Source organism: Petromyzon marinus, unplaced genomic scaffold (assembly GCF_048934315.1).
Source record: "Petromyzon marinus isolate PM22_M1 ecotype Great Lakes invasive population unplaced genomic scaffold, UKy_Petmar_22M1.pri1.0 PM_Scaffold_24, whole genome shotgun sequence".
In the NCBI taxonomy this organism is placed as follows: Eukaryota; Metazoa; Chordata; class Hyperoartia; order Petromyzontiformes; family Petromyzontidae; genus Petromyzon; species Petromyzon marinus.
In genome coordinates, this window is record NW_027423213.1 from 734320 (window position 1) to 806408 (window position 72089).

The following is a 72089-nucleotide window of genomic DNA, read 5'->3' on the forward strand; positions in this document are numbered from 1 at the left end:
ACTGGGACGCCTGCACGGCGCGACTGCCTCTCAAGGGCAAAGCTGGGCCACTTGGTTTGCGAGGAATGCAATCCCCTTTGCATTTCTAAAGGGCACCCCCAGTGGCAACGGTTTCTTTTTTGCACGATAAGGCGACTCAGCATTTCACCTGCAAGTGGCTTTGCTCTGCACGTAGGGGTGCTGATTGCTCGATGTAAAATGCAATTGAGTAATGTCCGATTATCACGGTTGGCTAAGCACGGTGCGAAAGAAGTTCGACATACAAGAATCTTATTGCAGCCTTGTAATTTAATAACACACCGATCCACATTCTCGCATTTAGCCACAAACACACGCGCGCAGTAGAGCACACCCACAGTTGAGCACACCCACAGCTAGACGATAACGCGTGCTGCTCTCGAGTTATCTGCTTTCATCTGGCTCTCGTGATCGCCGGCCTTGCCTCGTCACAGCTGCTGTGGAGTCGCCTTTGTGCAGAATATAAATAACAACATAGAAACGCATACAGCCCCTGTCTACTGATCTATTTTATCATCTGTAAAACAAGTAATCCTGATTTGTTTACAGATGTTTTACTAACTAAAAGTCTATCCTTCCAAGAGCGGGTGAGTGAGCGGATGGGTGTGGGTGGGTGAGCGGGTGAATGTGTATGGATGGGTGGGTGAGCAGGTGAGTGGTGAGTGGGTGGGTGGTGAGTGGTTGCGTGGGTGTGTGAGTGAGTGGGTGAGCGAATGGGTGGTTGAGCGAGTGGCAGGTGTGTGAGTGGGTGGGTGAGTGAGCAGGTGGGTGGTTGAGCACTTGGGTTGGTAAGCGGGTATGGTTGGTGGGCGGGTGGGCAGGCGGGTGGGTGAGAGTGTGAGTGGGTGAGCGGGTGGGTAAGCAGATGGTGAGTGTGTGAGTAGGTGGGTGAGTGAGCGAGTGAGCGGGTGGGTGGGTGAGCAGGTGGGTGGATAAGCAGATGGCAGGTGTGTGAGAGGGTGGGTGAGTGAGCGGGTGAGTGAGCGAGTGAGTGGGTGGGTGAGCGGGTGGGTGGGTGAGCAGTTGGGTAGGTGAGCGGATGGGTTGGTGAGTGGGTGGTGAGTGTGTGAATGAATGAAGGAATGGGTGGATGGTGAGTGGGTGAGTGGTTGAGAGCGTGGGTGAGCGAGTGAATGGGTGGACGAGTGAGTGGTGAGCAAATCGGCGAGCGAGTTGGTGAGCCAGTGGTGAGTGGGTGAGCGGGTAGGTGGATGAGTGGTGGGTGGGTTAGGGGGTGAGCGGTTAGGTAGTGAGTGGCTGGGTGAGCGAGTGGATGAGCGGCTGGGTGAGCGAGTGGGTGAGCGGGCGGTTGAGTGGGTGGGTGGTGAAGGGGTAGGTGAATGGCTGGGTGGTGAATGGGTAACTGGCTGGTGGGTGAGTGTGAGGGTGAGTGGGTGAGCGGGTGGGCGAGTTGTGAGCGAATGGCAGCGCTGCTCGTGAAGCTGAGTCTCTGTGAGTCTCTGTGTAAGCCTCCGTGTGTCTCTGTGTCTCTGTGCGAGTCTGTGAATCATGAGGTGAGTTTCTTTGCGATTCTTTGCGTGCGTCTCTGTGCGAGTCCCCGAGTCTCCGTGTCTCTCCCAGGACCCCCTGGATGCGTTGAGGCAGCGCTGCTCACGTAGCTGTGAATCTCTCAAGGCGGAGTTCTCCATCGGAGAGTCTCGCGTCACGTCCCGGACTCGCACCCAGGAGTCCTGCGCCCAGGAGCTCCTGGATCTGCCCCACTGCCAGGACCACTGCGTGCATCTCCACGGCAACCGCCGTAGCAATCGCTGCAACCAACATCACCGCGATGGTCACCGTAGAGACCGCCATGATTATAGCAACTTCCATCGCCATAGCAGCAACCACCATCACCGCAGTAATCACCGTAGTTACCACCATCACTGTCAGCAACCACAGCGTAGCAACCACAATCAGTCTAGCAACAACCACCATCACCACAGCCACCAATATGGCAACTACAACACAGCAATCACCATCAACATAGTTGCAATGACAGCATAGAAACCACATTCACTCTAGCAGCAAACCACCATCACCACAGCAATCATCGTAGTAGCCACCGTCACCAAAGCAATCACCATAACTGGAACCCAATAGGAATGAGTCGTTATGTTGATGATGTTGACGATGATGTTTTTGTTGCTACAAGTTGCAAATCAACTTTTTTCTAAACTCAAATGAAGAAACACCATCTCTACCCCCCCCCTTTCCTCGCGCTCAGTTGCATAGCGACGCCGTGTGTGCTGTAAGTACCAATAATAAACACCGAGTTGTCTCCAAAGTCCGTGTCTCCGCGATCTCTCTCCCTGCTATACTAAGGTTTTTAATTTTTGCCCCCCTGATTCTGCTGAAGATTTCCTCTTCATACTTCCTCGTCTCCTTGTCCTCGAGTGCCTCCTCCTCTTCTCATTGCGTTCTGGATGTCCGTTTTAGTTTTAGTCGTAGGTTGCATAGTACCAACCACTGAGGCATGGACAGTCCTAAACATGGGATTGGAAACTGCAAAACAGGGAGTGGCTCTTCTTTTGAATAAAACAATGAATGCGGTGTGGGAAGCTGCGAATCTCAAGTAACGGTGGGCTCACCTCCCCATTATCGGGAGTCAGGTAATGGTGGCTTGGTCACAGGAAGATGCGCTTGAGAGTCTTCCACTCTGGTGGTGGGTGTCCATCTCGGACCCCATTAAAACCGACAGTGGCCTGGTTTCAGCCAGCTGATGAAAGTTGTAATAAATAATTTAATCATCACTTGCAGTTGGGGTTGGCATCGTCCCCCTCTCCTACTTATGCCCATCCATCCTGGGTTTAACCAGGCTGGATTGTGAGCTCACATCACGTGAGTTCTTCCGACGGGCAATGCTTGAGTTGACTGGGTCATCTAGCCAACATACCCAGCCACCACATGCTCAAGTAGCTTATGTTGGGGCAGATAGAGGGTTATAAACGGACATCACACAGGCTGGAAAAGAGATGGACTGATGCAGTAAAGGAGAATGTGGAGCCGAGTGTATTTGCTGAAGACGGCGCTCAGGGGAGAGCTGCATTTTGGGGACATGGGTGTTACGAGATAAGAAATAGGCTGAGCCATTGTCCCAAAGAGCACTTGACTCTAGAGCCTGTATGGGTATTAGGGGTTCTTTGTCTTAGCTTTTTGTGTGGAGGAGAGGGAAAGAGTGCTCCTAGCATAGAGAGAGAGAGAATTACAAATATAATGATAATAACAATGTTGTCCATCTATCTACGAAAACATCACCGGCATCCCAAGACTAATTTTTTAAGAAATTCCTGCCCTGGGACGGCTGACCATTTCCAAGAAACAGGTGTTTGGCTTTGTGTGGGAGGGAACCAGAGTACCGGGAGAAACTCCACGTTGCACATGAGAGGATAACACTCACAGTTCTGCAACAGATGGAATTCACAGACCCGCTTGCTGTACTGCTTGATAAAGGCCTTCCTACATATTATCTGTAGTAATGCTTTCTTGCTATATTTCATCCTTACCCCCATTATGGGTTGGTGAAGCGAGGGGGGCAGGACCGATTCTTCTGTCACTCGACTGATTTCAGGCCATGGGTTTCTAGTGCCGGTGCTCTAAGCACTGCAGCTGCTCCACCCGATATTCCTGTGCAACGTTGCACGTAAGATATTCTATCGCTATGGATTTTCCAGATGAAATATTTTCTGAAATGAAAAATGCAATGCAGGAAAAATAGAAAAACTGCCACGACACGGTGGGCAGGTGTGAGATAGAATGGATTAAAATGATCACGACTGAACACCCATGCCGAGCACACCATAGTGGTGTTCACTTCATCTGGTGGCGAGATGTTAACTAACACCTTGTGAAAGACCCAAGGCAGATCCCTGGGTTTGATCTTACAAGAAGCTCATGGTCCACCCTAAACCGCATCCACTGCACAAACCATGGCAGATGCGGATACCGGATGTACAAATGGAAAATGAAAAACTATCCAGTGTGCGACTGTGGTCATCCAGAACAGATCAATCAACATACAATGATGCAATGCCCGATTCCAAATATGAAGGAAACATGACAGGGACACACTGCTCTACTCTTGACGTGGTTATCTGGCTTGACCACCTGAATGTGAGTTTGTACTTGTTACTCTGCACCTATATCAGCCATACGAAAAGAATAAGACGAAATGATAGGGGAGGGAGAGGTAGAGAATGGGAAATGGAGAAGCGGTGAGGCTTTAAGAGAGGAACAGAATGAGGTTAAGGAGGGGGACTACTTAATGTGCTGGGGAAGATTATTCCAGTGTAGGTGTGCAGGGAGAAGGATTGGACGCAGGGAGATGGAGGAACAGAGAATATTGGGAACGGAGAGGACGAGAGGGGACATGGAAGGAGATGAGAGGCAAGAGAAGGTGGGGCAAGGCCATAGAGAGATTTGAAGATGAGCATCAGACATTTGAAAAGACAATGGTCGTGAACGGGAAGCCAGTAAAGTTGATGGAGGAGAGGCAAAGTGTGAGAATAAATGGGAGATTGAAAATAACTTGTGGGAAGTCTTTTTTATTTGTTGGAGGGGAGTGAGGGCTGATGCAGGGAGACCAAGACGACGAGAATTGGTGGTCCAGACGGTTAAAAATGAGAAAATGAACTAGCAGTGGGATAATAGTGGGAGGTATTAGTGATATAGTGGACGTGGCAAGTTATTAATTTGGCGGATCTAAATGGTAGTGGGCTGGGTTAGTGGTGGAGTGGGGGCTACGACTGGAGTGGGCAGGGCTAGTGGTGAAGTGGGTTGGACTAATTGAGGAAGTGGGCGGGCCTTGTCGCGGAGTGTGCGGGTCTAGTCGGGAATGGGCATCTCTAGTGGTAGAGTGGGCGGGGCTAGTGGGGGAGTGGCTCTGTGTACGAGTCTGGACGTTTTCGTGAGTCTGTAGCTTTGAGTTGATATACGAGCCTCTTTGTGAGTGTGTTTGTCGAAGCGAGACTGTCTGTGTGCCTCTGTGCGAGTCTATGCACATGGCCTGGCACAAGCGTCGTGGTGATGTCACCGCCACTTAGTGGCGAATGGCGGTTGTTATTGAGTCTATGCAACCCTGTACGTCTAGCTCAGTGCGAGTACATTTCGCTGTTTGTCTTTTTGTATCAACATGCGTCTTTATATATCAATGTGAGTCTGTGGATCTCTGTGAGTTTATGGGTCTGTCTGAAACTGAGTGTCAGTGGAAGGCATTTGACTGGTAAGCCCTGTGATATCCACTTTTGTGGGCCACTTTCTAACACAAATGCTTGCACTGCATCATGATATATCCAAACAGATTATATTATTAGTCTCGTGACACCATTAGTAGGTCGATGAAAGTATTGGGTACAATATCAAAAATATGCAATAATATTGAAACCTTTAAATGGCAACGCCGCATGAGTAACCAGGAGAGTCCTCTTGTGAGTTACACCGAGTTTGTATTCTCCAGCACGTAGTGCATGCGAGAAGTTTGAATGCTTGAAAAGCAAGAGAAGGAAGTGGAGTGAGCCATATGGAAATTTACTAAACCTCCTGCACCAAAAGCTCAATGCGCTGAAACTGAGAGCGCAGGAGTGGGGGTCACTGGGAGTCTCTTCTCTGTTTCCGTGTTTCATCATCACCACCTACATCACGGCTACCCCCAGACACAAATACAACACAAATCCCCCATATACAGTACACACACACAAGGAAACCATACACAGATCCCTCATGTAGTCTACACAGGCTGTTGGGGAAAGTGCAGTTAGTGAGCACCTATTCAGGCTGACATGGCACACGAGGGTGTGGTGTGGCCAGTGCCATGCTCGGCCACCTTTGTCTCCGCACTGCTGATGTTTACACACTGCGATGGGTACTCGGTTAAGGCTGAATATACACACTAAAAGCAGAATCTGAATATTTATACTGGAGTAATCCAATGAGTGGAGTCAAGACAGGACAGGAAGTTACAACAACCAATATAAATACACGATAAGAGTGCAAACTATAGTAAAGGTGAACAAATCACTTAAAAATATGGAAACAAAATAAACTCTGTTTTATCATACCAGGTAAGGCCCAGAGCTATTATCTTGTTTTTCAGAAGCGACCTGGCCACATATAATAGCTCGAGGAAGTGGATTACCACTTGAAATTTATAGTAGCAAAATAATCTAAACGGATGTTTCTAAATGTGGAGGGAAAAACTGGAGGACCCAGAGAAAATCTCCATGTGTCCACGGAGAGAACTTGAACACTCCACATGTACAGCAGGTATCAGGGTCGGACCCCCAAACTCCTGCATACCAGCCGAGGAAGATAGCATCACACCACCGTGGCGTCACTTAATAATACATAATAGCATGCAAGTCCAAATTACATCAGATCCCAAGCTTTGGAAAGGCAGTAAAACAACAGCAATACACATTTCCAGACCACACCGAGACAATGACAGTCTCCCAATAAAATTGTACATTTAAATTTAATTATTGGTACATTTTCTGGGTTCTTTCGGTAAAGTCACGTAGAATGGAAATAAAAAAATAAAGATAAAACAATAAAATAAAATTCTCCCTCAACGTTTCGGCCACAACACAAGTAGCCTTCTTCAGGTGAAGAAACAGAACTGTCGGGACAACAGCGCTTCAATGAACACTGCTAAGCTTGGCAGCGTCTTTAGGAAAACTACCCATATGGATGCTTACTTAAAACCGGATTCCCACCACCATCCATCCCAGAAGAATTCCCTCATCAAGACTCTATACCATAGAGCCCAATGCATTTCCGACCAGGAACACATTGCCAGTGAACTCGAGCACGTACACCAAGCTCTCAAGGATAATGGTTACTCCGACTACACAATCCACAAAGCCATCACTCCAACCAAGAAGAAGGATCCTCTTGAGGAGCCATTCAAAACCATCACCTTACCCTACATTGCGGGGGTCACAAAAAAGATCCTGAATAAACACAAGATCCAGGTCCAATTCAACACAGTACATAAAATCCGTGATCTGGTTCCGTCTGTAAAATATGTCGTTCCAGACATACAGTACCCGGGCGTCTACAAACTAAGTTGCCTCTGTGGTAGCAGCTACATTGGAGAAACCAAACGACATATCTCGGACCGCATCCGTGAACATAAAGCAGACTTGAAGCACAGTAGGACGAATACCTCAGCCGTGGCAGATCACTGTTATAATTCAGTGGGCTCACATGACATTGACTTCTCCAAGACGGAGGTTCTCTGCAAGCCATCCGGCTACCATGAGAGATTCGTTCATGAGGCCATCCACATATACAAACACAGACAATTTCAACCGAGAAGATGGATTTTGGCTTTGTAACCATTGGAAAGACGTTATAAACCATTTCGGTTCTTGATTGATTGTATTTTACGGTGACTTTCAGACCGCAGTCCATTCGCTGGCAGTGCCTCTTAGTACCTTTCACACGACAGTCAATGGTATGGTTTTTAGCATGTTGTATAATAATAAATAGTATAACAGTGTAATGTTTAACATAATTCATAAGGCAATATATAGTATCGTAATTGTATAGTGAATATACAGCAGTGTTGTATAGAGTAGGGTTGGTAGAATAATACATAGTGTAATATTACAAGTCTAATATTTTATAGTCTAAAGTATAGGGTAGTGTATAGTAATGCATTGTATAATTCAATGGTGGGGTTTGTCTATGGCAGTGTATATTACGGTGTATAGTCGTGTAATATATAAAAAAAAGTTTAATTGGAGGCATATCAATATAATGCATAATGTTAGAGCTTACATTGGGCTGTATATATGATATTATACAATGTAGTTTAGATTGGAAGGTTGTAATGTATAGTAGTCTAGTTTATAGCATAGTTGTAATGCAACACAGGATAGAGCAGCGCATCATGGCTGTTTCTCTTTCTCCCCCCTCCTCCGTTCCGAGCATAGATGGACTCGTCCGACTGAACAAAGCTTGCCGCTTTCCGTGGTGCTAACATTGAAAAGAAACCGCTACTTTTTTCGTCATAGAATTGTAATGTATAGTAACTCATTGCTAGTAGCTCAGCTGATTGGATAGTATATTGAGTTTATTGATAATGTTGATGTATACTCTTTAGTTATATTTGGTAAAGTCACATAGGTAAAAATAAAATAACAAAAATCACGACGTTTTGGCCACAACACAAGTGGCCTTCATCAGGTGAGGGACTGGACTGTCCAGAGGACAGCGTTGGAGTGAAGACAGCCAAGCCCAGGTCGCGTCCTTTAAGCTGTGTGGGAGGAAACAAAAGACGCCTTGACAAAGGAATTAGCATAAAATGATGTACTGGACCGGCACGGTTGGGGAGGGGGGGGGGGATTTTACATAATGTTGGTGTGAAGGGAAATAACCTGCTTTTAAAGTTTGGGATACCGCTACTTGAAAAAATATACTGTACCATTGAAAATTAGTATAATGTTTGGTTTGATTTAGAGCATCTTTCCAATGATTGCTTAATTTGAAACCATCCTCTCGGTTGAAATTGTGTCTGTGTTTGTAAATCTGAATTGCCTCGTGGACAAATCTCTGATTAAAACCCGTGGGTTTGCAGAGAACCTTGGTATCGGAGAAAACAATATCGTGATCACCCACAGCGTTGTAAGTGATCAGCTACGGCAGAAGAATTTGTTCTGCCGTGTTTCAAATCTGATTTGTGCTCGCGAATTCGGTCAGAGACATGTCGTTTCGTCTCCCTGATATAGCAGTCACCACAGGTGCAGCTCACAGCTTAAAGGACGCGACCTGGGCTTGGCTGTATTCACTCCAACGCTGTCCTCTGAACAGTACGGTCCCTTCACCTGATGAAAGCCACTTGTGTTGTGGCCGAAACGTCGTGATTTTTGTTATTTTATATTTACCTACGTGACTTTACCGAATAGAACCAGAGTATGGATCCTTGCAGTCACGAAAGCTTCAAATCTAGAATATTGATGTAGTTTATATTTTAGTTTTTTTATCAGTTTACTATTTGGTATTCATTATACAGTGTAGTGCATACCCAGTTACTTTACGTTAATAGCTCAACTTATTGAAGAATATATTGAGTACATGTATTATATTGATGTAGTTTATTCTTAGTTCTTTCACATCGGCTTATTGTACGACAGTTGGGTAGTTGCAGTTCTTTAGCGTCAATATACTAAATGCCTCTGTTGATATGTAAACTCTGACTTTAACATAGCTACTTCCGTGACCAGTTACATGCTAATCTCCCAGTTACATGCTAATTTCTGACTTTAACACTCTGCTAATCCAACACATTAACACAGCTAGATCAATGATAAATTCTTCTGTTGATATGTAAACTCCTTTGTCAAGGCGCTCTGCTCCTCCCACCCAGCTTAAAAGACGCCGCCAAGCTTAGCAGTGTTCATTGAAGCGCTGTCGTCCTGACAGTTATGTTTCTTCACCTGAAGTAGGCTACTTGTGTTGTGGCCGAAACGTCGTGAGAATTTTATTTTATTATGTTTTATTTTTATTATTTTTTTCCATTCTACGTGACTTTACCAAAAGAACCAAGAAGATGAATCCCTGCAGTCACAAAAGCTTTAAATCGAAATTTATTGATACATTGTTAAGCATTCCGAGGCTGTTGAAGTGCTGTTATTCGGTATATAGATATATGTTGACATATAAATTTGAAATATCAGGTGTATTTTTTAACCTGGTTTTTTTACCTGGATAGCCTAATTTGCAAGTGTGACCTGACACCAAAAAATAAAACTAATAAATTAGAGCAATGAAGCAAAGAGAAATCAGAGCAAAAACAACTTTAATGCAAGAAATGAACATTCCACAATCATTAAATTTCGATTTAAAGCTTTCGTGACTGCAGGGATTCGTATTCTTGGTTATTTCGGGAAAATTCTCACGACGAAATGTCGTGAGTGTCTCCACAGGTTCCTCTCGATGCAGCAGGATCGAGGTGATGGCAGCGCAGTCTGGCAGGGACAGCCTTGTGAATGACAGGTCTATCTCAGTCATGGACCGAGTGGCATCACTCATGGACTTGCGGTCGTGCGGCTCGTGCACACAGTGCAGGAGACTGATGAGCCTGTGTTTGTCAACCTTCTGATTTTCCATGTTGTGATTGAGCCACTCGATTATTTCCTTTTGAGAATCTGCAGATGGAGGATCCAAGATACCCTCAAAGAACATCCATGGAGTGCTTGATGCTAGTCCACAAAAAAACCTCTGAAACACATCAAACCTCCCATCTTTGCTGTCCTCAATAGCTTTGATTATGTCACTCACTGGCCGTGTTGAATGTGTCAAATGCATGGCTATTGCTGCAAAGAATTCCTGGATTGTTAAGTGTGAAAACGAATAACAACTTCCTTATTCTTAGTTCTTTCGGTAAAGTCACGTTGAAGGGAAACAACAAAATAATAAAACGTGACTTTACCGAAAGAACTAAGAATATGAATTACTGCAGTCACGAAAGCTTTAAATCAAAACAACTCCCTTGTTTAATGCCCTCACATGTGAACACTTTGTTGATGAATGTACTTCCTAGTTCAGAAGAACTAACAACACACTCTTCTAGATCTTTTTGGCTGAACACCTGGATGTTTTGCTGAACCCCTTTCAGAGCCATATTTGCAAGAGACAATAAAATTTCCTTGGCTCCGTGGCTGCCACGTCCATGGTGTTCTACGAGCCCAAACACGTATTGTGTGAAGAGGTCGGTCATTGATTTGAGGATAATCTCAGAATGATCAGACTTTTGTAAATGTTCCTTCAGTGTAATGGCTGCTATATGACAGAATGAAGGGTTCTGGGACAATGTATTCACTGTTTCATTTTCCTGCAGGAGCTTGAGTACTCTTTCTGCTAGATTCCTATCTTTGTAAAAATTGCGTAAAAATTATATTTTATCCTCATGGGAAAACCCAGCAATTTCAACAGCTCGATCAACATTCACTCCACTCAGCTGCGCCATGGCAATAGGTCTGGTCGTTATCAAGACCGAGGCCTTGGGCAAGAGGTTTCCATTCACTAGTGCAGCAATGATGCCTTCTACTGTTGCCGTCTTACGTGGATCAGTGCAAGCATTGGCATAGTGAAGGCACTTTCCAAACTCATCCAACCCATCCATAACAAAAAGGGTTCTCTCTTGGTTTGCGTAAACCTCATCCGCTTTTTTTCCCAAACATGAGTGCAGCACAGAAAACAGCTCTGCGAGTGAAACCTCTCCAACATCATTTATCTCCCTGAACGTTATGAGCACGATGTGCTCAAAGCGTCGTGCAAACACTCTCTCACCTGACAGCAGGCTGTGCACAATGAATTTGCTCAACATGGTTTTACCGCTGCCTGGAGTCCCAACTACAATAACCAGTCGGGGGTGTGTTTATTTTCCAATGAGATCAAAGATATTATTGTAAGTCATCCCTTCTCTCTGTGCTCTCTTCATCAGCTCCTTGTGCTGTTTGCCTCTCGCTAGTAACTCGTGCTGCTTGGTTTCTTGATGGCGGTAGTAGGGAACCAGAATTGGCTTCACCATTCTCTCCAGCAAAAATACTGCAGGTTCTCCAGGTCGTGCGTTGTAGTCTCGTGTTAATGATGTCAGCTTCAGCAAGAATTCTCTGTAATCATCACCAGGGTTATCTAAATTAAACAAATCATTTAAAAAACAAATTAGTTTCATTTACACTAAAAAAACATTCCTATAACAGACAAATATGTTTAAAATAAACTACGTAAAAAAAGCATATTTCATCATGGAAAATGTATTGCCATCATGTACATCACAAATTATTGTGTGGACATTTTCCCGATGTGTATTCTACATATCTCAACAAAAATTTACCACCACTTGTCTTGTTTGTTTTGCATGTGAAACAAGATAGTACCACCACATTTGAAATTACGATGTACATCAGCATAATCCCAACCTAATGCTATCAATTTGTGTCTAAAATGCACTGCTGCCTTGTCCTACAATTATTATTTTTTGTTGTTTAGGATGTTGAATTTTACTTTATATATTTCACTGGTATTGGGGTTGTGTTTCCTTTTCCATTTCAAGCTGGCCTACATCACCTAGCAAGGGGGCTACACTGTGGTTGAGTGCAGTACACCAGGCACGGTCCTAGCAGCAGAGAAGATGAAGTGCTTTCACCTCCACAACAGCCACATGAATTACAGAATTCGTAGCATCCCACGTGTTGCATCGTAGGTTCACTTAAACTTCAAATAATCTGGTTACTGCATCATCAGCAAGCACTGTGGCATCCACTACATTGGGGAGTGTCGATTTCCAATAGCAAATTTGCTCAACAACTTCCATCTGCTTTCCAAGTAAACACTGAACCCAGAGGCGCACCACTTGGGCAATGTTGACCATAAGAACCGTGATACCTCTGTATCTGATGTTATTTTAATCTCTCGGGAATCATATATTCAGAGTCATTTAATCACGTCGACTTTTTTTCTAAATGAGAGGGATACAAATTTGACGTTTAATCTGGAGTGAATTATAACCAATCCAGTTTCAGTTTCATTTATTTTGTATAGCCCTGTGAGCCATTCGGCTCTTGAATCGGGTGCAACCGCAACAAATAAAAACAGGAAAAAGAAACATCTTAAAGTGACTACGCGCAAACAGAAAAATCCAGGAAAAAACAGCAAAGTCTTCCAGAAAAAGCACTGTATATCAATGCTGTGTGCAAAAATCCCAGTGGGATGCAAGTCAAACAATAACAACCATAAGACAATTTAGAGTAAAGTTATCAGTCTAACTCTGTACTACAACAAACAAATATGGCTAAACCAAAACGTTTTCGAAATCACCAAAAGAAAGCTATAAAAGCAATGGAACAGTGATCATAAGAACTGATTGAAATTTTACAATAAACGATATAAATAACATGTACTACCAAACTTTGCAGCCATAGCTGGCTGCATGAGTCACTCCATAACAGCAGGAGTATCAGTAGGAGTGTCAACATTTTTAAAGAGTTAAGAGGATAGAGTAGGTTCCGTTTCATGAGTCAATGGCAATAAAAGGCTGGGTGTCCTTAGAAATAGCAGTGATAGCTAGTCAATATAAAAAAATTAGGAGTAAAAAATGTCCACAAAGGAGGAGACATTGTACTGAGAAGAGCAGATAGCCAAGGACGGAGCCATGTGGAACACCATAGAATGGGGGCTTCTGAACGGAAGGCAGTCCTTGCTTGGAAAAATATGGCTCACTTTTAGAGGGTGAAGCAGAAGCAGTGGGGAAGTGTGAGGGATGCCTGCGTAGCCATGCCGATTCAAGAGGATGAAGTGGTGTGCGGTATCCAAAGCAGCCCAAAAGTCAAGAACTAGAAGCAGCTTCCATAATTTAAAAGAGGTGGTCATTTACCCTGCATAGAGGAACAGTTTCAACGACATGGACTTGGTGGAATCTGGATTGTACCAAGTCATGGAGACCATGGCAGCAGATGGGTTTGCTGCCATGGCCACACATCTTGGGCTTCACACTTGAAAGAGAGCTTCATAGCTCATTATATTCTTTTAACTCAAATAAAATGTATGTGTTTGAAGAGGTTAGAGAAAATCACCATGTTGAAGTCTTTTGCAAAGAAAGGGAGGTGTAGGATAGGACAGAAATTCAGGAATGTTGGGGTCCAGTGTGGATGTAATGTTTTGATACTGACACACATTTCCATTATCCATCCATCCTTTCCTCCAAATTGCTGATCCCTTGTACATACCCTGCTATGGAATGGAATATGAATGTCCTCCTCCTCAGAGGGATGTTGATATGCAAGCTTGGTGCAGTTTGCGAAAATCAAATGACAGTTCATATCAGTTCTAAGCAATCTTTTACTTAAACTTGACAGAGACATGTGAATGGATATGTGAAGTTTAGCATCACTCACGAGAAGCTGCTCCTGGGATGGCTTTACCCGCAGATCTGCTCAGATCGACACCCATCACGTTGAGCTGCTGCTCATGTTGTGATATCCACTGAACCAAGGGAGGGATCTCGGATCTCAGCGGCACCAGCACGGCTTCAATGAATCTCATGCACACTTCTTCTCCCTTGTCGAGCACCAGGTCAACCAGGTCCCGTGTTCGTGCAATGGGGTCAGTCTTGCTTTTAAGGGACGCGTATTCACTGTACAGGACTATCCCTGCTTGTTGTGAATGGTCAAGCACTTCTGAAGACTTCGCCTGGAGGTATTCCTGCAGTTTCACTTTGTTGGTTCTAATGATCTCATATGCAGGATCTTTTGATGCCATCACGACAAATGCAGTCACCTGAAGAAAATGAAAACAAACCACGTATCACCTGTAAGCATAGTCGTGTAATTTTAGCCAGGTATGGGAAAGAATAATAATTATTATAATAAAATGCTGCTACTAAAATCTGAGGTCTTGGTTAGGTACAATTGTGACTTGAGGTATTTGATTGTGATTACTTTGAGTTATTTAAATTGTAATGTAAGCTTAAAATTGATATTTAAATTTATGTAAATACATTAAATAGCATCGAAACACCTTAGGCATCTCAAAATACTCTTCGGTGCAAGCATATGAACATTCATATGAACACAACACTACGAAAAAAAGTGAAATGTTAACCTAATTCAAAACACCACACAGGTTTAGCAGATTAAGCAGCTGCGTGACACCACGTGCTCACTGCCTCGATCATCGTGATGCCACGCAGACGGCTAATTGCGCTGTAATGTGCATTGATCGGGATAGCGTCACCTCTAGTTGAGTGACGATTAGGATGGAGGTGGAACGGCAGAGGGTGGGAGCCAGGTTTGATCCTGGGTGGTCCCTATGTAGTGGGCACTCCCATGCTCTCAATGTATGGGCAGGGGGTGCTCTGAAGTTGTCTAGCAGTGGTATGATGTCACATACGCTTCACTGAAATTAATTAACATGATCTTTGTAGAGGTGCAGTATGTTTGTGTGGGGAAGCCAAAACTTAAAGTACACGCATGAGGCAGAGTCAGTGTTACTGTGATGTTCATTATGTTACCTATGTCATTGTTTACCTGTGTGGCTATCAAACCGTGGGGTTTACGTGTAAAACAAATGCCAGGTACCACGCCATAAGCCCCGTGCTGAGCCAGCGCTATTCCGATTTCGCATCCATCACCTTAAAAGTATTGTATACCTTTAAAGTAGTTTAATTAGCGATTTAGTGCTGTTTTAATTTATTTATTACATAGCACGTGCTCGACCCTACCAACTCACACGCGTTTGGTGGGGGGGAGGGCACCTACCAAGAAGCCCGAAGGCCTGCTATCCTAGGACCCTGAGGACCCGTTGACCCGCTCCCCTTGTAAGGGCCGGGACTGAGCTGGCCAGTGGTCGGACCCGTACCTTGGCTGGGTTGGGTCAGCATAGCCTCCCCTAGGTTCCCTGTAGCCGGAGGGCTGACAGCCGTAGTCCCAGTGATAGCGCATGCTAGCCCAGAGGCCATACCTCCCCAGGTAGTGTTAGGGACCACTAACATTACTGTACTGTACCGTTTATTGTAATAAACGTGTTGCCTCTACGGATCGTCTCTACTCTCGTCAAACCCATTACACATTGTCTAACACACACACACACACATCGACTGACACAAACACACATCGAATCACGCACACACACAGCGACTTACACACACACACATCGACATATACACACAATCGACTCACAGACACACAACAACAACCGCCATTGGTCACTAAGTGGCGTTGACGTCACCACGACGCTTGTGCCAGGCCATGTGCACCTTGAGGCCACGTGAAGTGTCGAACACCCGCTAGCAGGAGGTCACGGGGCAGACCCAGGTGCCACGGGTCGACTGACTGAGATGACTGAGATGACTGGCTGATGCACCACCTGTGCCACCTGCTGTGCCAACTTGCTGTGCTTTAGCCACCCGGCGCTCCGCTCGTTGTTGTGAGCGTTGCTCCTCCGCCCTCCGTTGTTGTTGGAGGGGACTGCCTCCTACTGCCCAGTAGCGTCCTTCACTTGCCTCCTCCACTGAGGCCGATCTTGACACCGCTGGTACCAGTCATTGGCAAGTTCACTCAGCTCCACGTCCTCCTGTACCACATCACTCCATCTCTACTCTAGCCCGTGCCGCGCCATTTTAGCCCCCTCTATCCGGCCAAACAAAAGCTGTTTAGGCATACAGTGGCTGGGAATGCGGTCTACATGACCAGCCAACGCAGCCTTGCCCGCCAGAGGAGCTCACCGATGGTACTTTGGCCACATCTTTCAAGGATTTGTGAGCTCTTCACAAATCCTAGACTCACACACACATCGACCTACACACACACATATGTACTTACACACACAGAGATATCGACTAACACACAGACATATCTACTATCACATACACATCGACTCACACACACGCACACACACATCGACTTACACACACCGACTTACACACACATACATAGACTCACAAACACATCGACCTACATGCACACACATTGACTTACACACACACATGAACCCACGCACACACATCGACTCACACACGCACATAGAGCCACACACACATCCATTTACACGCAGACATATCGACATACACACATACAGCGACTCGCACACATCAACGCACAAACACATCAACTTACTGTTAAATATTATTTTTTTATACGCACACACCATGCACAAATGTGTAATGACAATGTGGATCGATAGTGAGACAGTATGGTTCCCCGGGACCATGGTTACTAATGGACGAGCTAATGATGATTAATGAGACAAGCAAGCATTGACAGGGTCACGTAACGGGAAGCACGGGATCCATTGGCGGGAAAGTGTAATAAGGTTGGTGATCGGCAGGGCCAGGTGTGGTTAGGAGAATTCGGGAATGAGGGCGTGGCCGGACCGGGCGAGGATAAGTAGGAGCGCGAACGGAGGCTTGGGGCTGCTTGGTTTGGGGAACTGCCGTAGTCGTCGCCTTGGATTGGGTCGTCTCCATCGCCTGCGAGTTGTCTAGAGATTGGAAGCTATGTTGTCTCAGAATAGAGTTGTGTCAATACCCAAGTGTACGGAGTCACTCGCGGTTACGTGTTGAATTGTCATTGGATTTTATTCTTAATAGATATACAGAAGACAAGACAACGTCTCTGAGAGCTACATTACACATACATAGGTCAGTTTAACATGTAGGCTTTCGCGACCAATATTATTCATCTTCTTTGGTTCTTTCGGTAAAGTCACGTATAATGAGAATAAAATAATAAATTGATAAAATAAAATAACACAATAATATTCTCACGACGTTTTGGCCACAACACAAGCAGCCTTCATCAGGTGAAGGGGACGAGACTGTCTGGAGGACAGCGCTGGAGTGAGAAAGCCACGCTGAGCTCACGACCTTTAAGCTGTGTGAGAAGAAACAAAGCGCCTTGACAAAGGAATTAACATATAATTTAGCATTGAAATGGCTGAGTGATTAGCTTGTGACTGGTCACAGAAAAGGCTATGTTAAAGTTAAAGCATACACATCCGCAAAGGCACCCCTTGACAAAGGAATTAGCATAGAATTTAGCATTGAAATAGCTGAGTGATTAGCTTGTAACTGGTCACAGAAATAGCTATGTTAAAGTCAGAGCATATACATTCACCGAGGCAACTAGTACAAATCAAACAGGAGAATTTAGCATTGAAATAACTAGGCGAATTTAGCATTGAAATAACTGAGTGATTAGCTTGTGACTGGTCACAGAAATGGCTATGTTGAAGTTAAGGCCTACACATCTGAGCTATTCACAGTAACTGGGTATACAATACAATTTATAATGAATACTATATAGTGAACCAATAAAAATGCTAAAATATAAATTACCTCAATGTTATCAATACACTCTATATTCTCCAATCAGCTAAGCTACCAACAATAAGTTGTTATATATCACAATGCTATATGGCGAAAAATGGGTGGATTCTTACCCTTAACTTTAGCAACACGGATAGCTATGGGTCCCGTTCAGACGGACGAGTTCATCCATGGTCAGAACAGAGGAGGGGGAGAGAGACAGCTGCGAGGCACTTTTATACTCCATGTTGTAAACCATACCATTAACCGTGGTGTGAGAGGTATTAAGAGTCAATGCCAGCGAAAGAGCTGCGGTCTGAAGGTCTGGGCCAAAGGTGACGGGCGGAGCTAGAGGGTACGTGCGAGAACAGTCGAGAAGGTTCTACGATGGGGCGTGTCCGGAGGAGCTTGCTCCGCCGAGGAGAATATAAGGACAGGCAGTCAGAGGACTCTTGGTCGGTGTGGGAAGCCTGGAGTCCGGACTGCGTCATAGCCAACCTCTACTTGCCAACAGCCACGTGGCGGCTCTTCCAGCGAAGCCGCCTCTCCTCCCAGCACGCCGCTAGTCAGCGGCGGATGCGGAGCAAGAGGGAGACGCGCTGCGATGGTGGAACAGAGAGGGTGTGCGTCACGGCAGAGAGAGAAAGAGTGAAACCATCCAGAGAGAGAGAGATAGCGGAGCTGTGCAGTCATTTTATAAAGAAAGACGCTGGTCAACAGTTGCCGTGGAAGTGCTTTATTACAACTGGAGTCAGAAGTGGTTTTTCTAGAGACAAGAAAGTACAGCAGACAACGAAATGTCCAAGCATCTCAAGAAGACGAACCCACCTGTGGCATCTTCCGACGACGAGGCGGGGACCCAGGACCCCGGGATCCGAGGTCGCGGTCAAAGGAACCACGGCCAGTGAGCTCACCACGCCAGAGAGGGACGGCGCAGATGCGGCATCTTCGCCACAATAAGTGGAGGAGCAGCTGGACTTGCTACAGACGGTGCGTCTCCAGCTGGTGTCGCTTGTCGCGTCATCTACGGTGACAGGATGCCCACAAGAGGTTTTTCTGAGGTGTTGACGAGTAGAGGCTTCGGGATGGAGCCTCGGAGGGTCCCACTGCGGAGTCAAAGGCTGCCATTGTGGGCGCATTAGTGCTGTCCGCCATTACACACGCTGCGGAGACCACGTGTCGGGATGCCGCCATCTTGGGCAGAGCTTTTGGAGCGCGGTACACTGGTTGGAGGAAGAAGCCACTCTGCCGACCATTTCGGATGACGATGCGCTGGCGATGTTTTGATCGATTCCTCCTGAGAAAAATAAAACGTTGAAAGATGTGTATGCTGAAATGGCTGAGGTCTAAGAATCACCTTCCAATACTCGACGAAAGTTCATGCAGCGTAGGCGGTGGAGTTCCGAGTCCCCCTTGCCTACCGTAGTGCTTTGATGGCGTTGGCTGTGGCCACCAACTCTGATGTAAAGCAATAAGTCCTCGACTCTCTTGTTATGGAAAGAATGCTGGCTTTGGCAAGGGACATGGGGGTGGTTCTACCTGTTTGCCACAGATGTCTCGATGGGCCGCCAGATGCTTGAACGCGCACGAGAACCTACAGCGTTGGGCCCAGATAGCTGCATGGACTGGGAATCCTAGTCGCGATGGTGAGCCGATGGGTTGGTCACCAACCAAAGTTGTCCACATTCCGGACGATGCGCCTTCTGAGGGTGATCTTGTGGTGGCTGTTCCTCGTTGGAATCGATGACGGGGTGATGCTCAACGTTGCCGGGATTCATACGGTCCACATCGGGGTGACGACTGGGCAGTTTGACGGCCTTTCGTCACCTGCTTCAGGTGTGGCCGGTTGGGCCACTTCGCGCGGGATTGCCGGGGTTGCCCTTGTTCTCCAACTCCGCCTGCTGCTCTGGCTCCAACTCCTCCATTGGTCCAACATCTTCTCATGCAGGTGAGTCGGTATACACCGGTTCCTGGCTTAATTCGTCACCTCAGGCATCTCATATCACTGATCAGGGTCGTTCGAAACGTGATTCGTGTACTGTTGCTAAGGGTTGGCCCGTTTCAATAACGCAATGGAAAAAGCTGTCAAGTTGTATGGTCGTGGCGGCCGCGGGATCCTCGATGGTACCTGGCTCCATTCAGGACATTGATGTTCACGTCTTAGTGGATACAAGGGCTTCCGCTACAATCATTTCTGATGTAATTTCTGCTTTTGTCCATTCCTATTTCACGAGTTCGACCAGCCTTTGACGCTTGCGTTGCTGCTAATGGGGGTAGCATGGGCATTATCGGCCAGGTGGATGCCCACATCGCAATTGGTAATGTTGCTGCGTCAGGGCCGGTCTTGATTTCGAGGTCCTTAGCTGTGCCCTGCTTGTTAGGCACTGATTTTCATGGGAGGATGCCTGTTAAAATTATCGTGGATCAGGTGTGTCTGGAAATGCCCTCCGGTCCAAGCTGTTTTTCCTACCATCTCCGCTCTCACGTTCATCACTGTGCGCTGTCGTGCAGGCGCTAGCGGACATCATGCTTATAATTCCGCCGGGTTCCCAGATGCTGGTGCCATTGCGTTATCGGAAAGGGATCCGTTGCGATGATGCGGCGGCTGGGGTCCTTCTGACCCCATCTAATACTGCGACCCGGAGTCTGACACTTGTTGGTGCTCAGACAATAGTTCGTTCTGGACAGGCCCCGTTTTTGCAAGTTCTGAATGGGGTTCTGGATGAGGTTGCCGTTCCTGCCAATACGGTGCTGGCTCATGCCACCACCACCTTTACGGACCACGACGAGGGTGCGTCGCGCTGATTGGTTGGGGCGACTCATTCCGCATCCGTTTCAGATGATCGATGGATCGCGGAGTTACGTCGAGAGAATGTTATTGTCTTCCGACCAACGCAGGGAGTTGGGTGCTCTTCTATGCGAATTTACTGACGTTTTCAGTAAAGACGATTTTGATTTGGGACGTATGTCCCTTTTGTCCCACCACATTTACATGGGTGAGGACATCCTTTTTCGTCAGAACTCACATCGGTTGAGCCCTGGGGAGAAGGAACACGTGCAGCGCGCTGTGAATGATATGCTGGCCGCTGATAAAATTTCCCCATCTAACAGCCCTTGGGGCGCGACAGTCGTACTTAAGAAAAAGGACAGGAATCTCAGATTTTGCGTGGACTTCCGATAACTGAATAAAGTTTCAGTGGCCGACACGTATCCGATCCCGCGCATGGATGACTCCCTGGATGTATTGTCCCGAGCGCGGTATTTCTCGACTCTCATTTTGTCTTCCGGGTTTTGGCAATTGCCCCTGGATGACTCGTTGAAACCGAAAACCACGTTCCGCACGCCTCAGGGACTCTTTCAATTAAATTGCCTTCCGGTAGGGTTGAATGTAGCTCCTGCTACGTTCCAACGCTTGATGGAGCTCGTCTTAGCTGGCTTGCAGTGGGACACTTGTCTCATTTATCTGGATGATGTAATTGTGCTTAGTCGCACGTTCGATGATCAACTTCGACGCCTGCGCGCCGTTTTTGAGAGGATGCACTCCGCTAACCTCAAATTAAAACTAAAAAAAGTCATCTATTGCAAAATTCGGTGCGCTACTTGGGTCACGTAGTTCGCTCCGATGGTATTCCATGGATCCGGCAAAGACTGCCTGTGTTCGCGATTGGCTGACTCCAACATGCGTGGGGGATGTACGCAGCTTCATCGGATTCATGTCATATTACCGTCAGTTTGTGCCAAATTTCACTATGGTCACTAAACCCCTGCACGCGCTGACTGCAAAAAATCTGAGATTTAAATGGGGTCCGGAGGAGGAAGCGGCATTCATGGCCCTTCGCAGTCGCTTATCCGATGCGCCCATGCTCGAATATCCAAATTTTTCCTTGCCGTTTAAATTAGATACTGATGCCAGCAACATGGGTATCAGCGCTGTGTTATCACAATCAAAAAACCGTGTGGAGAAAGTAGTCGCTTATGGCAGTCATGTCTCCAGCGGAAAGCCACTACTGCGTAGCGAGAAGAGAACTTTTGGCCATTGTTTACTGTGTGCGTCAGTATAGGCCTTACCTTTACGGCAGGAAATTCATTGTCCGCACTGACCATGCAGCTCTCCAGTACTCCTTGAAGATTGAGCAGCCGGCCGGCCAATTGTCTCATTGGCTGGAAATTTTACGAGAATTTTCCTTCGAGGTCATTTATCACAAAGGTTTCCATCATTGCAACACGGATGCGCTATCACGATTGCCACGTGCTTCCCGTTGCGCATGTTCTTCTGGAACAAGTCGTTGTATGCCGGTCACTTCACCTCCATGAACTGTCATATCTGCGGTGGATGATTCTACGATGCACGCTACTCATGTGCCGGCTGCCAGCGTCCTGAAGCTCTCACGCTCCGTGTGGGTGCGCGAGCAGCTGAAGCATGATTCCTTAGCTACTTTGCGGCGTCGAGCAGAACACACACGACTTTTCTGCGTTCGATGACAGTGGTCGATTGGCTTTTCATGATGGCCTTTTGATGTGGAGGGAGGATATGGCAGATCGATTGCGAATTTTAGTCCCCGTTGCTCTCCGTGATGGGTTGGTTCATGTGTCGCATAGTGAAAAATTGTTGCACCTCAGTGTTCAAAAAACCTTGCTAACGCTGCAACGAGATTACTTTTGGCCCGGCATGATGGCCGATGTCTCCAAACTTTGTTCCTGCCCTGATTGCGCTCGGCGGAAACCGCCGCAGCAGAGGTGTTTTCCGCCATTGCAATCCATTTCGGTCAAGCGCATCAACGAGACTGGGGCCCATTCCCAATCACTCCCAGAGGTAACAAATATCTTTTGGTAGTGTGAAATATTTTTCTCGGTAGCCAATACCATGGCCCTTGCCTGAACAATCGGCGTCCTCCATCACTGATGCGTTTTTGAAGGTGCACGTTATGGACAAAGGTGCTCCAGAACAATTACGTATGGACCAAGGTCGCAATTTATTTATTTTATAAATTGCTCCGTGACGTCTGTCATGCGTTGGGCACTAAAAAAATCAGGACGTCGCCATACCATCCTCAGATCGACGGGATGGTCGAGCGGATTAACCATACTCTGACCGCCATGCTTTGCCACACTGTCAATTAAAAACAGGCCGATTGTGACTTACACGCACCGAGCGTGCTCGCCGCATATAGAATGGCCCCGTATGCTTCCATGGGATTGTCACTATTTTTCCTCATGTACGGAAGGGAAAACATGCCACCTATTGATACCAATTAGGCACGACTGTTGGGGGCGCTAAACGGACCCTACCTGACCATGTGCAGGACTCTCTGCACCAGATTTCTGAAGCACGGGAGGCAACTAAGGTTAACACTACTAAAATGCAGGCTCGCAACGAGGATTGTGCACGCAGGTCCAGCCGCGACATGCCGTGGTCCGTCGGCGACCGGGCCTGTCTTCATTGCCCTTAGGTGTCTGTTGGCACCTCTCCCAAACTACACAGTTCGTGGCACTGTCCTGTTCAAGTGGTTGAGGTTAGGCATCCACAGTGCGTGCACATTCATGCAGGTCGCCGTCGTTGGTTAATCCACCTGTCTCGGTTGAAACCGTCCATCCCTCCGCGTGTTGCTTCGTCATCTCCAAAAATTGGCCTGCCGGGGTTTGATGAGTCCGACGAGCCAGAGCAGTTGCAGATTGATCCCCCGAGGGATTGTTTTACCGCCCACAGCACATGAACCCTTGACTGCTGCTAAGGACGACAACCCCGCCTTATCCAGCCCGCAGCAGCAGACTCTACCACCATTCCGCCGACTGCCCTGCCTCCTGCCGAGCCAACCCATGCAGGGCCGTTCTATGATGCCCCGATATCGTTAACGTTCCACATGTGCCCCCTGCCTGTGTTGGGGATTCGGCTTACTTCCTTGTTCTTGCGTTCATTGTCGTTCATGTTCTCTTCTTTGTTATGTATGCTCCAAAGCTCGTTGCCACCAGGATTGTGTTGCTCCTGCCATTACGTATTCAGGTTGATTCCTAGCCGGGACGGCTAGTCTTTTCATCATGGGGGGGGGGGGTGATGTAGTAAGAGAGCGCCATCTAGGGGACGACGAGGGGTATCTGCCTAAGCCATCATTGGGAAATTAATACCCAATCGGGAGTGTGGGATTCATCTGGGCCAAAGGTGACGGGCGGAGCTAGAGGTTACGTGCGAGAACAGTCTAGAGGGTTCAACGAGGGGGCTTGCTCCGCCAGGAGAATATAAGGACAGGCAGTCAGAGGACTCTTGGTCAGTGTGGGAAGCCTGGAGTCTGGACTGCGTCATTGCTAACCTCTACTCGCCACCGGCCACGTGGCGGCTCTTCCAGCGAAACCGCCTCTCCTCCCAGCACGCCGTCAGCCAGCGGCGGATACGGAGCAAGAAGGAGACGCGCTGCGGCGGTGGGACAGAGAGGGTGTGCGTCACGGCAAAGAGAGAGTGAAACCATCCAAAGAGAGAGAGCAGAGCTGTGCAGCCATACAATAAAGAGAGACGCCAGTCAACAGTGTCATGGAAGTGCTTTATTACACTTACATTCATACATAGAGAACAGACAGTGATGGGTACAAGAGAATCAGGTGGATGGCAAGAGAGACAGGCTCAGATAATTGTACCAGGAGGGAATAAGTGGCCTCCTAATGAGTCATGGTTGAATAAGGTATTAACACATTTTTCAGAAGTCACTTGGCCACTAAAGATAGCTCAACGAAGCGGCTTACCATGTGGAAATTTATAGCAGAGAAATAATCTAAGTAATTTCAATGCACGTTTCTAAATGTGGAGGGAAAATCCACACGACCATGGGGATAACTTCAAATTTCATCAGGGTCGGGAATTAACATCTCGCCACCACGGCGACCCATGATAGGGGGTGGCAGGCAGAAGTGAGACCAGTGAGGATTTTCAAGACGGCGAGGGTGATCTTGTATTTGATTCACAAATGAATTGGGAGCCAGTGGAGGGGTCATAAACAAGACCGTAGCTTTACCAACAAAACAGGCAAAACAGAACAAATCGAGAACTGTGCTATGAAAGACAAGACTCTCAGTTGCTGGGCACACTTGATAAAAAGCGACTTTAATTGCATTTAACCATTTACAACGAGATAAGTTCCACTCCAGTATATGGTCATTATAAGCTCAGGCTTCTACGTGGGAATGAGTCTCATAGGCAACACCATGTAGTGAAGGGAACAGTGGGGGTTTATCACTCCCTCATGTGACTGACTGGGCACGAGCAACAGACTTCAGCCCCTATTGACAATGTCTGTAAATATGGAGGTAGGAGCCAATCGAGTCAAAAACAAAAACCGTGACTTTTAAATCGACACTTTCTGTAAAAATACGATTGACCATCTAATACAGTGATGCAAAGACCAGTAAAGTGACCAAGGCCACCAGGTACTGTACCAGTATGCCGCGTCAGATTAACATAGGGCGCCGTGGTGGCGAGATGTTATCTCCATTTCCTGGTATGCAGGAGGATGTGGGTTAAATCCCATCCCTGACGCCTGCATATCTGGAGTTTGCAAGTTCTTCCTGTGGTCGCGTGAATTTTTTCTAGGTCCTCCGGGTTTTCCCTTCACATTCAGAAGCATGTGTTTTGATTATTTGGCCGTTTACAAATTTCCACATGACAAGCCAATTCGTTCAGTTATAATTTGTGGATAGGTCGCTTCTGAAAATGCGAATAGCTCAGTGGATTTTACCTGGTAAATAAATTCGTTTTGTTTGTTTTGAACCTCACGTGACAAACGCCAAATCCAACCAACACGCCCAGTGCAGAGACGCATTGAAAAAAAGCATAATGCATCAGAATGAAGCAGGAGACATCTCGCCAACTCATATATGCATCAGAGACAACTAAAGAAAAAGTCAAATCCACAACCAGACCTGGATATGATAACAAAGTAATGCCCTGCTGGATATTTGGCACCCTAAGCCCTGTCGGTTGTGTGTTTTTTTGCTTTACCATACTTCACCACGCTGGCGAGTGCAGGTTGGTGAAGCGAGGGGGGCAGGACTGATTCATTTGTCACTCGCCTCTGATTTTAGTCCAAGGGTTCGTAGTGCAGTGCGCAAAGCACTGTGCAATTGTTCCACCCCAGATGCCATGGGCATCCTTGCGCATGAGACATTCAATCTCAATATAATTTTCTGAACTAAAAAATGCAAGTGCATTTAAGGAAATCAGAGAAATGTGAAACTGCCAAGACACGGTGGGCAGGTGTGAGACACAATGGAATAAAATTATGAATCACGACTGAACATACACGCCAAGCACACCATGGTGGTGCTCGCTTCATCCACCCAGCTTGAGTGTGATTCCTTTCCAGCACCTAACTCGTGGCTCGCTATGGAAATCGCTGCGTCGGTGTCCGCTCGTGCAGCTCCACGTTGCCTACAGCAGACGTGCGCTCCCTACAGAGGATCCACGGTCGCGCGTCTTCTATGCCTACAGCAAGAACAGCCGCCATTCGCCACGAAGTGGCGGTGACGTCACCACGACGCTTGTGCCAGGCTAGGTGCAAGTTAAGGCCACATTAAGTGTCGAACGCCCGCCGCCAGGAGGTCACGGGGCAGACCCAGGTGCCACGGGTCGACTGACCGAGATGACTGAGATGAGTGGCCGATGCACCACCTTTGCCCCCTACTGTGCCAACTAGCGTCGCGTCTCTACCCTTCGTTGTTGCTGGAGGATTGACTCCAATTGCCTAGGAGCAGTGTCCTTCACGTGCCTCCTCCGTACTTACAGCACGAGCTCCAACACAATCAACCCCCATGTAGCTCCACAGACTGGTGGGCAAGTGCTCCCATTGATCCCCTATGAAGGTCGGCATAGTACACGAGGGGGTAGGTGGTCAAAACAAGGCCAGATCGCCTTTGTGTGCGCTGTTTACACACCGCCCCAGGTACTCATTTGAGTTACACGCACACTGACCTCCCTACACACACACGTGCTACGCCATCTTACACACACAGAGACATTCATACACAAATACAACATCCCCCGTGTAGCATACACAGGCGGTTTATAGTCTGGACCACCTACCCACCGTCCCCCACGCACCACAAACTCCCCACACTCACCCACGCTGTGCAGTGTCACACCACCCACCGTCCCCATACTCTCTGGTTCTATTGGGTAAAGTCACGTAGGTAAAAAATAAAATAACAAAAATCACAACGTTTCGGCCACAACACAAGCGGACTTCATCAGGTGAAGGGACGAGACTGTCTGGAGGACAGCGCTGGAGTGAAAAAAGCCACGCTCAGATCACGACCTTTAAGCTGTGTGAGAAGAAACAAAGCGCCTTGACAAAGGAATTATAATATAATTTAGCATTGAAATGGCTGAGTGATTAGCTCGTGACTGGTCACAGAAATGGCCGCGATCACAAGGTAATGCCCATCGCTTTCACACTCACTTCTGCTGCTGTATCTTCTCCGAATTCTAAACAGATTCTGCTTAAGGCCAGCCTATCTTTAATCTCAGAGAGGATAAGGCTACTCCGATTTGAACTCGATACTTTAGACAGGACTCTCCTACAAGCTCATTTAATGTTAACACAAAAAATATCACCTTCTGATTGGAATCACGTAGACAACATGACTGCTTCTTCTGCTGAGTCACTGTCAGTCAAATGTAACGATAACCTGATTTCTAAATTCAACCACCTATCAAAGACGAACCCAGTTCCACATATAACAAAACTAGATGTTAACAAAATCGTCATTAATCAGAGTAGCACCCCGATTTTGGACAATCTGAAAACAGTACTGACTAGGGGACTAAATTTTGCTGTCACCCCAAAACACATACCAGTAGATGATATCATCTCTCAGGTCGATGTAGCCCTCAAAGGCGTAGGACACATCCAAGCAGACGTTGCGAGAGCTGAAATAGACAATATTCTTAAGAATGCTAAGAAACCCATTAGTAACATCAGCAAAAATGAACGCTCTGAACTCGCGAATTTAAAAAAAACAGAAGTGATATAGTCATCCTCTCAGCCGATAAAGGCAACGCTACTGTTATTATGGATAAAGATTCATACAACAACAAAATCCAGAATCTGCTCAACGATGGAAGTTACTTAAAAATAAAAAAATGACCCTACTAATAGCCTAGCGATAAAAACCAACAAGATCATCACAAGTTCGACCTCCCTAATCGACCCAACTAAACGTCCCTCCCTAAAACCTTCTGCTGCAAGACCCCCTAGATTCTATGGTCTTCCCAAGATTCATAAAGAAGGCACCCCACTACGACCCATCGTATCCACGATCAACTCCCCTACCTATAGACTAGCCCGTTTTCTGTCAGATACCTTGCTGCCTTTCACTGGAAAGACCGCCTCAGCAGTGCTTAACTCAGCCCAATTGGTCTCTATGGTCAAAGACGTACTGTCCCCTGACAATATCCTTGTCAGCTTCGATGTCTCTTTGTTCACCAAGGTCCCAGTACCTGATACCATTGAAATAATTGAAAATTTGGTCCAACATGGACTAGACCCCGACACACCTGCACTGGTTAGGCACTGCCTCAACAACACCTACTTTACTTGGAATGGCTCCTTCTACAATCAAAATGAGGGTACCCCCATGGGATCCCCCTTATCACCAGTGATAGCCAATATTTTCATGGAGAAATTTGAATCAGACGCCATCCAGACTTCCACCCTCAGACCTTCCCTGTGGAAGAGATATGTGGATGACACTTTCATCATTTGGCCACATGGCCTCCCAGCTCTGAACCTTTTCCGACACCACATAAATTCTAGACATCCCGCCATCAAATTCACCATGGAAGTGGAGAAAGATGGCAAGCTACCATTCTTAGATGTTCTGTTTGAGAGGAGACCTGATGGCTCATTGGGGCATTCTGTCTACAGGAAACCCACCCACACAGATTCCTACTTGAAACCTGATTCCCACCACCACCCAGCCCAAAAGAATTCTCTCATCAAAACTTTATACCATAGGGCTCATTGCATTTCGGACCAACACCACCTAACCAGTGACTTAAAACATGTACACCTGGCCCTCAAAAGGAATGGTTACTCTGATCATACCATCCGCCAAGCTGTTTCTCCCTCCATACAGAAACAACCACTTGATACTCCGGTCAAAACCATCACACTACCATATATAGCAGGCGTTACTAAAAAGATTTCCAAAATTCTAAACAAACACAAGATCCAGGTCCGGTTCAATACAGTACACAAAATTCGTGATCTGATCCCATCCGTTAAGGATGCCATTCCTGACTTATAGTACCCCGGGGTTTACAAATTGAGTTGTACCTGCGGTGATTGCTATATCGGGGAGACAAAGCGACATGTCTCTGACCGAATTCGCGAGCACAAATCAGATTTGAAACAGGGCAATACGAATTCTTCTGCCGTGGCTGATCACTGTTACAACGCTGTGGGTGATCACGATATAATTTTCTCTGATACCAAGGTTCTTTGCAAACCCACGGGTTTTTATCAGAGATTTGTTCACGAGGCAATTCAGATCTACAAACACAGACACAATTTCAACCGAGAAGATGGTTTCAAATTAAGCAACCATTGGAAAGATGTTCTAAATCGAACTAAACATTAAACTAATTTCAATGGTACAGTATATTTTTCAAGTAGTGGTACCCCAAACTTTCGTAGCTCTAATAAATTACCTTTCACACCATCAATAGGTAAACTCCCCCCCCCCCCCCCCCCGCGCCAAACGGCAAGTCCACCGGCACGTACACCACCTCTTTTCTAAAATCGGCCAATCAAATGCTAATTGTTATGCTAATTTCTTTGTCAGGACACCTTGTTTGCTCGCACACAGCTTAAAGGTCTGCGGTCTGAGCGTGGTTGTGTTTCGCTAAATTATCCTGTTTGATTTGTACTAGGTGCCTCGGTGAATGTATATGCTTTGACTTTAACATAGCTATTTCTGTGACCAGTTACAAGCTAATCACTCAGCTATTTCAATGCTAAATTCTATCCTAATTCCTTTGTCAAGGGGTGCCTCTGCGGATGTGTATACTTTAACTTAGCTATTTCAATGCTAAATTCTATGCTAATTCCCTTGTCAAGGGGTGCCTTTGCGGATGTGTATGCTTTAACTTTAAGATAGCCATTTCTGTGACCAGTCACAAGCTAATCACTCAGCCATTTCAATGCTAAATAATATGCTAATTCCTTTGTCAAGGCGCTTTGTTTCTTCTCACACAGCTTAAAGGTCATGATCTGAGCGTGGCTTTTTTCACTCCAGCACTGTCCTCCAGACAGTCTCGTCCGTTCACCTGATGAAAACCGCTTGTGTTGTGGCCGAAACGTCGTGATTTTTGTTATTTTATTTTTTGCCTACGTGACTTTACCCAATAGAACCAGAGAGTATGGATCCTTGCAGTCACGAAAGCTTTAAATCTAAAACTCCCCATACTCACCCACGCTGTGAAGTGTCACACCACCCACCATCCCCCGCGCACCACAAACTCTCCGCATTCACTCTGTCAAGTGTCACACCACCCGTCCCCCACGCACCAAACTCCCCACACTCACCCACGCTGTGAAGTGTTGAGTCGCCCGCTTGTCTTGCCCCTGACACGCGCACACGCGGCCCGGCTCCCCGTGTCGCCTCCTCTGCTGCTCTCTCAGCCTCAAGCCACTGACGCCAGCAGTGGCACCAAAAAGTTTCCTCCAGTAACAGCAGGAAGGAGAGGGGAGGGGTGGGTGGTGGAGGGGTTAGGGATTGTTAGGGGAGGGGTGGTCAGGGGAGGGGTGGGGGGATGGGTGGGTGGGCGAGGGAGGGTGGGTGGGTGATGAAGGGTGGGTGGGTGGTGAAGGGTGGGTAGGGGGGAAGGTGGCTGGTTCTTCATGTGTGGGGTTTCATTTGATGTTTTATTAATTTATTTTAAATTAAAAATTGTTTTGCTCACGGTAATAAAGTTGCTCAAGAGTGGAACATTTTGGGGCTGAAAGGTAGCTCAGCTTTTAACATAGGAGTTAATGGGGTTATGATGAGTGTTCGACGAGTTTTTGATTATCAAGCATTTTCAACCGAACGTATCTCATTCGTTAAGTGAGACATGCCTGTGTTACATTGTACTGAGACAATGTTGGTTATTTTGATTGTGAGTTCCTCGCCAGGTGACTTGTCATTAGTCGGTGAGCTCACCTCACGATAACCACCAATGTGATTAGCTCATCTTTCACGCAACGTGTGTGATGCACTGATGCAGTCTATGACACCCATTATATATGTCTAGAGTGAAAGTTATTTGTTCCTAAAATAAGCATTGAGGTTGTGCTTATCTCCTGCTTACAGCCCTGTTCCGGTGGTGGTGGTGGTGGTGGTGGTGATAATTCCACGTTCCTATTTTTAAGAAAAGCGGTATTGATATCGTGTGGTGCTTTGTATGGCTGGGTAGACAGCGGCGGTGTAGCAATCATAGCTCAACGAGAATTTATAATTTTTCTGACCCCGGGCGACTTGCAAATGAGACTGACTTGACTTCACCTGACTGGAATTCCCCACAAAGTAGTGCTCACTTTATCGATCAATGAAGGATGATGGGATGAGTCAACCCCCACCAGGGTTTGAACTCAAAACATTCTGATTGCAAAGCCGCTTACTCTACTACTGAAATACCAGGAAAGTTAGGGAACATATAATGATTAGCATATTTAAAATCACTCTTAATATTAAATGTAATATCTGAGCCCCTTTGTCCCTCCACAAAATAGAACTCGTATCCGAGCTGATGTCGTCTGCATTATACCAACATGGCCACACCATAGTCCATGGCTTCCCTCTCACTGCTCCACTGGGAAATTCCCTCCCATCGTATTTGTCCTAAGTTCTTTGATAGATCATGGGTCAATGTCTTGAAACGTGTTGACTCTAATATATTACAACTTAAATCGTGCTCGTTGTTTTTTTTCGGTAAAGTCACGTATGTAGAAATACCATAAAATTATATTAAAATAAATCAATCACGACGTTTCGACCGCAACACAAGCGATCTTCATCAGGTGTAAAAAAACAAATCACGGAGGCAAATACAACAAGAAGATGAGAGACGAGAATTCAACAAACCTAAGAAAAAATATGTGATGCACAACCAGTCAGGTCAACAACACAGACACTTACCTGGTGGACCACGAATTTCAGAAGAGTGTTAGATTTCGTGTTCAACCTCTGGATTGAACATACCAGCATAGACAGTGAACAAATATGATGTACATGTCAGCAGAAATACATATACAGAGACACCAAGAGGCAAGGAGAGGAAAGACAACAGAGAAGCAAGGAAAAAGAAAAAGGGCCAGAAGGATGAACAGAAGCCTTAAATAAGAAGTAAAGGTGGGGGGAGGGGCCGGAGAGAGAGGGCACGGCAGCAGATTCGGGGGGAGGAGCAGGAGAAAGCAAGGGCTGCAACGCAGCAGAGGCGGGGGGGGAGGGGTAAGAGCAAGCAAGGGGTGCACTACGCTTAGGACAGAATTGTAAAGGTAACTTCCCCGTAGAAGTGTGTTAATAAAGAATTAAAGTTTTCGTGACTGCATAATTTACTCATTGTTTTTTTTCGGTAAAGTCACGTATGTAGAAATACCATAAAATTATATTAAAATAAATCAAATATTAAAATAAATTAAAAACCAATGAGTAATTTATGCAGTCACAAAAACTTTAATTCTTTATTAAATCGTGCTGTTTGTTGCTGGCCGCTTTGCATTATTGGCCTTTGTGCCTACACTCGGCAACAGCGATTGAAGACAAAATGCTGATTTGGTTTTGGCTATGAAGTAGTCTCACTCCCCACTTTGTGAGTGTGTGTACTGTTAAACGTGTAGGTGTGTATGCGTCCTTGATGTGCATGGTTATAACCCCCCCCCCCTGCATGCACAACTCACGAATCCAGTGAAAAACCACTCCCCGTGTTACGGTTACATTTTTACCCCAAGTTACATCGCATGCATTGCTATTAAAATCTCCGTTTTTCACAATATAACCCTGGCGTTTAGTGAGCGTTACTGCGAGAGCTTCTATTAGTGGCTCTCGTGGAAATCTGTCCGGCAGGGGTTATGATTAACAACGCGAAAAGCATCACTCAGTGGTGTAAGTGCAAACTCGCACCACTCATTTACACACACCCAAACATTCACAAAAGACAAAGATAGCTTTGTACAGGATATTGGTGAAATTTCAGTTCGTGAGTATTTATGTATATATTGAACTTTTTTCGCACCGTACGGTAATTGGAGGTGCAGGGTAAGAACAAACTAAACACAAAAAGCAGTTCTAAAGAAATTAGAGTTCAATCTAGATTTAAAAGTGCATAGCTCCCAGTGGCTTCATGATATCGGACGGAAGAGCATTCCCGACGGCCGCAGAAGAGCATTTAAAAGCGCGCAATGCAGTGACCATCTTTGTTCTATGGTGAGTCAATAGCTGCTGCGATGGTGACTGGGGTTCGCGTGATAGTGTATGCTCCTTAACGAGATCAGCAAGGTATTGTGGTTCATTTGTGGCAAGCACTTTGTGTGTAATGAGTGCGACCTTATCATCGATTCGTTCGGCAACAGGAAGCCAATGTGACCTGGCAAGCACTGGACAGACATGGTCAGATCTTGCACTACCGGTCACGTAGAGAAGTGAGTATATACTCTTTGGTTTTATTCGGTAAAGTCACGTAGGTAAAACAAATTAAAATAAAATAAACAATTAAAACACGACGTTTCGGAGGCAACGCAAGCTTCCGTCTTCAGGTGGGATCAGTCACAGCCAAAATCGCTGCACCAAGTGGCGAGGCTCTGGGAACCTAGCGCTTAAATACAGGTTAAGGTGGGGGGGGGGGGGTGTGGGAGGGGCCATGTAGGGGGACTTTAGTGGGGTGCGGAGCTGAGTTAATTCGTCTTTTGTTGTGTAGAGGGTGCGGGGGATGGGTCACTGTGTGTGTGCAATATAAACGGAAAGAGGCTCTGCCAGGCTGTACTGTAAGGGGAGGCAGTAGAAAAAAGGAAAATCGAAAAGTTCGGAAATAATGGTTAGTATACCACTGCTTAAAATTGCTGTTAGAAATAAGTTAGCGTTTGGTATGATTTAAAACATCTCTTCAGTGGTTGCTTAATTTGAAACCATCCTCTCGGTTGAAGTAATGCCTGTGTTTGTATTTGTTGTGTAGAGGGTGCGGGGGATGGGTCGCTGTGTGTGTGCGGGGATGAGTTAATCCGTCTTTTGTTGTGTGGAGGGTGCGGGAGATGGGTCACTGTGTGTGTGCAATATAAATGGAAAGAGTATCGGCCAGGATGTGCTGTAAGGGAGCAGTAGAAAAAAGGAAAATAGAAAAGTTTGGAAAGAATGTTTGGTATATCACTGCTTGAAATTGCTGTTAGAAATTAGTTAGTGTTTGGTATGATTCAAAACGTCTTTCCAGTGGTTGCTTAATTTTAAACCGTCCTCTTGGTTGAAATTATGCCTGTGTTTGTATATCTGAATGGCTTTGTGGACACATCTTTGGTGATAACCTGTAGATTTACAAAGAACCTTGGTATCGGAAAAGACAATCTCATGATCACCCATAGCGTTGTAACAGTGATCAGCCACAGCAGATGAATTCGTTCTGCCGTGTTTCAAATCTGATTTATGCTCGCGAATTCGGTCAGAGATATGTCGTTTCGTCTCCCCGATATAACAATCACCACAGGTACAGCTCAATTTGTAAACTCCGGGGTACTGTAAGTCAGGGATGACATCCTTTACGGATGGGATCAGATCACGTATTTTGTGTACTGTATTGAACCGGACTTGGATCTTATGTTTGTTTAGAATTTTGGAAATCTTTTTAGTAACGCCTGCTATGTAAGGTAGTGTGATGGTTTTGATCGGAGTATCAGGTGGTTGTTTCTGTATGGTAGGAGAAACAGCTTGGCGGATGGTACGGTCAGAGTATCCGTTCCTCCTAAGGGCCAGCCGTACCAATTTTAATTCACTGGTCAAGTGGTGTTGGTCTGAAATGCAATGAGCCCTATGGTGTAACGTTTTGATGAGAGGATGTCAACCCTGACTTACAGTACCCCGGAGTTTACAAATTTAGCTGTACCTGTGGTGATTGTTATTGTTGACGAAACGACATATCTCTGACCGAATTCGTGAGCATAAATCAGATTTGAAACACGGCAGAACGAATTCATCTGCTGTGGCTGATCACTGTTACAACGCTATGGGTGATCATGAGATTGTCTTTTCCGATACCAAGGTTCTTTGTAAACCTACAGGTTATCACCAAAGATTTGTCCACGAAGCCATTCAGATATACAAACACAGGAATAATTTCAACCGAGAGGATGGTTTAAAATTAAACAACCACTGGAAAGACGTTTTGAATCATACCAAACGCTAACTAATTTCTAACAGCAATTTCAAGCAGTGGTATACCAAACATATTCTTTCCGAACTTTTCTATTTTCCTTTTTTCTACTGCTCCCTTACAGCACATCCTGGCCGATACTCTTTCTGTTTATAGTGCACACACACAGTGACCCATCTCCCACACCCTCCACACAACAAAAGACGGATTAACTCAGTCCTGCACACACACAGTCACCCATCCCCCGCACCCTCTACACAACAAATACAAACACAGGCATTACTTCAACTGAGAGGATGGTTTCAAATTAAGCAACCACTGAAGAAACGTTTTAAATCATACCAAACGCTAACTAATTACTAAAAGCAATTTCAAGCAGTGGTATACTAAACATATTATTTCCAAACTTTTCGATTTTCATTTTATCTACTGCCTCCCCTTACAGCACAGCCTGGCAGAGCCTCTTTCTGTTTATATTGCACACACACAGTGACCCATCCCCCGCACCCTCTACACAACAAAAGACGGATTAACTGAGCTCCGCACCCCACTAAAGTCCCCCTACATGGCCCCTCCCACACCCCCCCCCCTACCTTAACCTGTATTTAAGCGCTAGGTTCCCAGAGCCTCGCCACTTGGTGCAGCGATTTTGGCTGTGACTGGTCCCAACTGAAGACAGAAGCTTGCGTTGCCTCTGAAACGTCGTGTTTTAATTGTTTATTTTCTTTAAATTTGTTTTACCTACGTAAAGATCCTGCAACACAAGATCGCTTGTGTTGCGGTAGAAACGTCGTGATTGATTTATTTTAATATAATTTTATGGTATTTCTACATACGTGACTTTACTGAAAAAAACAATGAGTAATCTATGCAGTCACGAAAGCTTTAATTCTTTATTAACACACTTCTACGGGGAAGTTACCTTTACAATTCTGTACTAAACTAATTGCGTCCCCTTACATTTTCCTGCCCCTCCCTCTTCGGCTGCTGCCGTGCCCCTTGCTTTCTTCGGCCCCTCCCCCTCCCCCCACCTCTACTACTTATTTTAAGCCTCTGTTCATTCCTCCGGCCCCTTTTTTCTTGCTTCTCTGTCCGTCTTTCCTCTTCTTACCTCTTGTGTCCCTGTATATGTATTTCTGCTATCTTATACCTCGTATTTGTTCACTCTGTATATGCTGGTATGTTCAACCCAGAGGATGAACACGAAATTTAGCACTCTTCTGAAATTCGTGGTCTGCCAGGCAAGTGTCTGTGTCGTTGGCCGACTGGTTTTGCATCACGTAAATTTTTCTTAGGTTTTTTGAATTCTCGTCTCTCATCTTCTTGTTGTATTTACCTCCGTGCAGTTTAACGCTCTCTATGTGTTGCGCTGATGTCACCCTATGTGCCATCTGTTTTTACACCTGATGAAGAGCGCTTGTGTTGCGGTCGAAACGTCGTGCTTGATTTATTTTAATATAATTTCATGGTATTTCTACATACGTGACTTTACCGATAAAAACAATGAGTTAATCAATGGTTCTCTGTGTGAGTGAGTCTATGTGTCTCCATGTGAGTGAGCCTATGGCTCTGTGTCAGTGAGACTTTGGCTCTCTGTGTGAGTGTGCTCTGTGAGTGAGTATATGGCTCTCTGTGGGAGTAAGTGGGTCTCTAAGGCCACCCCCATCTTGCTCCCTGCCCAGTGCGTCCACCTGGTTGAGCTGCAGAAGTCTATTGTCCACCGCTCCAGACCGCACAGATATCCGACGTCCACCTCCAGCACAGACACCGGCAGATTCTTAAACCTGGTGGTGGAAGTAAGGACACGGGAGGGGTAATAGTCAACCACCATTACCACCATTAATACCACCATTACAACCACCAAAATCACCGCTATCGTTAACACCACCATCAATATCACCACCTCCACCACAACGATCACAATCAAAATTACAATCACAATGCTCTTTGGTTATTTCGGTAAAGTCACGTAGGTAGAAAAAATAATAGATCACGACGTTTCGATCGCAACACAAGCAACCATCATCAGGTGAAAAAATATAGCGAGAAAGCTGCTGAAACACGAAGTTATATTGGCTTGAGATAAGCTCAGCCCAAGGGTAAGTGGGCGGGGCTAGAGGTAGAATTTGCATGTAAATACGCCACATCGTGGAAAAGGAAAGAGAGACACAGACACCGAGAGATCCACACACAGAGAGAGGCACACACAAAGAGACACACGAGAGACACATATAGAGAAAAACACACCGGCAGAGAGAGACACCCACACAGACAGATGCAGAGAGAGATAGACACAGAGAGAATTACATAATTGCCCATGAATTACTATGGTGTGACAATGCCAATTACCAATGTCAAAGGGAACATCAATGAATGGTAAATGTGGGGTAATATCCCCAGAAGAGCATGTAGACTACATAAAAAAATAAAATAATCAGGCAATATAATATCACATATGGGTTCATTTTAAAGTTTAATTATGACAAATAATATTGAAATAATTGTGCTCCATAGATTATCTTAATGGTCAAGTTACATAAACATCACGGAATCACTTAAGCTGACCATTTAAAAAGACATTAATTCCAAGATGTTGAGCAAAGGAAATTGTTTGGAAGTTCATCTCACACCAAGTACATGTAACTATAAATCTAAATCTGCATAGTTCTCAATCAGCAAAGTCGCAAACATGTTTTACCACAAGCAAGGAGTTCGGTGTAAAGCTGTTAAGCAAATTAACCACTGCACACGGTTGTAAAGCTCTCTGCCTCAAAGACAGCACTCTACCAAGTGTCACGACGCAGCTGCACACGCCGCATGACAATAGGCGGAGTGAGTGAATCTAAGTAGACACTGACCCTGTCAAAGGGGATCCCATGTCTAGAGTATTTGTGGCTGGTGCTACACATTTCTATGTGATTAGCCATTTAGCTGATCTATCATTTGTGGAAAGGTCGCTTCTGAAAAACAGCCACATAGCTCAGTGGGTCTCACCTGGTAAAATAAAAATAGTTTATAGAGTTCGTTCTGCCTCAACGCGTGTTTTCATAACGCCATTTGGATATGGCACGATGGATGTATTAGGGAACACGTTTTATAACGCGGATGCTAAGTGGATATAACGCGATTGAGTCAACAGAACCACGTCGCGCGAGTAGGAATGTGTGGTTGTACGGCTGCCTGGGCACAGCGTCACACGAGGCATTGGGATGCTGCTGGATGCTTCCTGATGCTCCCCACGCGCCTCGGTCTTTGTTCAGCCGACACACGCATCTCACGCTGTTATCACGGACTGTGCTTTACCCTGTATTAGTCATTGTAACGAGGGAGTTTACACAACGCGGTGTTATTCAGCAACGCAACTACCGCGTTATAGAACACTGCAGTAAATATTGTCGCGGTGTGGAAGGAGCAATGAACGTCATCTTGTGGCATGGAAAGGCATCGCAGCCCTAGCGAGCAGCCAGAGACAAAGCCTGCACGCACGGCAAAGTTGTGATTGACCCGGGGACTATTAGCAAGTGACACGTATGGACTAATGGTTACTCTAAATGACGATGTTGACGTTGGTTAACGTTCTACAAATATGCTGAAGGCACATCGCATTAGCTCTGACAAATAGCGGACTTTTTAAAGTTATCGTTTACAATGGTTAATTTGTATATCATGCCAAGTGAGTAATTTACGTGTGGACCCTGACAGCGGCACTCAATGTCCAACTCTTGCGAATGCTCTCAGGGGATCTTTACCGTGCGCTGCGTTCACTCACTCAGCCCCAATCTCCCTGTCGTGAACTCACCACTCACCCACTCACTCACCTCACCCTTCAACTCACTCACCCTCCTCACCTATTAATTCTCCTCATTAACTCACTCACCCTGCAATCCACTCCCTCACCCCCCCTCCATCACCCGGCACTCACCACCTGTCCGTGACCACCTCTCCCGTGCCTACAACCACAAACACCACCACCACCTCTCCCGTGCCTACAACCACAAACACCACCACCACCTCTCCCGTGCCTACAACCACAAACACCACCACCACCTCTCCCGTGCCTACAACCACAAACACCACCACCACCTCCTGCTGCTGCTGCTGTCGCGGTCTCCGCATGGCGCCGCGGGCCCAGGGGGAGGCCTCGCGGCCCAAGAGCGGCGCCACGGCTCCCCCCCTCCCGCTCCTGGCCCCTCCCCCTCGTCCCTCCTGGCCCCTCCCCCTCGTCCCTCCTGGCCCCTCCCCCTCGTTCCTCCTGGCCCCTCCCCCTCGTCCCTCCTGGCCCCTCCCCCTCGTTCCAACTGGCCCCTCCCCCTCGTCACTGCTGGCCCCTCCCCCTAGTCCCTCCTCCTCCCGCTCGCGACGTGGAGTGATCTCGCCCCCCCACCGCCCATCGCGCCGCCTCTCGCGTGATTGGCTCGCTTCGCGTCACGTGGGGAAGGCGGAAGAGGAGTATGGGGGAGGAGCTGCGCTGTTAGGGGCGGGGCCGTCGAGTCACGTGGTTGGCAATGATTGACAATAAGTGGGCAGGGATGGCTGTTACGTCAACGTGTACGTCACATCCGGTAAAGAAGTTATATAAATAACGCCCCTTCGTGACGTGCCTCACACTTGCTTCTGTCCCGCGTGCCGTCAACACGAGCTGGGCATGGCGCTGCTGATCGTTGGCGTTCTGCTCTTGGCCCTGCTTGGGATGGAGATCTTCATTTATCTTCGTTGTACGCTTTCCATCTCAGACTTTCACCGCGAGACCACGACGCTGCAAACGGAGAGGATGGGCCAGCAGAATGTGGAGCTCTGTCAGGGGAACAAGACGCCCCATCTGAAGCTACAGTATCAGCAGGAGGAGTTGATGGATAACCGAGAGACTCTCCAGAGAGAGAACAGGGGCCTGGTTCAACAGCTTAAAGAGCGCCAGTTAGAGCTGGAGTCCACGAGAGTGCCTGGCTGCGAGCGTGCGTCTCTCCGTGCGGATTTTCTCCGAGACTGCAATGCAGCACAGCGGCAAATGTCGCTGCGCTGTAAAAAGGAAGGTCTCCGTAGGTCGCTGCGCATCCACCTGAGGGAGTTGAACTTCCTGAATCCACAGAGAGGGCAGGAGCAGTTTAGGCTGCGCGGGAAGCTGGCGCGTCACGAGGAAAAGTGGCACGGCGAAGTGCAGATGCGCAAAGAGTGCCGGCATCTCAATAGACAGCTGAAAGAGCTGAAATGCGCCATTTCTCAAATTTACAAAGATGCCACCACCACCAACGCCACTGCCACCGCCGCTGCCACAGCTGCCACCACCGCCACCAAGCCCAAGAAATGAAGAGATGTATTAATTGGGTCCGAAAATGGCTGAAACGCAAGTCGACCATTTAAAAACATTGGGGCAATTTAGAAAATGACACCGCCCCAATTAAAACATTATTCACAAAGACAAACGTTCCCCGTATAGATTCAAGAGACTATTGGGGCAAGTGCTATTAGCAAGGAGCAGCACCTAAGAAGGCCTCCACAATACAATCACAAGCACAAACACAAAGGTCCCCCATGTAGCCTCAACACTGTTGGGGAAAGTGTTGTACAATATATATTTATCTATGTTTAACTTATTTTGCATCACATGTAGTCAACCATACCAATGGGAGATGTTGTTAATGAATAGTACAACTTTTGGATTCCATTACAGAGAATCGTTAATGAGTCGAACAGTTCATAAGTCTGAATAAAATAGTGTACTGTATTTAAATTCACATACTGGAAGTGTTGTAAAATGTATTACGGTTTAACAAAAATTTTGAAGCATTGTTAAAGTCATAACACGCAATATTATACATTTGCAAATAATACTGTAATAAATACTGTATGGTAAACAAAAAATAAAGTTACGTAAATAGGACAAAAAATATGTTTTTAATGTCACTTACCTTGAGTCTGGATGTGGGACCTTTTGTCGGGAGGGGGCATAATGAGTCCCCATAACTGCACACGGGAGGGTTGGGGGTGAACGCCCGCAAGCACACACACACACAAACAGCGACAGTCATCCCCCGAATAGCCTAACCAGAATGTTGGGGCAAGTGCTGTTAGCCAGCAGCGCCTATGAAGGCTGGAATGTCGCACGAGGGGGTGCGTGGACAGCACCACGCCCGGCTGCCTTTGTCTCGCCAGTGGTGATATTTACACACCACACCAGGCACTTATTTGAGGCTGAGTCAATCGACGGAAAGCCCAGCAACCATTAATATAATCGTTAAAGGTGTTGGTTGTGAGTGGGAATCGAACTGGGATCGGTGGGATGGTAGACAGTGTTCACCATTGCACTATCTCTCCACACACACACACTCACAGGGGTATATGCGTCCGTGCACACACGCACAACAAGAAGACAATATTCGCCGTTTGCCCCTAAGTGGCAGTGACATCACCACAGCGCTTTTGTGCGGTGCTTGGTGCATTTTGAGGTCACTTGAAGTGTCGAAGGATGGCTGGCAGGAAGTCATGAATAGACACAGGTACCATGGGTTGACTTAAGGTGATGACGGGCAGATGCAAAAGCCGTGCTCCCCACTGTGCCAAATTTCAGTGTTTCAGTCGTATAGCGCTCTGCTCATTGTTATGAGTGTCGCTCCGCTGCCCTACGCTATTGCTGGAGGGCAACTGCCTCCACCTCCCCAGTAGAGTCTTTCATGAACCTCCTCCACATAGGCCTATCGCGACACTGCTGCTACCAGTCATCAGCAAGTTCAATCAGCTCCACATCCTTCTGTACCACATCAGTCCATCTCTTCTGTAGCCCATGCCGCGCCTGTTTAGCATGATCTATCCGCCCAAATTGAAGCTGCTTGGGGATGCGGTGACAGTGCATATAGACTTTATGACCCAGCCAATGGAGCCTGACTTGCCGGAAGAGCCCACTGATGAGCCTTTGTCCAGATATTTCAGGAAATGTTGGCCTCCTCACAAAGTCCAGTCTGGTTAAACCCTGGATAGATCGTAGGCAGGCTAGACCAAATGTTTCAAACCATTGCAGATAATCCTATAGAGAGAAATAAGGGAAGGCATAACTGTGGTCCAGAAGACATGAAGGTTTGTATGGAGTAACAGATCAGGTAGCTTCCATACAATGTTACGCAGCTGATGAAAATATAATGCCGCTCGAATGAATCGAAGTGAGACGTCGGCTCCCAAAACAGAGTTGGTCATGAGCACACTGCCCAAGTACGGAAATATCTCCACTCTCTCCACAACTGCCTCAAAATACATGGGGAATTGAGGGAGGGGAGCATTTTGATGATGTAAAATACCCAGGGAGGTGATTTGATTTTGTGGGGCTGATGGTAACGGCCCATATTTTAGTAGCATGTTCCGTGTTTAGATGGAGTGTCTCCAACTCCTTAGAGTGGGCAGTAATCACCAGATCATCCGCATTCATAATATGGTTTAACTATAGAGAGCCATACCATGACCGGACTCGTGCATCGATCAGCCTCCCATTATATCTATACCAGATATAAATTCTACTGGTACATCCATGGAAATCGTCTCATTACTAAGTAGTCAAAGAAAATGTTAAGTCGTGTAGGGGCCAGAGGACATCCATGTCGCACATTACTCACATATTCTATCATCCTTTAACTCCATTATATCGATTTCCCATGAGACACAGCAGTTGTTTTTCTATTGTTTATATATGCTTTTCATTACTGTAACTCTGTGTTTTTATTTAGCTTTTGTTATTTTGGTGATCCAGGTCTCTCTTGCAAATGAGAATCATCCTAGTCTCTTTAGTTCTCGCCTGTTTTAACTAAATAAATTACTACTTACTCCATTATGAACTCACCCACTTCCCTTACTTTATGACTCACATAAATACGTCCTCTCCTTCCTCATGAGTCATATATTGACCTGATAACTCAGGCAACCACCTGATCATTCACTGTGCCAACATCACTCACGCACTATTTCACAATCTCACCAATGACCTACTCATCCCATCACTCACTACCTTACTCACCATCCGCTTCCCTCATTGACCCACTGGTAAAATGGAAATACGCAGTCTAACACTCACGTGTTTAAAGAAGCTCCTTCGCAGGTTAGATTGTCTAGATGATTTATTTCACGATAACGTATTTACAACGCAAAAGTACGACTCACATGAACCTTCCCTCGTACAGTACCCTGCATCTGTTCCACCCATCAACACTGACACCACTATATCCTTTGCCATCTAAGAGAAAGGACGTAGAAGACGGTTGAGTCTGCTGGAAGAATGTACCAAGGAAACTGCTGCAAGCTGCCAGGGCGAGGCTGCGTGGGTAGAAAAGGGAGAGCGAGGCCCGCAATTGGGGCGCTAGCTCGGAGACTGAAGGACGACTGCAGGTGGATGACATCGGGGCCGACTGTTGTACATGGTGGAAACCATTAAGAAAGATTGTTCGAGATGAATGTAGTGGAAAACACTGGGGCTGCAGATAGTCATACCCTTGTGAAGCGTGTGAGTTGCACTCTCTTCTCAAAAATGGAACCTGCAAAGAAGCTTCTGGTGGCAGTGGTGGGATACAGTCTACAAGTTCAAGAAGGAAGACCCGCCGAAGAGCTCATGCAGAGAACGAGTTATCAACCCTAAGCGCTCCAGGTTTTTCAAACTCGGCAAATGGCGGGAGTGAGAGCCGGACCCCGTTGGCAGCCAAGTTCCCGATGGAAGTGGATGCTCTGCCAAAGACCCAAGAACCAGCATCGCCGAACAAAGAAAATTGGCGGCAGCTGTTGGACAGGTTGGACCACCTTACCTCAGTGGTGGATCGACTGATAATTTCGATGATGAAGAAAAGAGAAGAGGAAGGAACAGGTAGTGCGCGGCTGAAGCCAGATCCATCTCCACCATGGACCGCAATGGCGAGGAGAAAGCGCCATAGGGCAGCAGCCATCGCTTCCCCCCGTCGAGCAGCAGGCGGGAACCAATCAAATGACTCAACCACAACTAGAAGCTGTTCAACAGACCTTGACCACCATGCATAAAAATACGGGAGGCGATTGGATTGCATTCATCAAAAGATTTGAAGCAGCTGTCAGAGTCAGCCGATTGATTGACGATGAAGTGCTACGACTGCTGCCTACGGTGTTGGATGACAGAGCACTATTGGCCTTCTTTATGATCCCGGAAAATCAACCTGCCACAACCCAACAAGGTTGTCAAGGGATGGCCGATGTTTTCTGTCCTGCGTCCAGCGCAAGGCAGCAATTTTCATCCTGGAGAAGAGGAGATAGCGAGCCACTGATGGCTTATAGAAGTACCTTGCATGCGGTTGCAGATGTGGCATTTCCAAGGATGGACATGACAACCTGAGACGTGCTAGTGGCGGAGCGGCTACTAACTCTCCTCTATCAAAGTGGCATTACATTGCCGATTTTGCCAGAGAGTGAGCAAACTTCAATGTAGTTTGCTAAATGCCTCTGGGCACACACAGATCCCAGGGCACCATGTGAAGTAGCAGCCCATGTGACAAGGGTGATGGAGAATGGAGGAGCAGGAGGACCAATGGAGCCAACAGGGACAGCAACAACAGGGACCGCCGCAATGCCCAGCATGGAGGGTGATCTGCAGGCGAACTTGGAAGAGATGGCTGTGGCCATCCAGGGGTTCAACGATTCAAGGTGTCAACTACAGCATCAGCAACCATGGCACAACCACGGAGGAATTCAGGACCATGCGGTGATGTACTGCTACCACTGCGGGAGGTCGGGCCACATCGCGAGAGGTTGCCGAGGGGAAGTCATCTCGAGACAACCAAGAAACACCCAGGCGTGTCGCCTGTACACCCAGCCAGATCACACGTGCACCTCATTTCCAAAACCCTCATCACCAACATCACTAGCACACCACTCGATCACATCGACCTGGAGTGAAACAACAGGGAAAATTCGGCCAACATCTCGGTGCTAAGTGGAAAAAGTTAGTGAGATCGGTCGTAGCAGCAGCGACAGGAGCAGCATGGTGTAAACCGACCCTCCCTGACTCGCCGAGACAGGTGATGTCAATAAACACAGCAACGATAGAAAATGATGTACCACCCACAGATCATGATCTTGGGCTGATAAGGACCGAATGAATCCGATTGCAAAAACAGGATGAAATTATACAGTCATTGGCTGCACAGGCAGCTGAATGTGCTCAAACTGGTCAAAAGGGGGAGCCATTCATCCCATGGCGAGGACTCCTGATGAGGTGGGACGTGAAGATGCAGCGTTGTTGCCTAGTGGTGCAAAAACCCTTGCAAAAACAGTTGCTACTAGAAGTGCACGCCAAACAACAAATCCACTAGGGCCACCGAAACACATTGCTCACACTGCAGGCTCGATATTTTTGGCCAGTGATGTCAAAAGATGTACGCGAGCAGGTAATCATTGTCAGGAGTGTGCAAAAAGGAAACCTGCTCCCCATCCTATGCAGCCTCCACTGCAGGCGATCGCAGTGGTGAGGGTAAACGAACTAGTAGCGTTTGATATCCTGGGTGCATTTCCTAAAACAGCAAGGATAAAATAAATATTTGCTCGAGGGGATGGAGTATTGCACACACTGGCTCGTTGCATGGCCGATACATGACCAAACGGCTGCAATAATAGCAGAAGCCTTTCTCCATGGCTATGTATTGGACAAGGGCCCCACTGAGAAACGTCTAACAGGCCAGGGTCAGAATTTTTCTACTAACCTGTTGCGAGAGGTTTGTAATATCGTGGGCACTAAGAAAATTCGAACGCCACCATACCACCTGCAGTGTGATGGACAAGTAGATAGGCTTAACCGCACGCTGTCCGCAATGTTGTGCCATGTTGTAAATGGTGATCAGATGGACTGGGACTTGCACATCCCAGGGGTCCTAGGAGCATATTGTAGAGTGCCACATGCATCGGCCGGGCTCTTCCCCTTCTTTTTGATGTATGGGAGAGACCCTGAGCCACCTATTGAGGACCAACTGGTGGCTTTCCCTGCTAAAGTTGTGTCGTCGCCAGCCTCCCTCAAACTGCCACTAAAAAAGCTCTGTGAAGCTCGTGAAGCCGCGATAGCAGAGTCAGGCAGATCGCAAATAGCAAACAAACGGTTGCGGAAAAGAACGGAGACGCCTGTACCCTTTGAACAGGTTGATCGGGCCTGGTTACACTGTCCTGAGGTCCGGGTTAGAAAATCCGCCAAACTACACCATCCTTGGCAAAGCCCTGTGGAATTGTTAAAATCCTCTGACCGCAAAGTGTTCGCATCCAAATGGGATGCCAGAGATGGGTGGTTAATCCGAGTCGCCCTAAACCATATAGAGAACTGACGTCACAAGGGATCGTTCAGGCTCACAAAGCCGTATCCAGGGGCGTCGTGATGAATGCCAGGGAGGGGAGCATCCTCCTCACAGAAATACTGCCCCCGCACTCTCCTCTCAGGATCGACCGGAATGAAGATGGCCACGATGAGGGAGGCCGACGGACTAATTTAGAGAGGTGCCGAGAAGGAGTGTCACCGGGTCGAATGTGCTGCTCGACCACACCTACAGTACATATTGATGGCTTGTTGTAAATGTAGGGCTAATGATGTTGCGTATTGTTTGCCTAAGAATGTACACCTTCAATAGGGCAGCCCACGTAAGAGTTTGGTGATGATACTGAATGGTCAAGTTGGGTTGTAATGCCTTCCCCCCCTTGATTCAAGCGCCTATGTTAAGCATTAACCCAGAGGTTAAATGTTTTGTACTCCATGCCCACATCACTGAATCCCGTGTGCGATCCCATTGATTCCCACATAGAGTTCCCTATTACTGGTAGGAACGAAGTTGTAAACTGAGTGTACCAGCCTGCAATAGATGAGTGTACCAGCTTGCAATAGATTAATGCGTCCGTCCGTCCCCTTTCAATACTTTAACGAAGTGAAATCTCGTGCTATTGGGGTGTAAAAATAAAATTGCGCAAAATTCCAATGTTCCTACCAGCCCACCCTGCAGGGACCTGTTAAATTAGAGTTGTAGCCGGGACAGATATTTTTATGGGCAGAAGAGGGTGATGTAGGGTACTGTACATGGCAAAAGTTATAATGGTGTCAGTGGAGATGGGTGGAAACAGGTGCATGGTACCGTACGAGGGAAGGTTCGAGGTAGAAGACGGTAAAGTTTGCTGGAATAATCTTAAATTAAAGCTTTCATGAATGCAGGGATTCATACTCTTTGGTGGAGACGATAGCACAGAGTGGTGTACCTTCTTTATGATTCTGATATTTCCATCCTACCTGCCTATGTCAGCTGTTATTTCCGACTCTTTGTGTCTCTCTCTATGCCTCTCTCTTAGATCTCTCATGCTTACATGTCCTTTGGATTGCACTCTCATGCCTTTGGATCCCACCACTCTTCGATATTACTTTAACATGCTAATCTCTCACATTAACATAGCCACTTTCATGCCCTCTACGAGGAGGCCGCTCTCCGTTCTTACATTTACATGCTAATTTCTCACATTAACATCACTGGCCCCGCCCACTTATTTATGGCCCTTGGGCTACACCCATTTCAAACTCTTTTAAACATTCTGCCTCAACAGCAGATCATGCTTTGCCATTTGATGACGGACGCTTGTGTTGCACCCGAAACTTCGTGATTTATTTTATTTTATACCTACGTGACTTTACCGAAAGAACCAAAGAGTATGGAAGATACCAAGTCAGCTTCATCCCAATGGTGGTGTTTAGGCAAAAGTTTATCTATGAGTATATATAGGCTAGCTGACAGGTATGAAGTTACTCCTTTTGTGGTAATACACAACAAAAACAATAATAAATGTATAACCATTGTCATGGGTGGTCTTCCCATACTGGATCAGTCATGGAGATTGTTTCACCATACGCCATCATGCTTCTCAACGTGGGTTGATAACGAAATGGCTCATGGCCAGTTTGTTTGATGTTGACTATAACTGAGAATCAAACTCAAGTGGCCTGATTCATAGTGCCATGCACAAACCATTGTGCCACCGTTCCACTCGTATGTACAAGTTAACAGGGAAATTAAAAACTATGCCATGTTTTTTGTTTACTGTCAATAAAATGAGAAAATAACATTGCCACGTTGGTCAACGCGTCGTCTGAAAATTACGAGATGTACAAGTCAAAAGTCTTAGGTATAATGCAGACAAGGGTTTTGGTAGTTGGACGATTTCAGAATGGGTTGCAGCTGACAATCCTAATCAAATGCCATTTTCAAGATCGTGTGCATAGGTCTGTTGTAGACAAAAACGGGCTGCTGGTAAATCATGCCCTGCATTCTTACATGTGTAAAGAAGCTCCTTCGCAGGTTTCATTTTCTAGATGATTTATTCCCGACGATAACATATTTACAAGGTGAGAGTACGACTCACACGTTGCACAAGGCTATGATTATCTGCAGTCCCGGTGGTTTCTAATAGAGTAGATTAATCTCGAACAGTCTTTCTTGATGGTTTCCACCATGTTGGTTTCCAACAGTCGGCCCCGATGTCGTCCACCTGCAGTTGTTCTTCAGTCCCCAAGGCATCACCCCATTTGCGGGCCACGCTCCCCCTTATATACCCGCACGGCCACGCCCTGGTAACTTCCAGCAGTTTTCCCCGGTAGATTCTCTCAGCAGACTCTATTGTCTTCTACTTCACTCCTCTTGGATGGCAAAGTTTATAGTGGGGGCAGTGGAGATGGGTTGAAACAGGTACAGGTTACTGTACGGGGGAAGGTTCGTGTGAGTCGTACTCTTGCGTTGTAAATACGTCATCGTGAAATAAATCATCTATCAAATGGAACCTGCAAAGGAGCTTCTTTACACATGTGAGTGTAAGCCTGAGTACAATCTCACGTGTTGTTGCTGTCGAGTATTTTAATTTTACAAGTGGGTCAATGAGGGAAGGGGATGATGATTAATGTAGTGATAGAATGGGTGGGTCATCTTGAGAGCATGAAAAATTGCGTGAGTGAGGTTGACACAGTGAATGATCGGGTGATTGTGTGATCAGGTAAATATATGACTCATGAGGAGAGAGAGGGAGTATTTACGTGAGTCATAGATTTAAGGAAGTGGGTGAGTTCATAATGGAGTGAGTGAGTACCAGTTTATTGAGTTGAGCAAGGCGAGAACTAAAGCGACCATGATGAGTCTCATTTGCAAGAGAGACCTGGATCACCCAAATTACCAAAGCTAAATAAAACACAGAGTTACAGTAATTAAAGCAAATATACTGTTTTCTTCTTTCGATAAAGCATATATAAACAATATAAAGACAACTGCTGTGTCTCATGGGAAATCGACGTAATGGAGCTAAGGGATGATAGAATGTGTGAGTAATGTGCGACATGGATGTCCTCTGGCCCCTACACGACTGAACATTTTCTTTGACTACGTAGTTTGAGACGATTTCCATGGATGTACCAGTAGAATTTATATCTGGTATAGATATAATGGGAGGCTGATCGATGCCCGAGCCGGTCATGGTATGAATCTCTATTGTTAAATCATATTATGAATGCGGATGACCTGGTGATTACTGCCCACTCTAAGGAGAAGTTGGAGACACTACAGCCAAACATGAAGCATGCTACTAAAATATGGGACGTTACCATCAGCCCCACGAAAACAAATCACCTCCCTGGGTATTTTACATCATAAAAATGCTCCCTTCCTCAATTCCTCATGTATTTGGGGCACCTGAGGAGAGAGTGGAGTGGGCAGTGTGCTGATGATCATCTCCGTTTTGGGAGCTGAGGTCTCATTTCAAATAATTCGAGCAGCATTATATTTTCATCAGCTGCTCAATACAGTGTGGAAGCTACCTGGCATGTCACTCCATACAAATCTTCATGTCTTCTCGGCCACAGTTATACCCTCCCTTTTCCCTCTCGAAAGGAACATTTAGGTTAGCTTGCCCACGATCTATCCAGGGTTTAACCAGACTGGACTTTATGAGCTCACAGAATCCTAGAATATCTAGACAAATGCCCATCTGTGGGCTCCTCCAGTAAGCGAGGCTGCGTTGTGTCATGCAGTCCGTATGCACAGCCACGGCATCCCCAAGCAGCTTGAATTTGGCTGGATAGATGGCGCTAAGTGGGCGTGGTACGGGCTAGAGAAGAGATGGACTGATGTGGTACAGAAGGATGTGGAGCTGATTGGACGTATTGATGACTGGTATCAGCAGTGTCATGATCGGCTTCTGTGGAGGAGGTTCATGAACGGCGCTGCTTGGGAGGTGGAGGCAGTCGCCCTCCAGCAACAGCATAGGGCAGAGAAGAGAGGCTCAAAACAACGAGCAGAGCGCCAAACAACTGCAACAAAGAAAGTTGGCACAGTGGGGAGCACGGCTGTTGCATCTGCCCATCATCTTCCTAAGTCAATCCATGGCACCTGCGTCTATTACATGACCTCCTGCCAGCCAGCCTTCGATACTTCACGTGGCCTCAAAATACACCGGGCATGGCACAAGTGCTGTGGTGATGTCACCGCCACTTAGGGGTGAACAATGGTTGTTGTGTTGTTGTGCGTGTGCGCACGGACGTATGTACGCCTGTGAGTCTCTTGTATGGAGAGAGAAAGATAGGCAGCTGGGCGTGGTGCTGGCCCGTGTGCTATTCTAAGCTGCATAGGCGCTGCTCGCTAAAAGCACTTGCCCCAACATTCTGGTAAGGCTATACGGCGGATGATTGTCGCTGTTGTGTGTGTGTACTGGCGTTCACCCCCCTCCCACCGCCACCCTGTGTGCAGTTAAAGGGACTCATTACGCCCCCTCCCGACAAGCAGGCCAGCATCCGGACTAAAGGTAAGTGACAATAAGAACAGATTTTTTACATTTACGTAACTTTATGTTTTGTTCACGATACAGTATTTATTACAGTGTTGCATGCAAATTTAAAATACTTTGTCTTATATATGCCTTTGACAATGCTTCCATTTTTTGCTGAACCGTAATACATCTATTCTAGATTTAAAGCTTTCGTGACTGCAAGGATCCATACTCTTTGGTTCTATTCGGTAAAGTCACGTAGGTAAAAAATTTAAACAACCAAAAATCACGACGTTTCGGCCACAACACAAGCGGCCTTCATTAAGTGAATGGATCAGGCTGTCTCGAGGATAGCGCTGGAGTGAAACACGGCCACGCTCAGACCGCGACCTTTAAGCTGTGTGCAAGGAAACAAGGTGCCTTGACAAAGGAATTAGCATACAAATTAGCATTTGATTGGCCGACTTAGCATAGAAGTGGTGTACATGCGGGTGCACTTGTCGTTTGGCGTGGGGGGGGGGGGAGTTTACCTATTGATGGTGTGAAAAGGGAATTTTTAAGAGCTGCGAAAGTTTGGGGTACCACTACTTGAAAAATATACTGTACCATTGAAAATTAGTTTAATGTTTGGTTCGATTTAGAACATCTTTCCAATGGTTGCTAAATTTGAAACCATCTTCTCGGTTGAAATTGTGTCTGTTTTTGTAGATCTGAATTGCCTCGTGAACAAATCTCTGATAAAAACCCGTGGGTTTGCAAAGAACCTAGGTATTGGAGAAAATTATATCGTGATCACCCACAGCTTTGTAACAGTGATCAGTTACGGCAGAAGAATTCGTTTTGCCGTGTTTCAAATCTGATTTGTGCTCGCGAATTCGGTCAGAAACATGTCGCTTTGTCTCCCCGATATCGCAATCACCGCAGGTACAACTCATTTTGTAAACCCCGGGGTACTGTAAGTCAGGAATGACATGCTTCACGGATGGGATCAGATCACGAATTTTGTGTACTGTATTGAATCAGACCTGGATCTTGTGTTTGTTTAGAATTTTGGAAATCTTTTTAGTATCGCCTGCTATATATGGTAGTGTGATGGTTTTGACCGGAGTATCAAGTGGTTGTTTCTGTATGGAGGGAGAAACAGCTTGACGGATGGTACGGTCAGAGTATCCATTCATTTTGGGGGCCAGGTGTACATTTTTAATTCACTGGTCAGGTGGTGTTGGTCCGAAATGCAATGAGCCCTATGGTATAACGTTTTGATGAGATAATTATTTTGGGCTGTGTGGTGGTGGGAATCAGGTTTCAAGTATGAATCTGTGTGGGTGGGTTTCCTGTAGACAGAATGCCCCAATGAGCCATCAGGTCTCCTCTCAAACAGAACATCTAAGAATGGTAGCTTGCCATCTTTCTCCACTTCCATGGTGAATTTGATGGCGGGATGTCTGGAATTGATGTGGTGTAGGAAAAGGTTCAGGGCTGGGAGGCCATGTGACCAAATGACGAAAGTGTCATCCACATATATCTTCCACAGGGAAGGTCTGAGGGTGGAAGTCTGGATGGCGTCTGATTCAAATTTCTCCATGAAAATATTGGCTATCACTGGTGACAAGGGGGATCCCATGGGGGTATCCTCATTTTGTTTGTAGAAGGAGACATTCCAAGTAAAGTAGGTATTGTTGAGGCAGTGCCTAACCAATGCAGGTGTATCGGGGTCTAGTCCATGTTGGACAAAATTTTCAATTATTTCAATGGTATCAGGTACTGGGACCTTGGTGAACAAAGAGACCACATCGAAGCTGACAAGGATATCGTCAGGGGACAGTACAACGTCTTTTACCATAGAGACCAATTGGGCTGAGTTAAGTACTGCTGAGGCGGTCTTGCCAGTGAAAGGCAGCAAGGTATCTGACGGAAAACGTAATAGTCTATAGGTAGGGGAGTTGATCGTGGATACGATGGGTCGTAGTGGGGTGCCTTTTTATGAATCTTGGGAAGACCATAGAATCTAGGGGGTCTTGCAGCAGAAGGTTTTAGGGAGGGACGTTTAGTTGGGTCGATTAGGGAGGTCGAACTTGTGATGATGTTGTTGGTTTTGATCGCTAGGCTATTGGTAGGGTCATTTTTAATTTTTGAGTAACTTCCATCGTTGAGCAGATTCTCGATTTTGTTGTTGTTTGAATCTTTATCCATAATTACAGTAGTGTTGCCTTTATCGGCTGAGAGGATGACTATATCACTTCTGTTTTTTAAATTCGCGAGTTCAGAGCGTTCATTTTTGCTGATGTTACTAATGGGTTTCTTAGCAGTCTTAAGAATAGTGGCTATTTCAGCTCTCGCAGCGTCTGCTTGGATGTCTCCTACGCCTTTGAGGGCTACATCGACCTGAGAGATGATATCATCTACTGGTATGTGTTTTGGGGTGACAGCAAAATTCAGTCCCCTAGCCAGTATTGTTTTCAGATTGTCCGAAATCGGGGTGCTACTCTGATTAATGACGATTTTGTTAACGTCTAGTTTTGTTATATGTGGAACTGGGTTCTTCTTTCATAGGTGGTTGAATTTAGAAATCAGGTTAGCTTTACATTTGACTGACAATGAATCAGCAGAAGAAGCAGTCATGTTGTCTACGTGATTCCAATCAGAAGGTGACATTTTTTGTGTTAACATTAAATGAGCTTGTAGGAGAGTCCTGTCTAAAGTATCGAGTTCAAATCGGAGTAGCCTTATCCTCTCTGATATTAAAGACAGGCTGGCCATAAACAGAATCTGTTTAGAATTCGGAGAAGATCCAGCAGCAGAAGTGAGTGTGAAAGCGATGGGTATTACTTTGTGATCGCGGCATCTTTTGAGGAAGGTCAGCGTCTCGATGAGCTGTGACTTCTTGTCCCATTGTCTGTTAAAAGCTCTAGCAGATAAGTGAAAGCCCTCCCCGTAGATGTTATCTATTCTATATTTAAAGATTTCGTGACTGCAAGAATACATACTCTTTGGTTCTATTCGGTAAAGTCACGTAGGTAAAAAATAAAATAACAAAAATCACGACGTTTCGGCCACAACACAAGCGGCCTTCATCAGGTGAAGGGACCAGGCTGTCTCGAGGACAGCGCTGGAGTGAAACACAGCCACGCTCAGACCGCGACCTTTAAGCTGTGTGCGAGGAAACAAGGTGCCTTGACAAAGGAATTAGCATAAAAATTAGCATTTGATTGGCCGACTTAGCATATAGGTGGTGTACATGTGGGTGCACTTGCCGTTTGGCGCGGAGGGGGGGAGGGGGAGTTTACCTATTGATGGTGTGAAAATGGAATTTTTAAGAGCTGCGAAAGTTTGAGGTACCACTACTTGAAAAATATACTCTACCATTGAAAATTAGTTTAATGTTTGGTTCGATTTAGAACATCTTTCAAGGCACCTTGTTTCCTCGCACACAGCTTAAAGGTCGCGGTATGGGCGTGGCTGTGTTTCACTCCAGAGCTGTCCTCGAGACAACCTGATCCACAATCAACTCCCCTACCTATAGACTAGCCCGTTTTCTGTCAGATATCTTGCTGCCTTTCACTGGCCAGACCGCCTCAGCAGTACTTAACTCAGCCCAATTGGTCTCTATGGTCAAAGACGTTGTACTGTCCCCTGACAACATCCATGAGCAATACCAAATTAAGCCAAGGGCCTCAAAACCACCTAGACTCTATGGGCTACCAAAGATTCATAAAATCGGCATCTCATTACGACCCATAGTCAGTACAATTGGCTCTGCCACATATCAATTAGCAAAATATATAACTAAACAAATACAGCCCTACATCGGAAGGACATCTTTATTCATAAGAAATTCAGAACATCTTCTGAATGTGATTAAAGATATTAAACTTAATCCTAATGATATTTTGGTAAGTTTTGATGTGATTTCTCTATTCGCTAAGATTCCAGTGAACGAATCGCATAAATTACTTTATACACTAGTAAAGAATATAGGTTTACCAAAAGATATTCCGAAACTTGCTGACCATTGTTTAAATAACACTTACTTCTTATGGAGAGGGGATTTCTTTAAACAAAAGGAAAGAGCAGCAATGGGCTCTCCTTTATCCCCTGCTTTAGCAAATTTGTACATGGAAAACTTTGAAATAAGAGCACTTGCCTCGAGCACATTAAAACCATCTTTTTGGTTTAGATATGTGGATGACACTTTGGTTGTCTGGCCACGTGGTAAAGATACACTTAATGATTTTCTAAATCATCTCAATGCAAAAAACCCGGCCATCCAGTTCACCATGGAAATGGAGGTGAATAACACACTCCCATTCCTAGATATTTTGCTTGGACATGGCCTATACGGTAAAATAACACACAGCGTTAACAGAAAACAAACGCACACTGATGCCTATCTGAATGCAGATTCGCATCATCATCCAGCTCAGCAATCCTCTCTTATCAAGACGCTCATACATCGGGCTAAAACAGTGTCAGATGGTGAAAGTCTAGTGAGAGAGATCAAACACGTTAAAGACACACTACGACAGAATGGCTACAATAATGCTCAAATTGACAGAGCACTGAATGCCAAATCACGATCGCAAAGCAATACTGCTGAAAGCGATCAGATTGTTAAAACAATAAAAATTCCATATATCTCAGGAGTAACTGACAAATTAGCCCGTGTTTTGCAAAAGCAAAACATTACAGTAAGATTTGGTACAGTACACAAAATTCAAAAACTAGTATCTTGCACTCAAGACGCATTACCTAAATTATCAACAGAAGGTGTGTAGCGGATAAATTGTTTATGTGGCTGATGCTATATTGGACAGACGGGACGTAACATCAGCGTAAGACTAAAAAAACATCAAAGAAATATTAAATTATCTCAAACACAACTGTCAGCAGTGGCAGAACATGCTTGTCAACAAAGACACTCAATTGATTTTGATAACGTTGAAGTATTGTGTAAAACTAATTATTACTGGCAGAGACTAATTAGAGAATCCATTGAAATTGAGGAATAAAAATAACTTTAATCGCTCTGACAGCTACAGGCTTAGTGCGGCCTGGAAGCGTATTATTAAACAATACATATTACAATTCCTTATAGGGGAAACACATACTAATTAACGGATTACTAACATAGCATATAATCACTAACACACATTACAACTAATTACTAATCTACATCTCATTACTAATCATAACCATTGACTGATTACTAATCGATTACATAATTACAATACTCCCCCCCCCTCCACCTCAAATCACTGCACCTGAAATGAGTTAAATGATGACGTCACCCTGCTGCTCTATTTAAGACCGGGAGCAAGCGAGGGCTTTACCATTCTGGCGAATTGCCCGATGCTGCTGGAGTAATTGCCAGCGAAACGCGTTCCTGTTCTTCCTGATGCACTACTGCGGCGCTCGTCGGTGTCCCATGGGTTCTCCAGCCACCCCGGGGTGTGCGAGGGCCCCAGGCGGGTGGTCTGGGGTGGCCTTGCTGCCGGAGGGTGGGGGAGCCACAGGCGCTGTGGGAGGAGTGACCCCACTGCAGCGAGCACGTGGAGATGGCGGGGATGGAGACGGAGTTGCGGCACACATCGAGGACCAAGGAAGACGCCCGGGGTGCTGCGAGCGACCGGAGGAGCGGCGCGGGCCCGTCTGGTGCGGGGGTGATGTTGGGTGAGGCGCAACGAGGGAAGAGAGTGGAGGGGGTGGATGTGCTGGAGAGTGCGGGGAGGGAGGAGCGGGGAGGAGAACGAGGGGGAGCGCCGGGAGGATGAGGTGGGAGTGCCCCCGACCAGAATGGGGAGGAAGGGGCAGGATAGGCACATGCAGCCCAGGGGCCGGGGGAGGGGCAGTGGAGGGAGAAGACCACGGGCGCTGGCCCGGTGGGTGCGGGGAGGCCCGGCGGAGGAACGGGGAGGTGGCGCAGCGGAGCTGGGGCAGGCCTGACCCCGATGCAGGCCAGGAGGCACAACTGCGTGCGAGTCGAATTCAAGGAAGATGTGGAAGAGAGGGTGACCCTGGACAGGACGACCTTCGTGAGGTCGGTGGTGCTTGGGATGCTGCGGGTGGAGGTGGAGGACCTCTATTGTTTGATTGCTCTGCCGGGGGGGAGGGCGTTCGATGTGAGCTTCAACACCAACATTCTGCTGCAAAATTTCCTTGCCCGTTTCGAGGGGAAGGAAGGGGAGAAGCCGCTGACGTCCATGAGAACGCGGTTACTGTCGGACCTGGAGACAAAGGTTGTGACCGTGTTCCTTTATAATGAAGTGTTGTATGATCAGGACGTGGAGGTGTGGCTGAGGCAGCATTGTGTGGTTCTGTCAGGTTGCAAGAAGGTGCTGGATGCGGCGGGGATATGGACGGGGGCCAAACAATGGAGGGTGCGTCTGAAGACGGAGGGGGGGGGGGGGCACTGAGGCACGTCCCGAGCGCATTGAACATTGGGGGGAACAGGGGCTATGTTGTCTATGCGGGACAGCCCAAACTGTGTAGGAGGTGTGGGGGAGGGGGGCACCTGGCAGCAGCGTGCGTGGCACGCATTTGTTACAGGTGCAGGGCGCTGGACCACACGGTGGAGGAGTGCAAGGAGCCGGCCCTTTGCAACCTGTGCGGCAGCAGAGGGCATTTTTATAGGACTTGCCCAGAGTCCTATGCTAACAGGGTGCGGGCATATCGGAGTGGACAGGTAGAGGAGGCGGCAGAGTAGGCGGCTGGATGGGAAGCGGGCCGGGAGCACGGAGGGGAAGGGAAAGGGGAGGTGGAGGAACCACGACCCCCCGGGGAGGATGAGGGGGGGGATCTGTGGGGGAGGGAGCACCACCACCACTGGAGGCGGAGGGGAGGAAGGAGGGGAGGGGAGATGGAGAAGAGGACTCGGAAACCCCAGTGGGGGACTGGGCGGAGGTGATGGGCGAGGAGGAGTGCGAGGAGGGGCAGCGGGTGGAGGAAGAAGCGGATGACGCATGGGAGGAATCGGGGGGGGAGAAAAAGGAAGCTGGACAGAGTTCTGAAAGAAGCTAGTCCCCAGCAAGATTATTGCCTCTCAGGATCCTCGCTGGATTCGGGGGAATCTGGGGGAAGCCCCGGAGGTTGAAGGGGAGAAAGAAGGTGAAGGAGAAGGCGGACAAAGGCAGATGGGGGGAGCGCGCACCGGAGTCCGACACGGAATAATGCACGCCTCGGCATGGACATATCTGTAGCATCTGTTAATGTGAGAGGAATGAAGGGGAAAGGAAGGAGGGGGGCGATCATGCAGTGGCTGCAGATCACCGGATGTGACGTAATTTTCCTCCAAGAATGTCACCTACCCTATACCCTAGGGTCGGAGGCTCTGCTGGACGAATGGAAGGGACACTACATTTGGTCCGGCAGCAACGGGAACAGATGTACAGGCGTGGTTACCCTCCTAGAAAGAAGGGGAATGAGAGTGGAAGGGACCCAGGAAATAATACCGGGTCGGCTCCTCTGTGTAGATGCATCTTACCAGGATGTGGAGCTACGGCTGATAAATGTGTATGCCCCGGTACGATGTATGGACAGGACGGAGGTGTAGGAGAGCCTGGCGGGCCTATTGGCCACCAGGAAGCAGGTCATTGTGGGGGGGCGATTTTAACTGCCCGTTTATGTCTGGCGGATCTGGCATCGGTAAAGGGGAGAAGGAAGTTAGATTCCTCTTCCAGGAAACTGAGGGAGTTGATGGAGGACTTTGGGATGGTGGATACGTTCAGGAGAGTGCATGGCACGCGGCCAGGGTTCACGTGGGCGGATAAGAGTGGGGGAACACAGTCACGTATCGATTTTATTTTCGTTTCCGACAAGGTGAATGTGGTAAGTGTGGGGGTGGAACCTTTTCCCCTCTCGGATCACAGAATGGTGGTGGCGGGGCTTGTGATCCCAGGTGGGGTGAAGAGGGGGAAGGGTGTGTGGAAGATGAATGTGGGCTTGCTGGTGGATCAGGAGGTGGCGGAGGACTTCACGTGAGCATATACCAGCTGGAGGACGCTGCAGGTGTGCTTCCCCACGAGGGTGGAGTGGTGGGGGCAGATAAAGGGTAGCATAAGAACTTCTTTCAGCGTTATAGTAGGAGGAAGGGGGTGGGTAGGGAATTGAGACAGTGGAACGCTAGGTTAGAAAGGCTGTATAGACTGCTAGAGCTAGGGTTCCCGGTGGGAGAAAGGATAGACGAGTTGAAAGGGAGGGTACCCTCAGTCCTGGAAAAGAGGACTAGGCAATTAGTGTATAGGGCGATGGTCAGGGCAACAGAGGATAGGGAGCAGTGTACAAGATTTTTCTTTAAGGCGGGTAGGGAGGGAGACAATGAAATGAGGGAGCTGGTTAGTCCTACTAGGGGTAGACAGGTGACGACGGAAGGGATGATTAGTGTAGCAGAGGACTTTTATGGGGAGTTGTATAAGAGGAAAGGGATAGATGGGGGACGGAGGGAGGAGCTGCTGGGAGCATTGGGGAAGAGGGTTGAGAACCTGGAGGCGCTAGTCGAGAGGATTCGATGGGAAGAAGTGGAAGGGGCGGTGAAGGGCCTGAACAAGAACAGGACTCCAGGCCCGGACGGGATCCCAGCGGAATTCTACGTAAAATTCTGTGAAGAAGAAAGAGGATATTATGCAAATTTGTAGGGAAACTCTGGAGGAGGGGCGGGTGCCGGACGACATGCAGGAGGGTCTGGTCACGTTGATTTATAAAGGGAAGGGGGACCGTAGGGACCTGGGAAGTTGGAGGCCAATAACCCTCCTGAATGCAGACTACAAGATCGTGGCAAGGGTGGTCACGGGCGACTGGGGAAGGTGGTGGGTGAGGTGGTGGGGCCGGACCAGACATGTGCGGTCCCGGGGAGGAGGATCGCGGACACTTTGGTGGTTTTGAGGGAGGTGATTGAGGGCGAGAGAAAGAGGGGGTGCCCGTTGGGGATCCTAAGTCTGGACCTGGACAAGGCCTTCGACCGCCTCTCTCATGAATTCATGCTGGCGGTGATGGAGAGGATGGGGTGTGTGGGCCCCTGGTGGAGTGGGTGAAGCGACTCTATGAGGGGCTCAGGGCCAGGCTCCTGATAAATGGGGAACGCTCCGGGATCATTCCAGTGGGATCCGGGTTGCGGCAGGGATGCCCGATGTCCCGAGTACTATTTGTCATGTGCATGGAGCCTCTGGCGCAGATGATAAGGAATGACCAGAGGATTAGGGGGGTGGTAATACCGGGGAGCAAGAAGCAGGGAAAGGTGACCCTGTACATGGACGATGTGGCCGTGCTATGCAGGGATGTAGCATCGGTATGGAGGGCAATGGAGGGGATGGGGAGGTTCTGCGCGGCCTCTGGATTGAAGGTTGGTGTGGGGAAAAGTGAGCTGATGGTGTTAGGAGACTCGAGGCTTTTCGAGGGTCGGCCGCCAAAACTGAGTCTACAGAGGGGATAAAGATATTGGGGGTGTCCTTCTGTGGGGATAGGATGGGGGAAAATAGCTGGGAGAAGGGGGTAAGGCAAAGGGCTGTCTCAATAAGTGGGCTGGGAGGCGGCTCACGATGGCCGGTAGGATTATGGTGGTAAAGACAGACATATTACCATCCCTAAACTACTTGGTGCAGGTGTTTTCGCCAGGTGGGAGCTGTAACATGGATAAAGGTGTAATAGAGATATTTGTGTTAAGGTGGTGCTGCTCACCTGAAAATAACAAAAATCCCACCGCTCATTCATCTGTTTTATCTTTGATTGTAAAATGCTGGACGAGACCTGCGACATTCCAGTGAGCTCTCCTACTCGCTCACAAACCCACAACACCCAGTCAATCAACATGTTACACACCCTAAATATGACCCGCCTTGTCCTGGGGGAGAACTGCAACATGCTATTGAGCTCACATCTTCACTCACCTACTCACCCACTGTTTCTATGTCATCCACACACCCACACTCGTTTATCTTAACAGACCTCAATAATTGACAATTAGCTCCTGAAGATATTGCTACATGTGTAGAGGTGTGATGGGAGGGGGGACACGTGGTTGTAGGGCAGTGGTTACAACAACGTCCGCTATAGACCACCCTGGGGGGCTGTGGGGGATGCTGGGATCCCTCCCGAGCCCCAGCCCTGAGTGAGGAACGGTATAAAAGGTGGGACCCGGGGTGCTGCAAGGCAGTTCGACTCAAGCAAGATGAAGTACCAGTGAAGAGAGAAGACCGACTAGCTAGACCCTGGAGCTCCCTTGATCCGCTGTCCTTTTGAGGGCCGGGCAAGGCAAGCCAGGGTGCGACACCAGAGTCGTGAGGGCCGATGTCCTTCTAAGGGCCGGACTCGTGTGGCTGGTGGTCGGAACCTGAGCCTTGGCTGGGCCAGGTCAGGTAGCCTCCCTTAAAGCCCTTAGTGGAGGACCTGGGAGCGTAGGTGGATAGGCAGATAACCTAGGGGTATATCCCAGAATAGTACGGGTGAAGGGGCCGTTACCCCTTCAAGTATTGTACGTTGCCCTGTGCTGAGTTATAATAAATACGTGTTGCCTATAAGAACAGTCTCCGACGTCGTTAAGCCACTACACATGTGTAGTGGGTTCCAGGACACGGAGACGGCAGAATAGAAGCAGCACTATTTATTTAAACCTTAACAAGGGTTACACTAGAAGGGGTAGCGGCCCCTCCACCCGTATAACTCAGGAACACACCCCAGGCTCTCTAGCCTAAGCTCTAGGCTCCCAGTTCCTCCTGGTAGGGCTCTAAGGGAGGCTATCAGATCCGGCCCTGGTTAGGCACAGATCTCGGCACCCCGCCGACCAGACCGGCCCTTAGAAGGACTCTGACTCTGGGGCTCTGGGGCCGCACCACTGGCTTGCTGTGCCGGCCCTGAAAAGGGCAGCGGTCACAGGAGTTCCAGGGTCTCACCTAGCTGGCCTTCTTTCTTCACTGGTTGCTTCAGCCTCGGGCCCCACACTCTGCCCCGAGCTCCCTGGCTCCCCGCACTTTATACCCACTGGAGCCTTAGCGGACGTTGTTGTAGCCACCAAGGTGTGGGTGAACCACACCTTCCCGTGTCATGTGTTTATTCCCCATAGCACCCCTACATCACCCCCTCCCGTGTAACCCGCAGCCGTCCCGGCTGCAACAATACTCGAACAATAAACACAACAAACCCTCACCCGTGCGTGCCTCATAAGAACGAACACCCCAATAAATAACCCAACCCACCTATACAAAATTACACTATATACACATATACATTGTACCCGCCCCCCCCATCAACGCAGCAAGAAAACTTAACAGTGAACAACAAGAGTAACAAGAACCATTTTTACAACAAGCGGCGCATTTTGGCGCGAGTCCGATTTGCGGGTCCATCGTAGGGGGAGGGTCCAGTCGGCCCGGCAGTGGGCACCGGCTGTGCAGGTGCACCGTCTTCCGTCACCCCGGAAGGGCAAACTCCGTCCCCACCGGGTGGCGCAGGCGCGCTGGAAGCCGTCATTCTTGAGGCGCCTGAAGGTGGAACAGTTAGTGAAGCATCAAGGGCAGGTGACGAAGACGCCGTCCGGGAGTCAGCGGAGACATCACATGCTCGGCCTGTGTAATGTGGTGGAGGGACGCGCGGCGCCACAAACGGCTTCAGACGCGAGGGGTGTACGTACCAGCGGCGTTTCCCCCACTGGATACGAACGCACTGCGGCCGCATAACCTTCACAATAACCACAGGGCCCCTCCAAGGCCGCAACAATTTCGCCGAGGTCGCCAACGGCACCTGAGGGCAGTGCAGCCAGGCTTGATCGCCTGGCTTCCACGCATGTGTGCGTGATTGGCGCGATCGCAACCTCTCGTTGGCCTTCTGCCGAGAGGAAGAGTTTTGGGCCGCTGCCTCCCGCGCCTCGGTCAACCTCAGGATATTAAATTTAACGTGGTCGGCCAATTTCGATTTTCTGCTGGTTTCCGAGACGCGGAGCTGATTCGCAATTGGTGGGTCAACGTCGCGACCGTACATCAAAAAGAACGGCGAGAAGCCGGTTGCCGCGTAAGGAGCCATTCTATAGGCGGCCAAAACCCCCGGAATGTGAAGGTCCCAATCGGTCTGGGAGTCACACACCTGGTGACACAACATAGATGTGAGCGTCCTATGCAGCCGCTCCACCATGCCATCGGTTTGTGGGTGATAGGGGGAAGTGCGAATCTTTTTCGTACCAAGAAGCGCACACACCTCGTGCAGAAGGACGCCAGAGAAGTTCTTCCCTTGGTCAGTCAGCAGCCGTTCGGGAGCACCCTTGTCGAGGACATAGCCCTGGACAAAGGCCTCGGCAACGGCTGCTGCTGACTGGTTAGCAAGAGGCCATGCCATAGGCCATCGGGTGAAATATTCCACGCCAACCAGCAGGTACTTGTTACCCCTAGGGGTCGCAGGGAAGGGCCCCAATATATCGAGTGCGACGAGTTCGTTAACCCGAGAGACCATGATAGATTGTAGCGGTGGGCAGGCGCCTTTCGCTGGTGGTTTTCGTTGGGCGCACTGAGTGCATGCACCCAGGAGGTCATCCACATCTCTTGCCATACCCGGCCAGAAGAAATCCAGCTGGAGCACGGCAAGGGTCTTGTGGGTCCCCAGGTGCAAAAGTCGCTCGTGTGCGGCCCAAACGGCCTTACCCCGCAAAGCGGATGGCACCACAAGCCTGTGACGGCAGGCCCTCCCATCCCAATGCATTAGGAGCCCCTGGAGCAGCCCGTACGAATCAATCCCCGCGACCCCCCGCACGGAACCCCCTGCGCGACGACGCAACGCGAGGAGGGATGCGTCCTCCATCTGGAGGCGCCCCCATTCCGCAACGGACAACCCCAGCAAGGAGTCCGCACCTCCCTCCCCGACAGGACCCTCAGGCAAGGGGTCCTCAGTGGCAGCAGCGAGAACCGGGATATCTAAGGGGGGGCTATCCTCTGGCGGCTTACAACGCCCCGATCCCCTGAGACAAGCGCAATCTGAGGCGGGCGGCAGGCGAGACAGCGCATCCGCATTAGTGTGCCGAGCACCCTTCCGATATGTGGTCGTGAAATCATAATCCTGAAGGATTTCGAGCCATCGGGACAATTGCCCCGAAGGCTGTGTCACCCGCAAGGCATATTGTAATGCCGCATGGTCCGTACGGACAGTGAAATGCCGACCGTACAGGTATGGGCGATACTGTTGCATAAAAAATACAATAGCCAAGAGTTCCCGACGCATGACGCAGTATCTCTGTTCCGCCGGAGACAAAACCCTACTGCCATAAGCCACGACGCGTTCCACACCACAGATCACCTGTGAGAGCACACCCCCAATGCCCGTATTGCTGGCGTCTGTATCGAGCAGGAAGGGTTCCGAAAAATCGGGGTAGCTCAATGGAGGGGCCCGCACGAGAGCGTCGCGAAGGGAACAAAAAGCGACCTCCTCCTCCTGGCCCCAGTGAAATTTCACTCCCTTCGCCGTCAGAGCGTGTAAGGGCTTAGCAATGGTCGCGAAATCCGCGACGAACCGCCGGTAATAAGACGCAAATCCAATGAAACTCCTGACCTCAGCCACCGAGGTGGGGGTTGGCCAGGAGTTGACACACTGCGTCTTTGCGGGATCGGTGGATATGCCCGAGCGGCTGACGATGTGCCCCAAATAGCGTACGGATTCCCGTAGCAGGTGGCACTTTTGCGGCTTAAATTTCAAATTCGCAGCACGCATTTTGAGGAACACGGCGCGCAAGCGCAAAAGGTGTTCGTCAAATGTCTTGCTGAACACGATGACGTCATCCAGATAGATCAAACAGACGTTCCACTGTAAGCCAGCCAAAACCAGTTCCATAAGGCGCTGAAATGTCGCCGGAGCGGAGTGTAATCCCATAGGTAACCGGTTAAATTGGAATAGGCCGTGTGGTGTGCGAAACGCAGTCTTTGGCTTGGACTCATCATCCAATGGGAGTTGCCAAAATCCGGATAACAAGTCCAACGTAGAAAAAAAACGTGCGCCAGCCAGAGCATCCAGAGATTCGTCCATCCGGGGAAGTGGATACGCGTCGGCCACGGAGATCTTATTAAGGCGGCGAAAATCCACACAGAATCGCAAGGACCCATCGTGCTTTTTGACAAGCACTATGGGTGCTCCCCATGGACTGGTGGAAGGGGCTATAATGTCTGCAGCCAGCATGTCATCCACTGCCAATTTGACATGATCTTTTTCGGCCGGACTTAACCGAAAAGGATTCTGGCGTACCGGGGCATTGTCACCCGTGTCAATGTGGTGACGCAACAATTTCGTGCACCCAATGTCATATTTGTGTTTACTAAAAACATCGGAAAATTCCGTCAGAAGGGTGCGTAGGCCGGCACGCTGGGAGTCGGACAGATCACTCGTGCCCGAACATAGTGTGTCCATCCAACTATCGTCCCCCTCAGAATGCGGTTGAGCCAGAGGATCGGTCCCCACATTACCCATAACCGTGTCTACCACGGGGACCGGTGTCGCGTGCGCGAGCACAGTTCCCTGAGGAACGACGGCCGTCTGTACGCCAACGTTAAGGACGAGGATAAACGGGTCATCGCTCCCCTTAACGAGCGTTTGAGCGGCCACCAGATCCAGCCCGTTTTCCCCAGCCCTCGAGGGCCCTAACAGAATTCCCTGGTCCAGAACACCGGGCACGAAAGGCCGACGCAAGCGAAGGGGCACGAGCATTTGCGCCCCGGGAGGTACACGCACCGTCCGAGTGACGAACGCTTGTATCGACGCGCACGCTGCCCTTGAGGTGACAGGGGAAGGCAGGAATGTTACCCGTCGGCCCGAGGGAAGCTCGATGCAACCCTGATCAATTAGAATTTTAATCGGCATTTTGCCCAAAAAGTCCGTCCCCAACAAGCACGGAACCGCCAGCGAGGACGAGACTAATATCGGCCCGGAGAGTTTGATATCGCCAATGCAAATTTGTGCTCGAATTTGGCCTATGATACCCAGCGAACCCCCGTTCGCTGCGTAACACGGAACGGTGACTGGGAGCAAGGGGCGGCTTTGAACGGGAAGAATATTATAAATCAAGTCTGACACAATGGTCGCCGAAGCTCCCGTATCGACGAGGATACGCACCTCGACCCCGTCAATGCGACCCGCGACCACGGACGAGCCTGCCGACGCAGCAACAATGCGGTGGGCCAATTCCGTCCACTGCCCCGGCCCGAGCACCCTCTCGACCCCGCCGCCACCCAACAAACCAATGGGCGTACCCCGAGGCCCGTACACCGAAACGCGCGAGGTGGGGACAGGTGTGTGCACAGGCCGAGCATGTGGGGTGCCGCGACTTGCCGGGTTGCGATGCGGAGGCCTGTAGGCTGGAGCGCCGTCCGACCGTCCCGGCTGTCGTTGACGAGGCGCCCGGCATTCCGCAGCCACGTGGCCCTTGCGGCCACAGTTGTAGCACGTGATGAGCGCCTTGGGGTGCTCCTGGCGATCCGGTGTGGTCCGAGCCGGCCTCCCTCCGGATCTCCACTCCACCGGGCGACCCGCCGCGAAGACCTCCTCGGAGGGGGGGATGGTCGGCGTCCCAGCGCACACCGCAGCTGCGCCCTTGGGGACGAGAGGTGATCGACGCTGCGCTATCAGGTGCGCGTGGATGTGTCTTGCTGCCCGCAAGGAGCACATGTCCGCGTCGTCCTCTGCGACGATGACGATCTGTAGCTCCTGGGCCAACGCCAGGAGCTTCTCCGTCACCATCGCGTCCACCCCTTCGCCGTCCATCCGCGGGAAAGCCGCTTTTGCGAGGGCCAGGAGAGCCGTGCGATACGCCAGCGGTGGCTCCTTCTGGCCCCTGCACCGCTCGTGGAAGAGTTTGCGGCAGTCCGACGATGGCCCGTAGACTATGGTGAGGACCTGGAGCGCCGACTGTAGCGTAGATCGCGTTGATCTGGGAGCTGTGATGAGCGTAGCAAGGGCGTCATCGTCCAGCATGGCCGGTAGCGCACTCAACGCCTCGTTGTCCGTCCAGCCGGCCATCTCTTGATGAGCGAGAAAGCGGCGTTGAAAGGCCCCCCAGTCGCCGCCGTCTGAAACGAACTCCTTCAACACCGGCAGGCGTTGTTGAAACGATGGCTTCGTCTCTGAGAGGTGCCGCGCGCCATTTCCGGCCTCTCCACCGGTGTCTGAGGGGCTGGGGACACCCATCGGCGGTCGCGCAGGTGATGACGATGCGCCCGCCGATTGGTCCTGACAGCGGGCGTCCGTTGGTGATGACGTCACCACCGCTGATTGGCCCACAGCGTCCACGTGGCGCTGCGACCCTCCAATCGCCGTGGCGGACACTGTCATGGCGGCAAATCCGAAATCTGGTGGCTGTGTTTCGGCGGGAATGGCCGTTGAACGGCGTTCGTCTCTCTGCCACCTTTGCGCCCGCAGCCCCGCGCGGTTGATTTCCTCCAGCGTGGAAGCCACGGCATACAGCAGCTCAGCCAGTCGAGAGTGAGCCGCCTGCAACCCGTCCTCCATCGGCGGCCACTCCTCCAGCGGCGGCTGCTGTTGGGGCGTCTGGGACATCCCAGGATCGTCGGCCGCGGCCTCTGGCGCAATCCCAGGCGAGCCGTCCTCCTCCTGGGGTTCCTGTGATCGGTTTGTACTCCTTGTGTCCATTTTAAGACCACTCCTGACACCAGTTGTAGTGGGTTCCAGGACACGGAGACGGCAGAATAGAAGCAGCACTATTTATTTAAACCTTAACAAGGGTTACACTAGAAGGGGTAGCGGCCCCTCCACCCGTATAACTCAGGAACACACCCCAGGCTCTCTAGCCTAAGCTCTAGGCTCCCAGTTCCTCCTGGTAGGGCTCTAAGGGAGGCTATCAGATCCGGCCCTGGTTAGGCACAGATCTCGGCACCCCGCCGACCAGACCGGCCCTTAGAAGGACTCTGACTCTGGGGCTCTGGGGCCGCACCACTGGCTTGCTGTGCCGGCCCTGAAAAGGGCAGCGGTCACAGGAGTTCCAGGGTCTCACCTAGCTGGCCTTCTTTCTTCACTGGTTGCTTCAGCCTCGGGCCCCACACTCTGCCCCGAGCTCCCTGGCTCCCGTTATACCCACTGGAGCCTTAGCGGACGTTGTTGTAGCCACCAAGGTGTGGGTGAACCACACCTTCCCGTGTCATGTGTTTATTCCCCATAGCACCCCTACACATGCAAGAAAACGCGAGTGTGTGATTGAGTGATTGTGTTTGTGAGCGTCTGGTTGTGTGAATGAATGAGCATGTGAGTGCGTGTGTGTGTGTAAGGTGAATGGTAGTGTAAAGGCGAATGTGCTGTGCTACAAATCTGGTGATCCGAGTTAAATTCTTGCTCACCAGTCTATGGTCTCTTTGTAAGTCTTTACCTCTCTGTAAGTCTATGGGTCTCTGTGAGTCTACGGGTCTGGTAAGTTTACTGGTCTCTGTGTGAGTCCATGGGTCTCAATGTGAGTTCATGGGTCTCTGTTATCATCATCTGTGTTTGAATGAGTCGATGGCTCTGTGTGAATGACTCCAAGTCTCTCTGTTCGAGTTAGTCTGTCTCTCTGTGTAGGTGAGTACAACATATCCTTGCTTAACACGGGGGCTGCATTGTCCAAAATTGCTGCTTAAAGCAATTTTACGTGAAGCAGAAAACTTTTCTATAAGGAATAACGGTAAAGGGGGAGGCTGCGTTTCAGCACAAACTTTTATTATTGTTTTTAATTGAGAGTACAGTACACTGTTTTCTATGTTTATTTTAAATGTGCTGTGTATATGTAGAAGATCTATATTATAATCTTTATTTATACTGGAGGAATCTAAAAAGCACTGTTTCACAGATTTCCAGTTGGGGTGGTACAGAAAGTTACAAGAACAAACGATGCAAAAACACAATCGGAGTGCAAAGTATAGGAAAGGAAAGCAAATTACAAAAAAAAAACTATTTTCATCTTACCAGGTAAAGCCCTTAAGCTATTAGCTTATTTTTCAGAAGGGACCTGGCCACAAATGATAGCTCAATGAAGTGGCTTATGACGTGGAAATTTATAGCAGCAAAATAATCTAAATAATTGCGTGACAGTCATTAATATACATACAAAGGACGTGAAAGCGAGATATGGCGAGTGAAAACTATAAGGGAGTGAGTGAGATGACACTACACACACAAATATGCTGGAACAAAGGCTGAGGAAGCAGTTGACACGCCACGTAACACAGCGCGCACCAGTACAGCATCAGCTCCCAGCATCACAGAACAATGCTGCCAACACCCACACCACTCATAAGAGCAGTCCGTCATGTGCTACTCGAGTTATAGTGGGTGTGGTGTGCGCTAAGCGAAACACATTACATAAAAGACGAGGATGTACTGCATATGGTTCTCTGCGTGAGTGATTCTATGTCTCTCTGTGTGAGTCTGTGCGAGTGACTCTATGGTTCTCTGTGTGGATTAATCAATGGTTCTGTGTGTGAGTGAGTATATGTCTCTCCATGTGAGTGAGTCTATGGCTCTGTGTCAGTGAGACTTTGGCTCTCTGTGTGAGTGCTCTCTCTGAGTGAGTCTGTGGTTCTCTGTGGGAGTAAGTGGGTCTCTAAGGCCACCCCCTCTTGCTCCCTGCCCAGTGCGTCCATTGTCCACCGCTCCAGATGGCACAGATATCAAGATGTCCACCTCCAGCACAGACACCAGCAGATTCTGAACCTGGTGGTGGAAGTAAGGACATGAGAGGGGTAATAGTCAACCACCATTACCACCATCAATATCACCATTACAACCCCAACAATCACCGCTACCGTTAACACCACAATCATTATCACCACAACGATCACTATCAATATCAACATTACAATCACCATAATCTTTGGTTCTTTCGGGAAAGTCACGTAGGTAGAAAAAATAATAGATCACGACGTTTCTATCGCAACACAAGCAACCATCATCAGGTGAAAAAATATAGTGAGTAAGCTGCTGAAACACGAAGTCATATAGGCTTGAGATAAGCTCAGCCCAAGGGTAAGTGGGCAGAGCAAGAGGTGGAATTTGAATGTAAATACAACACCAGATCGTGGAAAAGGAGAGACACAGATACCGAGAGACATCCACACACAGAGAGAGGCACACACAAAGAGACACACACAAGAGAGAGACGCATATAGAGAGACATACACACCGACAGAGAGACACCCAAACAGAGAGACACCCAAACAGAGAGACACAGAGAGAGAGATAGACACACAGAGAGAAAGACACATAGAGAGAACCACACAGAGAAAGAGACATACAGCTGTTTCAGCAATACAATGATAAGAACTGTCAAATGATATATAAATTACTTGTATTATGAAATTAAGGCAATGCATTTGAAAATGGTCCCCCATAGGTGAGTGTCCTAAAAATACCTGCTCGAATTACATAATTGCCCATGAATTACATGGTTTGACAATGCCAATTACCAATGTCAAAGGGAACATCAATGAGTGGTAAATGTGGGGTAATATCCCCACGTTAAAAAGTAAAATACGTTAAAAAAAGTAAAATAATCAGGCAATATAATATCACATATGGGTTCAGTTTAAAGTTTACTTATGAAAAATACTGAAATAATTGTGCTCCATCGATTATCTTAATGGTCAAGTTACATAAACATCATGGAATTAGTAGTAATAGGTTTTTACCCCTTTATCTGGCACCAAAACTGACACCTTTATACAAGGGATCATGTTTGCAATAACCACAATACAAGCAGTCAAAATGCAAACAAAAAGAAACAACTCTGATGATATGCACTGTCCTTGAAATTGATTGGTCCACACCCGAGACGGCTTTTCTTAGAGCCTAGTCTCCACTGGTGTTGGACCAGATGACGCCAAAAGGCGTCTCGGGTGTGGACCAATCAATTTCAAGGACAGTGCATATCATCAGAGTTGTCTCTTTTTGTTTGCATTTTGACTGCTTGTGTTGTGGTTATTGCAAACATGATCCCTTGTATAAAGGTGTCAGTTTTGGTGCCAGATAAAAGGGTAAAAACCTATTACTATATCTTGCTACTGGCAAAGGAGGTCTCATAGTATAAATCATGGAATCACTTAAGCTGACCATTTAAAAAGACAGTAATTGCAAGATGTTGAGCAAAGGAAATTGTTTTGAAGTTCATCTCTCCCTATGTACATTTTACTGGTAGGAACGAAGTTGTAAACTGAGTGTACCAGCCTGCAATAGATTAATGTGTCCGTCCGTCCGTCCCCTTTCAATACTTTAACGAAGTGAAATCTCGTGCTGTTGGGTGTAAAATCAGCAATAGATAGCGCAGAGACTTGATATGTCTTATTGCACCCAACATTTGGAAGTCACATTATCTCATTTGCGAACTTCTACCAGCCCACCCTGCAGGGACCTGTTACTGTAAATCTAAATCTACATAGTTCAACCTTCTCGCTCAGCAAAGTCGTTAACATTTTTTTTTACCACAAGCAAGGAGTTCGGTCTAAAGCTGTTAAGCAAATTAACCACTGCACACGGTTTTAAAGTTCTCTGCCTCAAAGACAGCACTCTACCAAGTGTCACGACGCAGCTGCACACGCCGCATGACAATAGGCGGAGTGAGTGAATCTAAGTAGACACTGACCCTGTCAAAGGGGATCCCATGTCTAGAGTATTTGTGGCTGGTGCTACACATTTCTACGTGATTAGCCATTTAGCTGATCTATCATTTGTGGAAAGGTCGCTTCTGGAAAACAGCCACATAGCTCAGTGGGTCTCACCTGGTAAAATAAAAATAGTTTATAGAGTTCGTTCTGCCTCAACGCGTGTTTTCATAACGCCATTTGGATATAGCACGATGAATGTATTAGGGAACACGTTTTATGACACGGATGCTAAGTGGATATAACGCGATTGAGTCAACAGAACCACGTCGCGCGAGTAGGAATGTGCGGTTGTACGGCTGCCTGGGCACAGCGTCACACGAGGCATTGGGATGCTGCTGGATGCTTCCTGATGCTCCCCACGCGCCTCAGTCTTTGTTCAGCCGACACACGCATCTCACGCTGTTATCACGGACTGTGCTTTACCCTGTATTAGTCATTGTAACGAGGGAGTTTACACAACGCGGTGTTATTCAGCAACGCAACTACCGCGTTATAGAACACTGCAGTAAATATTGTCGCGGTGTGGAAGGAGCAATGA

The 72089-nt window shown here is 47.9% G+C and overlaps 1 protein-coding gene across 5 annotated transcripts; it reads right to left on the reverse strand.

The window, feature by feature from the left end:
* Positions 1-9797: 9797 nt before the first annotated feature.
* LOC142922998 (uncharacterized) lies at positions 9798-37044 on the reverse strand. Of its 5 annotated transcripts, none has more exons than XM_076063929.1 (4): positions 36890-37044; positions 30391-30526; positions 13914-14295; positions 9798-11652 (listed from the first exon to the last, which is right to left on the reverse strand). In XM_076063929.1, exons 1-4 carry the CDS (start codon positions 37036-37038, stop codon positions 11396-11398), a joined length of 924 nt encoding a protein of 307 aa, XP_075920044.1. In that variant the 5' UTR covers positions 37039-37044; the 3' UTR covers positions 9798-11395. The 5 variants fall into 5 exon arrangements, 1 of the variants encoding a protein (XP_075920044.1); XR_012940466.1 differs by lacking the exons at positions 9798-11652; positions 13914-14295 and adding exons at positions 24334-26234; positions 31982-32029 and having other exon boundaries at positions 36890-36998; XR_012940465.1 differs by lacking the exons at positions 9798-11652; positions 13914-14295 and adding exons at positions 24334-26254; positions 31982-32029 and having other exon boundaries at positions 36890-36998.
* Between the last annotated feature and the right edge of the window lie 35045 nt (positions 37045-72089).

Excerpts from the sequence above, each read along its gene's own strand:
- LOC142922998 (XM_076063929.1), bottom strand. The coding sequence starts at position 37,038 with ATGGTGGTAATGGTGGTTGACTATTACCCCTCCCGTGTCCTTACTTCC. Across the intron at positions 14,296-30,390 it reads CTCAACACTTCACAGCGTGG|GTGACTGCATTTGTCGTGAT; the intron begins GTGAGTGTGGGG and ends CATTTTCTTCAG. Across the intron at positions 11,653-13,913 it reads CATCCCAGGAGCAGCTTCTC|ATAACCCTGGTGATGATTAC; the intron begins GTGAGTGATGCT and ends TGTTTAATTTAG.